Source organism: Xenopus laevis, chromosome 7S (assembly GCF_017654675.1).
Source record: "Xenopus laevis strain J_2021 chromosome 7S, Xenopus_laevis_v10.1, whole genome shotgun sequence".
NCBI lineage: Eukaryota > Metazoa > Chordata > Amphibia > Anura > Pipidae > Xenopus > Xenopus laevis.
Genome location: NC_054384.1, coordinates 105,052,384 through 105,124,472, shown reverse-complemented (window position 1 = coordinate 105,124,472; position 72,089 = coordinate 105,052,384). Strand labels below are relative to the sequence as shown.

At 40.9% G+C, this 72,089-nt stretch overlaps 2 protein-coding genes across 2 annotated transcripts in view; both read left to right on the top strand.

Moving 5' to 3' along the window:
- The window catches only part of LOC108705053 (maternal B9.10 protein-like), a 5,576-nt gene extending 1,741 nt beyond the window's left edge, over window positions 1–3,835 (top strand). The window contains 6 exon segments of the mRNA XM_041571679.1: window positions 1–60; window positions 1,466–1,541; window positions 1,543–1,653; window positions 1,655–1,672; window positions 1,674–1,733; window positions 3,228–3,835. The exon segment at window positions 1–60 is cut by the window's left edge and continues 75 nt beyond it. Of these exon segments, the coding sequence (XP_041427613.1) occupies window positions 1–60; window positions 1,466–1,541; window positions 1,543–1,653; window positions 1,655–1,672; window positions 1,674–1,733; window positions 3,228–3,335 (433 nt within the window). The 3' untranslated portion in view covers window positions 3,336–3,835.
- A 17,442-nt stretch (window positions 3,836–21,277) lies between these two features.
- LOC108705049 (intermediate conductance calcium-activated potassium channel protein 4) lies at window positions 21,278–64,091 on the top strand. The gene is made up of 8 exons (XM_041571678.1): window positions 21,278–21,932; window positions 43,059–43,154; window positions 52,187–52,605; window positions 52,895–53,030; window positions 54,716–54,826; window positions 58,277–58,395; window positions 59,135–59,204; window positions 63,105–64,091. Exons 1-8 carry the CDS (start codon window positions 21,645–21,647, stop codon window positions 63,249–63,251), a joined length of 1,386 nt encoding a protein of 461 aa, XP_041427612.1. The 5' UTR covers window positions 21,278–21,644; the 3' UTR covers window positions 63,252–64,091.
- Window positions 64,092–72,089: the final 7,998 nt, after the last annotated feature.

The following is a 72,089-nucleotide window of genomic DNA, read 5'->3' as shown; positions in this document are numbered from 1 at the left end:
AGATTTGGCACTGCCGAGGGAGATAACTCTATGGATTGACCCCTATGAAGTGTCTTGCCGGTGAGTAACCCCCACTGAGAACTGTTAGGGAATTGGTGGCCCATAGAAGGAACTGGGTCAGGGAAAGGACCAATTAGATATTGTTCAAAATGTCCATTTATGAGCAGCTTAACTATAATGGAGGCATATGTGCATTCTTTCATATAACTTAATATCAGAATGCTCTTCTGAGCACTTTTGCAGTTTACATTTTTTTATCTTTAGAGTTTATGCTGTGAACAATTTATACACTGGATGTGTAACTAGAGCTCCCTCTGCTGTTCTTTCTGGGCAGGGGCCATACACAATAGCAGAAGCTTCATTTACTAGAACAGGAAGCATCTCCGGATGACTTCCGGCTCATTACAATTGCTCTTTGTGCTGGGAGTGCTACAACTAAGACGAGAAGTGCCTGGACATAATAATACATTTTGGGTATAGCTCTCCTTTAAAGGGATACTCTCATGGGGAAACATGTTTTTTTTTTCAAAACGCACCAGTTAATAGTGCTGCTCCAGCAGAATTCTGTAATGAAAATCCATTCTCAAAAGTGCTTTTACAATGATTAAATAAATTGGATTTTTAACAAAGACATCCGACATGAGAGATACATCCTATTTACTGATCCGGTGATCTTTAAGTTCCTCTATTCTCTTCTCTGCATTTCTTTACGGTTGCCCACGTGACCAGAGTGGAATTGATCTATTGGACAGTGGGTAATGGTTTATCTCCCCCTCCCACATCATGCGTTCCGATGGGCGTCTTTCTTCTTAGTCTCGAAAAGATGCAAACAGATTTTGTTATATTTAATTTTTAAATCTGACATGGGGCTAGACATGTTGTCAGTTTCCCAGCTGCCCCAGTCATGTGACTTGTGCTCTGATAAACTCCAGTCACTCTTTACTGCTGTACTGCAAGTTTGAGTGATTATAACCCCTTCCTTTTCCCCCAACAGACCTAACGAGAACAATGGGAAGGTAACCAGATAGCAGCTCCCTAACACAAGATAACAGCTGCCTGGTAGATCTAAGAACAGCACTCAATAGTAAAATCCAGGTCCCACTGTGACACATTCAGTTACATTGAGTAGGAGAAAACAGCAGCCTGCCAGAAAGCAGTTCCATCCTAAAGTGCTGGCTCTTTCTTAATGACATGACCAGCAAAATGAGCTGAGATGCACCTACACACCAATATTACAACTAAATACACTTGTTTGGTTCAGGAATGACATTTTAATATTGTAGAGTGAATTATTTGCAGTGTAAACAGTGTTCATTTAGAAATAAAAAACGACACCATTAAAATAATGACAGAACCCTTTAAGGGAAAATGAAGTTGTATGCGCCAGTGCAAGGGAAAGGAATGTGGTTTTGTTGTTGTGTATCCTCCAATCCAATCCACTGATGCAGTCTCATTCCATTCTCAGACTGAGGGAATATAGTCATCCATACACTGTGGCGAGCTTTGATCCCATGGACAACCGCACTTTGCCATCAAGCTTGCGAGAGCGACATCCCCAACACCTCATTGGACAGTGGTATAGGGAGCACCAGCCCCAGCTCATCATTTGCATCTTCCATAGGCGACATGGGAGAAGATATGGACAGTGGGGTCCGACAGCAGTACCGAGGAAACTGGCCCACATTTACTCAGAGCAGGCTACTTGGACCCCCGGTGGGGTTTGCCAAACTCCGGTAAGGAAGTGCACTGGGTAGATGGGAGTGGAGTGAAGAGGAATAAAAAGAAAAAAGGTGGGGTGGATGAGAGACTAAAAAAGGATTGTGGGTGGAATGGATTTGCACAGGGTTGTTCATGTTTGAGTTCACTTTTAGTATGATGTAGAGAGGGATGTTCTGGAGACAATTGTGCAATTGGTTTTAATTTTTAGTATTTGTGGTTTTTTGAGTTATTGAGCTTTTTTATTTGTGGTTTTTCAGTTATTTAGCTTTATTCAGCAGCTCTCCAGTTTTTAGTTTCAGCCATTTTGGTTGCTAGGATCCCAAATACCCTAGCAACCATGCATTCATTTGATTAAGAGACTGGAATATGAATAGGAGAGGCCCGAATAGAACATAGTAGCAATAACAATCTATCCGTAGCCTTACAGAGCATTTGTTTTTTAGATGGGGTTAGTGACCCCCATTTGAAAGCTGGCAAAGCTGGCAGATAATTCAAAAACAAAAGAAAAAATAATAATTGAAGACCCGATTAAAAGTTGCTTAGATTGGCCATTTTTTATCATACTAAAAGTTAACTTAATTATAATTAAAACTTTAAAATAGTGAATGTAGAATTAATGAGGGTGCTATTCTATGTACTTTTGTAGTCAAGGAAGTTGTCAGGAGAAAGAAAGAGGCTGCCTGATGTTCTTCTGCTTGGAAAGATGTGAAAAAGGTTTCTAGTTTGTTTCTTAAGATAAAGAACATCAGAGCAGCCTCTTTCTTTCTCCTGACAACTTCCTTGAACTACTTGCTGGTCAGACTGGTGGGAAACTGACCAGCAGGTGGTGCTGTTGAAGCCAAAACGTCATTTGTATTAAACAGTACACGTATCCTTTAATATCTTGAATAAAAAGAAAATAAATATTAAATGTAAATTACAAAAGTACATAGAATAAAATATTTTCCAAACCATAAGAGGCATGAATCTGTTGGGTTATAGGATTCCAGGTGCCATGCCACAGACCTTAAGCAAAGGGCAGGCACCACTCCAAGAACACCCAAAGGCAAAACATAGTAGAATCAAGGAGCCCAACATTTAAATAATACAAAAAATCTTTATTTTTAAATACAAAAAAATCAAAATTTAAATAATACAAGAAATCTTTATTTTACATTATCTATAAAATTTAAAAAAAAAAGTTAGTCTTTGATTGTGTCTTGTGGGACATGTAAGGCTTTTAATTTTATACATAATGTAAAATAAAGATTTTTTGGAGTTCCGGAGTGGTACTGTCTGCAATCGAATTTCTGTGAAGTACATAGAATAGCAACCTCGTCAATTTTTACATTCACTTATTTTAAAGGTTTATTTATCATTTAAAGGGGAACCACTCCTTTACAAAGGGACTTTTCAGGTTAATGAATTACTGGCATGGTAATAAAGCTAGAATACACAGAGCCAATAACTAATGCACAATTGCTGGTCTCTTGTATTTATATTTACACTGATTTTATTCCCTATTTCAGCCCTCGAGAGGCTTATACAGAACATCTTCCCCACTATGGATCCCCAGTTGGAGAGCAGCAGACTATATGTACTCCATGAAGAGCCCAGAGCAGAACTTCTGGATGTAGGTGTAGGTCATGGAGGTACGTCACCCGCAGGACACACTGGGTGGAAGACACTCAATGGAGGCGCATTGAAGCACACAGCAAGAAGATACGGGGTGTATATTAGAAAGAAGAGGGTATAAAGACTGACATCATTTGGAACAATTGATAATTGTATGAAACAAACCTGTTCCTAGGGGCTGCTGTGGTTGCAGCTTACTGACATTGAGCTCTACTTATGTAGAAAGTGGCACCATCCTTGCCTTTTCATTTGGTCCCACAAACACTGACACTATAGAGATCGTTCTGACCCCCCCCAGTTAGATAAGAAAGTCTTTGCATCCACTTACAGTATATATTAAATGTATATACATTTGCCATGTGTATAGAATTGTGTGCAGACATGTACAGAGGAGTTCTTCTGCTGGACAGGAGCCGAAATGTATTTATTTCTTAATTTGATATATTTTTATAGAAAAAAAAATTGGTATTTCGATATCAATAAATTTTATGATTTTTAAAAACATGTTTTCTTATTGTGTATGTTATCTGCCTGCCATAGAGCAACACGCTGTGTATTTCCAATGCAATTGTCCTTTAGTGAAACCACATTGCAAAGCACATCTCTACCACTAGGGGGCGCTGATATAATGCAATGAATAACCGACATTAGAACGTTTTATAATGTACTTTATTTGCAATGCAAACTCGTTCATTTCGTTAGTGTTATATTAATCGCTTATTAACCCAGCTTCAGTGTTTCCGGGGTTTGATGGCTACATGCAGTTGTTCTCTTAGGGTAAGGGCACACGGGGAGATTTAGTTGCCCGGCGACTAATTGTCTCTTTTTCCGGGCGACAATCTCCCTGATCTGCCTTCCCGCCGGCTATAATGAAGATCGCCAGCGGTATGGCACTCGCAGTGCCTTCATTTTCTGAAGTTGCCTGAAGCACTGCGAGTGCCATTCCCTAAGTCACATGACTGGGGCCGCTGGGAAACTGAAATATGTCTAGCCCCATGTCAGATTTCAAATCGAATATAAAAAAATCTGTTTGCTCTTTTGAGAAATGGATTTCAGTGCAGAAATTCTGCTGGACAGCACTATTAACTGATGCCTTTTGGAAAAAATATTTATTCCCATGACAGTATCCCTTTAAGAATACAACCCTGATGTTGCTCGACTAGAGCTCTCAGCATGCCTCAACCTTTATTATATGCTACAATATTCTGGGATTTGTAGTCCAGCAACAACTGAGAGTAAAGTTTGGTTGAGCAGTCCAGTGCAGCAGGGTTTACTAACCCTATAAATATATGTATATGTTCCCCTAAAAGTGAGGTTAAGCCGACCTATATATGAAACACAACCTGCCTTGCTACCCCTGGCTCAGTTCAAGTGTTACATACTGGGGTAGAAAGAGTCTCTTTGCACACAGCATGAATATTTATTCATTATCAAAACCTGGGGCTTTTTCTGCCAGTTTGTACATAACAATGGCCACTATGCCTGGGCGCCCGGCCAACAGGAAGTTCCAGCGGAGCCATGTTTGCTTTACAGATGGACCTTGATTGACGGTTTTCTCTGGGTAACAGGATACTGTGCCCAACTGCAATGATAAAAAAGGGGCTCTAATAATAAAATCATTGTAATGTGTCAGTGTGTGTTTATTGTGTTAATGCGTTCGGAAACCATTAAAGGTCTGAGCATGAATGGAGGGGCCTGTGTGATGTTAGGGAGTTAGTGAGTATGATATTGAATTGGGTCTTTATATGAGATTGCTAAATACAAGGGCAGGTTAAAGGTAGGAGTTTGGTCAGGGCTAAAATAAATCAGCGTTGCAGCACATGTAATTAATAGTAGCACCTACCTGCTCAGTTCTACCAGCCTCATTGCCACTACAGGAACCCCCTGTTGTTCCACAACCCAACGTCAGGTACATTCAGATTGTTGTGCTAAATGAGGAATCAGAAGGTTCCTGTTCCCAGTGTGGTTTATAGATTTACAGGGTAACACAGTCATTTAGATTGAAAAAACCCAGACACACGTCCATCGATTCCAAAACTTTTAAGTCTATATTAACCTGCATATCTGCCAGTTGATCCAGAGGAAGGCAAAAAAACCCATTTGAAGTCTCCAATTTGCCTCGGAAGGGGAATAATTCCTTCCTGATTCCAAAATGGCAATGGGGACCAGTCCCTGGATCAACTGTGTACTATGAGCTATCTCCCATTATCCCTGTATTCCCTCACTTGCTAAACACCATCCAACCCCTTCTTAAAGGAGAAGGAAAGGCCTATTTACTTTGGGGTGCCACCAGCAAGTGATTGTATTTACTTACCTCACACCCAGGGCCGGAGCTCCTATCAGCAGAAAACTGCACTGGGGGTTATTCCAGTGAGCACCACATATCGATCGGCTTTATTCTTCTTCTGTCTTCTACAGACGCAAGAGCATTAGAAAGAAATAGCGACTTCTTTGTTAAAGTTCGGCTTTTCGCTCTACTGCGCAGAAAAAGGAATGAAGTGGTGCTCGCTGGAATAACCCCCGGACGGAAGAAATTGTATTGAAATTTTTGTTTTTATCCTCGCCTGGGGGTTTAACTAGATCTGCGGCTGACAATCCATCATTTCTTGTTACACTGGTTAAGGGGCGGATGGGATAGACCAACTGGTAATCCTTTCTGCATATAAAAATAATATTTGGTTTTCAAATAGTGTTAAGGAGCGGCATCTAGAATTGCTACAACAAATAACGATGACTATTTGGATCACACACTGTGTGTTTTATAAGTCTCATAATTAATTTCCATGTATTTTGTGCCTTTGCCCAGTGGCTCTGGGTGAGGTTATTAATGGTTAGGGAACGTGATCCAGTCGCTTGCCACTGTAATATTTAAATGAAGGATTGCTAAATGCAGATCATTGCAGATAGAGATATATGGAAATATCCAGGGCTGCAATGTTGCACTGCCCCATGGTCTCAGTTTCAGGATATTCAGTTATATGAGCAGACAGGAATTTATCAGCGGGTTAAATGTGGCTCATGCACCTGCGCTGAAACTGGAAACTGTCTGGGTGTATAATGCTACCAAGGCATCATACCCTGAGAGACCCCAGCAAAGTTCTCTTCTAACAAATGTCTTGCGAGTTTTAGATGAAGAAATCCCTACATATCAAGGCATCTATATAGGTGGCCAGACACTGGTTTATAAAACCTATTGGACCCTTCAAGACTAAGTTAAGTGCTTATTAGCCCCTGCGAGGATCATCCTTACAGGGGCTCACCTTCCCGACAGACATCTGGTCTAAAATTGGGAAGATTTCCAATCAGGCAGATAAGAAAATAAAGTTGGATAAGGACCGAATTGGTGGGTCTCCATACACCTCCATTAGGATTTCAAGCTTAAAGCAGAAACATTGAAGGGGTGAAGTGCAGAAGAAAAGGAGACAGGAGAGAAGAGAATGCTGAACTTAGAAGGGGAGAACATAATGGGAAAGGGAAGATATGGAGAGAAAGGAGAGACAAAGTAGCTAGAGAAGGAGAGAGCACAATCAAGAGAGAGCATAGGACAGCATAAAGGGAGTGAGAGGAAAAAAGAAAGTGTGATTGGGGAAAGAAGGAAGAAGAGGAATCCTATGATACCTGGAAGAGACGGGAGAAACAGAAGGGAAGATGTTAGAGAAGGAAAAAACACAAGGGAAAGGTGTGAGGAGAAGAAAGGGAAAAAAAGGAAGGGGAGGGAAGGGAAGGGAGGAAGGAGAAAACAGAAAAACATGTGAATAGAAAAATAAAATAAAAAAGGAAGGTGAAAGCAACAGAGAAATGGAACTGGGAGAATAAAGTGAAAGACAAAAAAGAAGAATATATAATATAAAAGGTGCAGGAAAAATGCAAGTCACAATGGGAAAAGAGAATTTATGGAGAGTTTGGGGCAAAGGTGGAGCAAAGAGAAAGATTGTGGGGGAAAGTGGAAAAAACAAGAAGCATGAGTATCAGGGCAAAGGAAATAATAAAGATGGAAAATAAGTGAAAAATGGAGGTGGTGGCAGAATACGGCAGAAAAGGGGTTAGTGGGGTGTGTGATCCTGAGCATAGATTTTTGGGTACTTATAAATGCCCTCTTACATAGTTAGTACATAGTTAGCAGCCTTTAGGGGGCTCATAACCCTGTTCAGAGAGGCAGAGAGGAATTAATTCCCCGTACTAATCCCACATTTTCGGATATATAGTTGTTACCCTTTCCAGGTCTGGACTGGGACTCAATATAGGCCCTGGCATTTCAAGTACACAGAGGCCCAACCAGTCTCCCACCGGCCCACTCCACAGTCTATGGCATCTTACAGCAGCCCCTCTGGCATTTGCCAGAACTCACAGATTGCCAGTCCGGGCCTGGCCCTTTCAATATACAATGGGCTTTAATGTTGTGCCGGGTCCCTGTTCTTCAGGAAAGGTCATTAAGTAAAGTGCCATCACCGGGGTAGGTATTTAGAGATAAAGAAAGTTCAATACTGTTGGTGAATGAATACCCGGTATTGACTGTTAGAGGTAACAAAGGAGAATGTCTTTACACATTACTACTCTGTGTAATTCAGACCCCTGCCAAGGTGCTATGGATTTCAGTAGAAAGATAGTTCTGGTAAGGACAATTACTTCATTGTAAATTGCTTTCCCTGGAATCGTGACTAAACAAACAGCTAAAAATGAACCGCGGCGGCAGGTAGTTACAAGCACGGAGATGGATGTGAGTCCATTTTTTGTTGCTGGCTCCATCTTCCTTGCTCTGAAGTTATGTTGTGGCCTGAGGGGAGAGAGGGGAACAGTGAGTGCAAGTTCTGCAACATACCCTCTTCTCAGGGTGCTGGTAATTGTGGATGAGACCAGATAATATAAGCCATGTAGAAGGAGAAGCACCTCCAAGCAGCGCAACAGTCCCTTAAAGGGAAAGTAAAGTCTAAAATAGAATAAGGCTAGAAATGCTGTATTTTGTATACTAAACATAAACATGAACTTACTGCACCACAAGCCTAATCAAACAAATGATTTATGCTTCAACGTTGGCTACAGGGGGTCACCATCTTGTAACTTTGTTATACATCTTTGCAAGACTAAGACTGTGCACATGCTCAGTGTGGTCTGGGCTGCTTATGGATCGTCATAAACAAAGCTGCTTGAGTTCTGCATGGCTGGGGAAGTAAGGCGGGGGCTCCCCCTGCTGTTCATAAGTATGATTGTTTCCTGCAGAGCAGTTAGGGACCATCCTTGTGCCTTTATATGGTCACAGAACCCCTCAGTGACTTCTAATATCCTTATCATTTACAGTAGGGGGTACATTATCCCTACTAATACATGAGTGAAACTCAGATTTCCCTGACCCCAGGCTGAGAAGTGGGAAGCACCGTGCCTTGTTGGATCTAAGAACACATCCATCGGCCAACATAGTCTTCAGCTGATGATGGAATTAATGGTTTCCTAATCAGAACTAGTCTGAGCAAGACATAAATTTGTAGACCCACACCTGTGCCAGTATGTTGCCAGTTGGATAAAGTTCCCTTTAAGAAGCTGAGCTATGGGCTAAGCTGCTGTGTAGCCATGGGGGCAGCAATTCAAGCACAGGATACACAGTAGATAACAGATAAGTACTACTATAGTTTATATAAACAAGCTGCTGTGTAGCCATGGGGGCAGCCATTCAAGCACAGGATACACAGTAGATAACAGATAAGTACTACTATAGTTTACATAAATAAGCTGCTGTGTAGCCATGGGGCAGCCATTCAAGCACAGGATACACAGTAGATAACAGATAAGTACTGACTATAGTTTATATAACAAGACTGCTGTGTAGCCATGGGGGCAGCCATTCAAGCACAGGATACACAGTAGATAACAGATAAGTACTACTATAGTTTATATAAACAAGCTGCTGTGTAGCCAATGGGGGCAGCCATTCAAGCTCAGGATACACAGTAGATAACAGATAAGTACTACTATAGTTTATATAAACCAGCTGCTGTGTAGCCATGGGGGCAGCCATTCAAGCACAGGATATATAGTAGATAACAGATAAGTACTACTATAGTTACATAGTTACATAGTTACATAGTTAAATTGGGTTGAAAAAAGACAAAGTCCATCAAGTTCAACCCCTCAAATGAAAACCCATCATCCATACACACACCCCTCCCTACTTTAATTAAAATTCTATATACCCATACCTATACTAACTATAGAGTTTAGTATCACAATAGCCTTGGATATTATGTCTGTCCAAAAAATCATCCAAGCCATTCTTAAAGGCATTAACTGAATCAGCCATCACAACATCACCCGGCAGTGCATTCCACAACCTCACTGTCCTGACTGTGAAGAACCCTCTACGTTGCTTCAAATGAAAGTTCTTTTCTTCTAGTCTAAAGGGGTGGCCTCTGGTACGGTGATCCACTTTATGGGTAAAAAGGTCCCCTGCCATTTGTCTATAATGTCCTCTAATGTACTTGTAAAGTGTAATCATGTCCCCTCGCAAGCGCCTTTTTTCCAGAGAAAACAACCCCAACCTTGACAGTCTACCCTCATAATTTAAAGTCTTCCGTCCCTCTAACCAATTTAGTTGCACGTCTCTGCACTCTCTCCAGCTCATTTATATCCCTCTTAAAGGACTGGAGTCCAAAACTGACAACTGCATACTCCAGATGAGGCCTCACCAAGGACCTATAAAGAGGCATAATTATGTTTCATCCCTTGAGTTAATGCCCTTTTTTATGCAAGACAGAACTTTATTTGCTTTAGTAGCCACAGAATGACACTGCCCAGAATTAGACAACGTGTTATCTACAAAGACCCCTAGATCCTTTTCATTTAAGGAAACTCCCAACACACTGCCATTTAGTGTATAACTTGCATTTATATTATTTTTGCCAAAGTGCATAACCTTGCATTTATCAACGTTGAACCTCATTTTCCAGTTTGCTGCCCAGTTTTCCAGTTTAGACAGATCACTTTGGCAAAGTGGCAGATCCTGCATGGAACCTATAGTTCTGCACAATTTAGTATCATCTGCAAAAATAGAAACAGTACTTTTCAATGCCCACCTCCAGGTCATTAATAAACAAGTTGAAAGGCAAGGGACCTAGTACAGAGCCCTGCGGTACTCCACTAACAACACTGGTCCAATTAGAAAATGTTCCATTACCAACACTCTTTGTAGTCCTATCTTTTAGCCAGTTCTCTATCCAGGTACAAATACTATGTTCCAGGCCAACATTCCTTAATTTAACCAGTAACCCTTTTGTGTGGCACTGTATCAAATGCTTTAGGCAAAGTCTAAGTAAATCACATCCACTGCCATCCCAGAATCGAGGTCTCTACTTACATTCTCGTAAAAAGAAATTAAGTTAGTCTGGCAAGATCTATTACGCATAAAACCATGCTGGCACAAACTCATAGTATTATGATTTTCTATGAAGTCCAGTATCTTATCCTTTAATAACCCTTCGAAAAGCTTTCCTAATACTGACGTCAGACTAACTGGCCTATAGTTTTGAGGCTGAGAACGGGATCCTTTTTTGAATAGAGGCACCACATTAGCAATTCGCCAGTCTCTTGGCACAATACCAGATCTCAATGAATCCTGAAAAAAAGTAAAGAGGTTTGGCAATCACAGAGCTAAGCTCGCTAATTACCCTGGGATGAATACCATCTGGCCCTGGACCTTTGTTAATCTTAACATGTTCAAGTCTCTTTTGAATTTCTTCATGTGTGAACCATGCATCATTAGTTGTATTACTAGAATTGGGAGTGTTAAGAAGGAAACCTTCACTTACTGGTTCTTCATTTGTGTAGACAGATGAAAAATACGAGTTCAGAATCTGCGCTTTTATTTTGTTTTCATCAACCAGCTGACCCCCCTCTGATAGTAAGGGTCCCACCCCTTCCTGCTTCATTTTTTTACTATTGACATATTTAAAAAATATTTTGGGATTTTTTTTACTGCTTGCTGCAATATCCTTTTCTATAGCAATTTTAGCTTGCCTTATAGCTTCTTTGCATGATTTATTGGCCTCCTTGTACCTTATAAATGTTTCGGCTGTACCAGCTAACTTGAAAGCCTTAAAAGCACGTCTTTTCTTACCCACCTCAACACCAACGCTTCTATTGAACCAAAAAGGTTTTGCTTTGCAACGACGTTCCTTGCTTACAAGCGGAATATACTGACAAGTATATTTATTAAGCAGCATTTTAAAGACTTCCCATTTTGTTCTGTGTTTAACCCTGTGAAAAGCATTTCCCACTTAATATGTTGCAGAGATGCCCTTATACTGTCAAAGTTTGCACGTCTGAAATTTAGTGTTTTAGTTACTCCCTTATAGAATTGCTTCTGCAACAGAATCTCAAAGGAGACCATGTTATGATCACTATTCCCTAAATGCCCCTCACCCACACAAATGTTAGAGATCGAGTTCAGTATTGTTAGTTATTACAAGGTCCAAAAGAGAGTTATTCCTAGTAGGTTCTTGAACGAGCTGGAATAAAAAGTTGTCATTCAGCATATTTACAAACCTACTAGCTTTTTCTGTCTTAGCAACCCCATTACCCCAGTCAATGTCTGGATAATTGAAGTCACCCATAGCAACAACTTGACCCAGCTGTGAAGCCGCTTGTATCTGCAAGAGTAGCTGGGCTTCATACTCGACACTTATACGAGGTGGTTTATAACATACACCAATGATAATTCTTTTTGATACCTTTTGCCCAGTCGAAATCTCTACCCAGAGTGATTCTACACCCTCACCAGTGCCAGCTATTTTTATTTCTTTAGCGCATGGCTTTAATTCAGGCTTTACATACAAACACACTCCTCCACCCTTTTTAATCCCTCTATCCCTCCTAAAAAGGGTGTAACCATTTAAATTCACAATCCAGTCACATGTTTCATCCCACCAGGTCTCAGTGATACCAATTATATCATAATGTTTAGAGCATGCAATTAATTCTAGGTCTCCCATTTTACCTGACAAACTCCGTGCATTTGCCAGCATACAGCGGAGGTTATTACTTTTACTTTTGAAATGTGCATTACTTGGTAAAGAATTATACGTTAAGTTAGTATTATTCTGTTTTCCTTGTAACAGAGGGACCTCCTTAGCTGGTAAACTGTATGCCCCCCTCACTCCTCCCCCATGACCCCTTACTAACCCCACTGCCCCGTCTACACTAGCTTCCCCATAATCCTTTCTCTCACCCACCCCCCCCTTGCCTAGTATAAACACTCCTCCAACCTCTTAGCCATTCTTTCCCCTAGCACCGCGGACCCCCTTCCATTGAGGTGCAAACCGTCACGGCTGTATAAGTTGTACCCCAACGAAAAGTCAGCCCAGTGCTCTAGGAACCCAAACCCTTCCTTCCTGCACCAAGACTTTAGCCACGCATTAAGCTCCCTAAGCTCCCGCTGTTTTCCTAAACTTGCACGTGGCACAGGCAAAATTTCAGAAAAGATGACATTGGAAGACCTTTCCTTGATCTTAGAGCCTAGATCCCTGAAATCATTCTTTAAGGTCTTCCATCTACCATTTATTTTGTCATTAGTACCGATATGCACTAAGACAGCTGGGTCGTGCCCAGCCCCACCCAATAATTTGTCTATCCGATCAACCACATGCCGAACCCTGGCACCAGGTAGACAGCAAACTGTTCGGTTGTAGCGATCCGGACGACAAATTACCCTATCCACTTTCCTAATAATTGAGTCCCCTACAACCACAATCTGCTTAGGCCTGACTCTACTCTCCCCCCCACCACTACTAGAGAAACTGGTCTCCCGGCTGTTAGAGAGATCAGCCCCATCTAGAATTGCCAATCCAGAGTTCATACTCCCATCATCTTCACACAATCTGGCAAATTTGTTGCGATGTATAATCTCCGGATCAGCCTCCATTTTCCTTTTGCCCACCTTAGATTTTCTAACTGTCACCCAGCTAGCTGCCTCAACATCCTGCTGCTGTTCTGTTCCCCCCAAACTATCTGACCCCGCTAGGTCCTGCTCAGTGAGCAAAAGACTCCTTTCAAGATTGTCAATCGACCGCAGTGTTGCAATTTGTTGCTCTAGTGCTCTAACTTGAGCCTCCAAAGTGGCAATTTGCTCACAACCACCACAGAGGTAAGCATTTTGGATCTCTTGTTCCAAATCTGCATACATATGGCAGACTGTGCACTGAGTCAGACCTTCAATCTTGCTAGCACTCATTATCCCAGTTACAGATCAAAACTATATATATAGTTTATATAAACAAGCTGCTGTGTAGCCATGGGGGCAGCCATTCAAGCTCAGGATACACAGTAGATAACAGATAAGTACTACTATAGTTTATATAAACAAGCTGCTGTGTAGCCATGGGGGCAGTCATTCAAGCACAGGATACACAGTAGATAACAGATAAGTACTACTATAGTTTATATAAACAAGCTGCTGTGTAGCCAAGCTAAAGGCTACTAGGTGCCCAGGTGGGTGCAACAGGAGGAAGAGGCCAACAGTGTTACATTGGAAAAGTGTTAACAGGTATTTAGATCTGGTGCTCAGCCCATTCCCTCCAGTCTCACCAATTTATTTAGCAATGGGGGCATCCCTCGTGTACCCCACCAAGTGACATAACCTTTCATTGTCCTTTAAGGTGAACTGCCCTTTAGGATTGTGTAATGCCTTTATTATGGTGAATGTAGATACTGTCATTTAAATGCCTTTAACAGAATCAGGTCACTATCTCTGTAGATGAAAATGCTTAGAGGTATTTTCCACAAGTGCAAGAAGGTGACTCACAATTATATTTATCTGGTTTCCTTCCTCTCACTGTAACCTACGGAGATTTACTCTGCTCAATACTCATTCTATGCGAGTATAGCATGGTATTACAGTTATGAGATCCCACTAAATACTATTGCTGTAGTGGAATTCCATTATAAGGAAACTGGACCTCTAATTAAAGAGTAACTAAAGCCTAAAACAGATTATTTTCCAGTGTCGGACTGGCCCACAGGGATACCAGGAAAACTCCCGGTGGGCCCAGGTGTCAGTGGGCCTTTTGCTTCTAACCATTCGGCCTATTTCATGGTCATTCCCTATTTCTTTATGGAAAATAAAAAGTGTAATAATGGAAAAATAGAGTAAATACTTTAGATATAAAAAACTAGGAGAATAAAGAAGTTGAGTGAGGAGAGCTGGAATAATAGTTTGGAAAGTGGGCCCATGGTCTATGGTTTTCTGGTGTGCCCATTGTCTAAGGTTTTCTGGTGGCCCATGGTCTATGGTTTGATGATGGCCAACGGTCTAAGTTTTTCTGGTGGGCCCATGGTCTAAGTTTTTCTGGTGTGTCCACTGTCTAAGGTTTTCTGGTGGCCCACAGTCTATGGTTTTCTGGCGGAGCACGGTCTATGGTTTTCTGGTGGTCCATGGTCTAAGGTTTTCTGGTGGGCTCACGGTCTAAGATTTTCTGGTGGCCCACGGTCTATGGTTTTCTGGTGGCCCACAGTCTATGGTTTTCTGGCGGAGCATGGTCTATGGTTTTCTGATGGCCCACGGTCTAAGATTTTCTGGTGGTCCACGGTCTAAGATTTAGGGTGGCCCACGGTCTATGGTTTTCTGGTGGCCCAAAGTCTATGGTTTTCTGGTGGCCCACTCTCTAAGGTTTTCTGGTGGCCCATGGTCTATGGTTTTTAGGTGGCCCACAGTCTATGGTTTTCTGGTTGCCCATGGTCTAAGGTTTTCTGGTGGGCCTCTGGCATCCCAGTCAGACACTGCTTTTTTTCCTTCCCATATTTGAAGCAAAATAGTTTATTGGATTCTTTCCCCATGCTTCAGAATAGTTAAAACAGAACGTTACAACTTTGATGCAGGACTGGTAGGGTCTATGTATATATAAATATCCCAAAGCAACAATACTTGCAGGAAAGTTGCAACAAAACAAAGAAGTAAATGCAAAAAGGTTTATTTTAATACTACGTTTCGGATCCTTATCGGAACCTTTGTCAGGAAAACATAGGATTAATATAACCCTTTTTGCATTTACTTCTTTGTTTTGTTGCAACTTTCCTGCAAGTGCTGTCGCTTTGGGAAATACTTGTTTATTATGCACTGGCACCCAGACGTTTTCTGAACTTGTAGTTGTGCGTTCCACCAACTGCTGCTATATATATATATATATATATTCCCTTTTAAAGTGAAACACACCCAGGCACCCATCCTAAAACTAGAATCTCCCATGTGTTTAAAGGGGAACATGGGGAGATATGAGATGGGTTCAGGGCTTGCAAATCCACCACCACAAATAAATACCGGCAGAGGGATTCTAGGGGAGTAAGGACAAGTTATTGTGCAGGAGGAATGAAATATAAAGGTGATGCTTCCAGCCTTATAATTCCTTTGTAAGATAAAAATGTATCAGTTTTACTTACCCTTACCTGTAGGCCCATATGTGCATGTTCCAGTCCGGCCCATTTTCAGACTTGTTCTGATATTGGATATATATATATACATTATATACATGGTAATAAGGATGTTTAAAGTGGCCATATGAGAACATTGCCTTCATGCCAACCATCTTGGTCACACTACACACTGGCATTTTGGTTTCAGGCATTTTGATGCCCAAATTCTAGCGTGGGAACCAATACCCCCCACCTTGCTACCTCTGCTAAGGGAAAAGCCTAAGAGCACACACACAATGATTTGTCGTTTCAGCCCTAGGGGAACATCTGACCTTCTACTTATTAACACCTTACTGATCCCTTTCCTGTCTCACAGTTCCTTGTGGAACTTTCTCAGGACCCAGTGCTGTATGAAACAATCCAGAGTATTGTACATGATGGAAAACATATCTACGGAATATATGGGCTTATCCATCAAACTCACTCTCCTGTAAAAGGGGATCATGTAAGCACTGGCCCCAAAGACAAAGTTTTGCACTTTAGTAACGTTGTCCTTGATCTATCTTCAGCTGTCACTGGGTGCTGGGAGTTGCAATTCAAGCGCGGGGGATCTATCCTGATGATTGTACAAAATTATTATGAAGTGCAACCTATGCTCTGGGGGATGTTTGTGTTCCCATAGGCCCAGGGCACTAATTGTACATTTTCCTTTAGGGAGCATATGGTTTTGTCCCTGTGGACTCCACTCTATGGAGGGGGTAGGTGGTGCTAGAGAGCCTGGGGTAGGAGGCCTCTGTAAGAAAGTTAGCTCTAAACTAATCCAAGCCTTAGTGAAATCTGGGGAATAGGGGACCCAATGAATGAGGCTAAGTGAGTGGCAGGTAGATTGTATTAGAGAACATTGTAGGAGTGTTAGACATGGTTAGCTAGTGAGAGTGGCTTTGTACAACACAGAAGATGAAGGGCAGTTCCCCAGGTGACACTCAACCAGTTGTAGATGCTCAAGTGGGTAGAGCTCAGGGAAATCTTAGTGTAATCCTATGGGGCACAGTTTGAAGAATTTCCTACACAGGTAGTAGACAGCTGCAATGTGAGTAATACTCATTGTGTAGTTGGTGTGTGACGTCATATTGTGCCACAAATATTGGGTGTACAGTGGAAGCACCTTCTCTTTTGTTTTGTTTTTTTTGCTTCAATAGATCAACTGTTGCTAAATAAAGGACATGTAAAGCAAAACAATAAAATCCAATTTTTACTTTTTTTAATGAAAAAGAAACCTATCTCCTATATACATTGATTAAGAAATGTGTACCTTTTTTTATAAGAAACCTGACTGTATGCAGTGAAATTCTCCCTTCATTTACTGCTGTGGATAGGAATTGTCAGACAGTCCCTAACTGCTTTGCAGGGAAACAATCATACTTATGAACAGCAGGGGGAGCCCCAACCTTACATCCCAGCAATGCAGAACTCAAGCAGCTTTGTTTATTAATGACCCTGACATTCAAAGCACTTCATAACTCTGCTCCACCCTACATCTCTGAACTCATCTCTATATACTCACCCAACCGCTTACTACACTCTTCTACTGACCTGCTACTCAACTCTTCTCTCATTACCTCCTCACATGCTCACATTCAAGACTTTGCAAGGGCTGCACCCCTCCTCTGGAACTCTCTCCCACGGTCTGTCCCACTTTCTCCCAACCTTTCTGCTTTCAAGAAATCTCTTAAAAAGGAATTCTTTCGAGAAGCCTACCCTCACTCTGCTTAACTACCAAATGCAACACCACATACAGTACCACATTTCTCACCCACAATTCAATTAATTAATTCGATCTTGCCCACTCCCACACCTTGGGGCAAATTCACTAAGATATGTTATTGCGCCAGCGTCCGCTTTGCCGCACTTCGCCAGGCGTATTTTCACTAGCAAAGCGAAGTTACGCTAGCGATGCTTAATTTGCATACGGCTCCAAATTGAAGTTACAATGGAGGTATATGTAGCATCACTACACAAGCCTGGGAAACCTTCAAAACACCAAATAAAATTTTTATTTTGCCCTACACATGTGCCCACTGTATAGTTAAGGTGCCATGAGTTAGGAAATGTAGGGGGGAAGGAGGGGAGCCCCAAATTTTTTTTCGATCTTTTACAGCCTATCCCCCATAAAAAAGAAAAAACGCCAGCGTTTTTTGGGACTTAGAAAATTTTTTAACTTTTTTAGAAGCAATCCCTATCTACTCTATTGCACTTCGCCTGGTCTGAGGTGGTGAAGGAAGTCTGGCGTAAAAAGGTAGCGTTTAAAAAAATTCGCACGTCAGTGAATATGCGTAGTTACGTCCGTTGCACAAATTCGCCAGATGAAGTAACACTAGCGAATTTACTAGTGAATCGGCGAATTAATGAAAATGCGCTACGCTATCGAATTAACGCTAGCGTTAGGCGCTTCGCAGCGCCGTAAATAGAGGGGGGCGGGTCCTGGCGCGGGACACGCTGCCGGGCCCCCCGGCCCCCTCCGTACATCCGGAACCGCCTGGGAATCGTGGAGTGTGAGCTGCCGGGAGGGCCCTGAGGGGGTGCGGGCCCTGGCCCAATCGCACCCCCTGCTCCCCCTGTAGTTACGCCACTGGCACTTCATCCTTTAGTGAATTTGCCCCCTTGTGTATTACTCCCTTCCCTAAAGAGTGTAAGCTCTTTTTGCATAGGGCCTTCCTCACCTTTTCTACCGGTATTGATTGTGATTTATGTAACTCCATATGTTCTATGTATAGAATTCATGTGATTTAGTTGTATAATCACATTTACTTTACAGCGCTACGCAATATGTTGGTGCTATATAAATACATGTTAATAATAATAAATAGAGCAGTCGGTGACTGTGTAGAGATTTGTATTGGATTTTATTTTTTACATCCCCTTTACTGTTTCCAACTCCAGCTGCAGGGACAAAGATCATGGAGCCAGATTTAAACAGATAAACTGGGATTCTATTTGGAGGATTATTTTGCTGCAGCCACTGGTTCTGCAGAGTTGGAGAAAGTTTGTATTAAACAATACAAAAACTATAAAATCCACATTAGATTACATGACAACACAGGACCCAGTGCAGTCTGTATATTCTGATTATTAATCAGTCTTGCTGTATTGGCTTCTGGCAGATATTATTTGACTTGTGCTGTTTTGATAATTTATGATGATCCCTAAGCAGCCCAGATCACACTGAGCATGTGCACAGTCTTGGTCTTACAAAGATGTATAACAAAGTTACAAGATGGTGACCCCCTGTGGCCAACTTTGAAAGCATAAATCATTTGTTTGATTAGGCTTGTGGTGCAGTAAGTTCATGTTTATGTTTCGTATACAAAATACAGCATTTCTAGCCTTATTCTATTATAGACTTTACTTCCCTTATAAGAACTACTGGCACATTTCTGGAGGTACCTAGAGATTCCCAAAGCCAGGCAGATTGTATAAATCAGCTTAAAGATAACAGCCTGCTTTCTGCATAGCAAGTGCAAGAGCTGTTGTCCCTTTATCTCTCTATCATTAATACCATTTACAGAGTTGAGCCGGTTGTTCTGCTGAAGTGAGAAAGTATCCTCGCTGAGCTGAAGGCTTTGGTATCCCAGTGTATCAAGTGTTGGCAGAATGCAGTACATGTACTCTCCAGCTGGGGGCACCAATGTTGAAGTGTAGACAATGTTGGCGTGTATGAAAGACACGTAACTATTGTTTTGGGTAACTATAGAGGAAGCAGACCATGGAGTCAGATTTATACAGATCAGCTGGGAGTCTCATTGGAGGATTTTTTGCATTTTAATGTAGTCGCTGGCTTTGGAGATTTAGGGAAAAGTTTTATTGTGCAATATTGCTTTAAGTATACAACCCTGAAGTTCCTGGACTACAGCTCCCAGCATGCCTCAACCTTCTTCATATGTTACATTATTCTGGGATTTGTAGTCCAGCAACAACTGAGTAAAGTTTGGTTGAGCAGTGCTGTGCAGCAGGGTTTACTGCCCCTTTAAAATAAGCAACTTTTTGTGTAAATTTTAGAAAAACAGTAAAACAACTGAACGAGAACTAGATATAGTTCTTGCCGGCACACCTTAGCGTGACCACACCCCTTTTATGGGAGTCTCCGGGTCCACAAATTATTACTGCCCCATAAAAAAATGCAAGGCTTGTCAGGTATATCATGTATGTGTAAATGTATATATATTTATTGATATATATAGAGTAATATAGAGTATATATATTTATTGATATAGAGCTAAAAAAACAACACATGAAACGCGACAATAGCAGAATAGAAATAAATGCAACATAAAATGACATCCAAGATCAGTGGCGGAACTACCGGGGGAGCAGGGGGTAAGAAGAGAAATAGGAGGTCCCTGCCCCATAGAGCTCACAATCTAAGTATAAATATGAGGATAAATGGGTTCTTGTGTGCAAAATGGTACTACCCAAGTTTATTATTTGGCTTTTATTTACCCCAGAAAGTTTATCTTTAAAACCATTTTAATATATTTTTGTTAAGTGTTTTGAAGCCTATTTTTAAAGGTGAACTAAAGCCTAACTAAAGAAGTAGCTAGAAATCCTGTACATGATGTTTTGTGCTTCTGTACCAGCCCAAGGAAACCACAGCCCTTTAGCAGTAAAGATATGTGTCTCCAAAGATGCCCCAGTAGCTCCCCATCTTCTTTTCTGCTGATTCACTGCACATGCTCTGTGCTGCTGTCACTTACTGAGCTTAGGGAGCCACTCACAATATACAGTACACATAGAATAGAAATGTCACACTATAAGGCTGATTAGTAATTAATACACATAATTACTACATGGCAGCACAGAAACCAGTGTAATTAGCATCAGAATTTAATAATCAGCAAACCTGTAGCATCAGCTTATATTACAGCCAGGGAAGCTCATTTTCTGCTGGATAATTAGTGACGAGCTCTAAGCTTAGCTTCTCAACAGCCAATCAGAGCCCACTGAGCATGTGAGTGTCACAGACACTTTCCAAGATGGTGACCCCCTGTGACAAGTTTGAAGTCCTGGATCATTGCTGCTATTGACAAGCGGGAACTTTAGCCTCGTGCAATAAGTTCACTATATAAAACCTGGTATTTTTAGCCATATTCGTTTTTAGGCTTTAGTTCTCCTTTAAAGAAATAATTCGATTGCAGGTTCAGTGAGACTAAACACCTTGTTGCTAAGGTCGATCATTGTAGCAACAAGAGCCGTTTACTTTTAATTAAGGAGCTCTGCAAACCTAAATAATCCAATACAATAAAAAATGTTGAAATTTGTCCTTAGTTGTTAGACTTCTCCTTGACTATGTTATTATATCTGTTCAGTTTATACATTTGCCCTGCTCCTGTGCAGCCCCTGTGCCCCCTGAACTCAGCTCCATTAGGTTAAATATTGAAACCCCCCTTCAGTCAGCATGAAAGATCTCCTGCAAAGTTGAATGCTCAGTCCCTTCTGCTCTAACTGCCGCTTTAACCCCTCCCACCCCCTGCAGACTCCTGCTATGCAAATTCAGCTTCTGCTCTTATACCGGGTGATGGCACCGCAAGAGCCAGGGAGAAGGGATAGGTGAGCGTGGCAGTTTGTACACAGAGAGGAGAGAGGCCAGTCACATGACTCTAGGGCACTGCAAGATAAGGAAAGGGACAGAGATGACAGTTAGTTAGAGCAGATCAAAGTTTCAGAGGAAAGTTTAAAGAAAAGAAAACCGATAAAAGAAAGGGAAAAAGTGACAGAAGTTGTAGGTAAGCAGTGACTAAGGCAGCAGATTTCTCTTGTATCCCCTCCCTGCTGCCAAGGCAAAAACACAGGAAGCCGCGGGTTTCCTTTATTGTCTCTAAAAGTCCGGCTGGGCTGGGGCACTGGAGCCTGACTCAGAAAAGCACATGGGACGGGGTCATTGGCCTCTGTTTACAACATGCCTTTCTGCATCCCGAAAGAAATCAGCCCACGGTGACATGCAACCCAAGGAGCCGTCCGAAATCGCCATCCTCAACTCTCACAAGGTCCACATTGTCCGGGATGACCCCAGCGAAAACCTGCGCAAGTTCAAGAGGAGGAAGTTGCTGGTGGAGACCAAAAAGAAGCTTTCCGCCTGGACCATACTGGTGGCGCTCTTGGGGATTGTTCTCATGGTGGTGCACACCGAGCTGATGTGGTACTCCAAATGTGAGGTGAGTGCTTGCACTTTGTGTCGTTCACATGGGGCTAACGACAACTGTCATTGTGACTTTGTGTTATCTGTCATCTGTTATTATGTATTAATGTGCTGGGATGTCATATGTTATGTGCCGTCATTCTGATCATGCACTGGCCCATTTATCTAATATCCGGCTGCAGGGTAGCTGGACAGGTATTAATGCAAGTTTCAGAATCTGATGTGCAAAACTGAGCATTTGTGGGGGGAGAGGGCTGGGGTCAGCCCACAAACACATACTGGTCAACTTGTAGTTAAACAGCAAGAACAGCTGGAAAGCTGAAGGTAGTAAATAAGTCGGAGCTGAGTCAGCACTCTCTGTGGTCTCGTACACTCACGCAGTGCTGCTACTCTATCATAGCTGTATTTCTCCGTATTTAGTCATCACTCGCCTCCGGCACAACACTCATTGTAAGCAATAAAAAATTCCACTGCAGTGATTACATCCGTGACAAATTATACTACAATTTTAGTGTGATCTTTATAACATCCAGTAGCTGCGCTAAAGCCCATACCGATGGCAAAAGACACCTCTTCTTTGTGATTAAATGCGGTTAGCGATGGAGCTCTGCTTTAGAGAAGAACCCCATATCTGGAAGCCTTGTAAATAACAGATCCCATGTCTGTACTTTTTATCTGTATCCGGCACATTGACCATATGTTACAGGGGAACTTTCTGCACTTTTGTACTTTACCCTTTGGTGTTCATATTTGCATATATGTATGGGGAAGCTGACATAATACAACATTCTACAAACTAAAGGCATGTATGTGTCTGGCGCTCTGGTAAAAGAGGATGTAAGATGACTGTATTTGTATTTTTTTACAGTCAGTTGCATTTGTATTTAGGACTGGATAGTTGTGAACCTAGGACTTTCAAAATTCTCATCAGCTAAGAATGCTGGGATCTGTAGTCTAAGAGTAAGCTGAACTCTGGATCTTGGGAGCAACATGTTCCTCACCAACCCCTTGGATGTTGCTTCAGTGGCCTCAAAGGAGATGCTTATTTTTGAATTCTTGGGTTGGAGGCAATTTTTGTTGCATAAAAACCAGATGTACTGCCAAACAGAGCCTCATGTAGCCTGCCGGTCCATATAGGGCTACCAAATCACTGCACTTATTTAGCACCCCCTGGAACTATTTTCATGCTTGTGTTGCTCCCCAACTCTTTTTACATTTGAAAGTGGCTCACAGGTAAAAAAAAAAAGTTGGGGAACTCAGACCTAGACGTAAGTCTTTCATTGCTTGGATGCTTGGAGGCAAAGAACATTTAGTGGAGAAAGTTCGGCACCAGTGGGGCAAGATGGTGGCACTGTGGTAAGATAGCAACAGTTGGACAAGATGGTGATAATTGGGCAAGAGGTTGACCATAGCTCAAGGTGAGGATAGTGTAGTAAGGGGGTAACTGTAGGGCAAGATGGGAACAGTAGGGCAAGAGGGTGACTGTGGACCTTGGATGCTGCTTCTACTGGCCTCAAAGCAAGTGCTTATTTATAATTATTAGTTTGGAGGCAAGTTTTAGTGGCATAAAACCAGGTGTACTGCCAAACAGAGCCTCCTATATTCTGCAAGTCCACATAGAGGCTAATAAATAGCCAAGCACAGCCCTTATTTGGCACCCCTGGAACTTTTTTCATACTTGTGTTGCTCCCCAATTCTTTTTACATTTGAAAGTGGCTCACAGGTAAAAAAAAGGTTCGGGAATTCTGACCTAGACAATAAGTCTCCCCTTGATTGTATGTTTGAAGGCAAATACTGTACCTTGGGTGAATATAGTAGGGTAAGATGATGACACTATGGCAAGATAGCAACAGCTGGGCAAGATGGTGACAATTGGGCAAGAGGGTGACCGTAGGTCAAGATGAGGATAGTGTAGCAAGGTGGTTACTGTAGGGTCTAGATTGTGGTAGTAGGACAAGATGGGAACAATAGGGCAAGAGGGTGACCGTTGGGCAAGATAATAACAGAAGGGAATGATGGTGACTGTGTGTGAAATTGCAGTAGTAGGGCAAGCAGTAGAGCAGAATTTAGAGCCTACAGTTAGCCACCCAGCCAACCAGCGGCTTGCAAGCAACATGTTGCTCACCAACCCCTTGGATGTTGCTTCTAGTGGCCTCAAAGCAAGAGCTTATTTGTAATTCTTGGTTTGGAGGCACGTTTTGGTGACATAAAACCAGATGTATTGCCAAACAGAGCCTCCTATATGCTGCAAGTCCACTTAGGGGCAACCAAATATCGAATCACAGCCCTTATTTGGAACCTCCAGGAATGTTTTTCATGCTTGTGTTGCTCCAAAACTCTTTTTATATTTGAATGTGGCTCAAATGTATAAAAGGTTAGGGACCCCTGCTCTAATATAAGCATCATTTTTACTCCTGTTTTTTTGTGTTAAATGGGCAGGGTATGGTCATTTTCTAACACACCGACAGTTTGTTCATGATGTAAGTGGTAAACAAAAAAGTATGGCATTGTAGTATGGGTTCCCTTTCAGCTAATTTCTGCCCATTGAGCTCTGAGTATCATGTAGACTTATTGGCTTTAGATGCTACAATAACAAGGCACAAGCTGTGACTGTGCAGCATTTATATAGGTTCAGATTTGCTCATATCCCACTGCAGCAAACCGATTTTAGTAAATAATTTGCCTTGGTTGCTATTTTGATAGCAACACACTGGACAGGAATTGACTGATATTGGTATTTATGGACCTGGTGCTCATAAAACTGACTCACCCAGGTGTTGGCATGAAATTTAGGGAGGATGCCAATGCCTTGAATGATTTAACCCTTTGGGGCAAGAAACACGTACAGGGTCAGTGCTTTGTGTAGCATTACTCATTTCCCGGTTATGAGTGTAGGAGTGGATTCATAGATAATGTACCTACTACTGAGATTAGAAAGGATCATAGACATCAATGACTCTTTGAGGGGCAAGGCTGCCTTTAGGATAGGGCACAGAGGGAATTTGTCCTGGATACCAGGATCAGAGGTGGAGTACAAGTTGTGTAGAATATGCATCTATGTCTCTAGGTGACACATAGATGTTAAGTGGGCCAAGCCTATAAATATGACTCAAATATGTTGACTTTGCCAACCGAGTAGATCTGTTACACTTTGTTATAACTGTACATTCAGAATTGTATAACCCATGGCTCTTCAAATGTTATGATTAATATTAACACAATCACTTGTATTACTACAACTCCCAGAAACCAAACAGCAGCAAAGTAAAAAGCATGGAAAGCACCCAAAGGGTTTTCATATCGTGATTGGCTTCTCAGTTGCAGGAATGTATTTGGTAGTAAAGCTGTGAGTATACATAAATAAGCAAAACATCATAAAAAGACATCCACCAGCTGTTACAGGTCCTATAAAGGATAGGTCTTGTGAGTTGTGGAGGGCACACCCAGTGCTATTTCAGCTATGGAGCAAGGACATTGCCAAAGGCAGTACTTCCAGGGGTGGCAGCAGACCCAGAGCAACCTTTTTACATTTTGATTGGATAATCTATAAAGTCCAGCCTCCAGCAAGAACTGTCAGTTAGACATCTCTACTCAGGCTCAGACTGGACCTCCTAGAGTCCACCTCCATGGTCTGTCAACAAGTAGATAGTGCTACATACTGAAAATGTAATATAAGCCTTAGAGCAGTGGTCCCTAACCAGTAGCTCGCAAGCAACATGTTGCTCACCAACCCCATGGATGTTGCTCCCAGTGGCCTCAAAGCAGGTGCTTATTTTTGAATTCCTGGCTTAGAGGCAAGTTTTGGTTTCATAAAAACCAGGTGTACTGCCAAACAAAGCCTCATGTAGGCAGTCCACATAGGGGCTACCAACAGCCAATCCCAGCCCTTATTTGACATTCCCATGGACTTTCTCATGCTTGTGTTTCGCTCTCAAACTCTTTTTACATTTATATGTGGCTCTCGAGTAAAGGTTGGGGACCCCTGCCTTAGAGAGTTATGGAAAACTGCCATTTTGAGAAATATCACAGCACCGTAAGCAAAAATAACATGGCGGAACACATGCAAATCAAATGAACCTGTCTATTTCGGTGTGCCCTCCACTCACCTTCAGCTCTCCTCCCTTTCCCTCTTTTTCTTACCGCCTAATTTGACTGCCCTCTCAGAAGTGCCAGTTTCCACGTTGGCAGAACCTCACATGCTTTTGAGAACAATGGTGGCATGACCAGTTTATTATAAAAGAACCTGGCAGGCGCGCTGGTCGAAAGAGTTTTAAAAACTGCTCTGCATCACCTCATCCTCTCCAGTTACATGAGCTTCTAATTGTGGTAAAACGTGTGGCCCATTGATCCTTGGCCAGCACTCTGTTATAATGCAGAATTAGAGAGGGAGATATAAGACTCCTAGACAATTCAGGTCTTGCACCCGGAGCCCAAGAGGTGTCAGGGTAGAAAAAGCTTTTTGTTGTATGTTGGCTCGAGATTATGAAGCTCATGGTTTCATTACCTGCATCCTGCTGAATCTATTTGCTATCCTGGAGTTAAAATGCTCAAATTACTTTTATATTGCTCATAGCTGTTATGGATCATTACAGTCTACACCCACCATTATAATCATTATTATCACTTTCACTTATATTGTATACTGGTGGGAAATAAAATGTACAGAGTAGGATCTCATGCTGTGCTCTAGAGTACCACTCTGAGTTACAAGTTGGTGGAAGACTATATTTTATGGTATCTATATACCATTTACACACCACATCCCACTATATTACTATTGGTTGTTCTGCAGGCTGCAGTCAGATCTACAACCTGTCAGAGAGACTTGCTCTGTATTGTAGAAGGTAACTCCCAGGTTGTAGGTTCAGAAGAGATGCAATTCTTTGTGCTCCAATCTAGAAGAACTCCCAACTTTTATTTGGGCCCAGTGTACAAAACACAGTGTTTGTGTCCTTTTTGCCCTATAGAGGGTTGAGTACAGAGCCCTGAGTTTTATCAGCGCTATGAGCAACTGTTGAAGATGTTCCTTAGCATAAAGGAGAGAGAAAGATTAATTAGAGAAACAGTGGCAATGTGACAAACAGTGGCAATCATAGTGCAATTAAGCCTACGCGTTTCGTGCCCAAAACAGACGGCACTTCTTCAGAGCTCTGAAGAAGTGCCGTCTGTTTTGGGCACGAAACGCGTAGGCTTAATTGCACTATGATTGCCACTGTTTGTCACATTGTTTGCGTGAATAAAAGCCACATTTGATCAAGATAATACGTGCCTTAATTCCTCCGGCTGAGCGCCTGCAGTTGCCGAGCTCATCTTGTATCGTAAATAGTTGGAATTGGTTGCGCCTGTGGAGCTCTTGCGGGATGCCGCTGGAGGGGGAGACGTGATTCTTGGACGCCGAGTTGGTGAGCTCCGCTAATTTTTCCCTACAAACTTACTTCGTTCAGTATACAGGGTGGAAACCAAATTTCATAGGTTCCATGCATTGTGGATTTAAAAAACATCATTAATGTGACAGAAGACAATATGTTCTAGGCGTATTTATGAGGCACAATGAAGACTGGATGATATGTTGAAAGACAGGATTGGGGATGAGTTAACTTCTTAGAAATAGGCTTGACATAAACCTGTTAGTCCCCAAATTCATTGATTTTAAGGCCTACTGCTTTATTGTTCTAATGTAATGTACTGTAAACAGTAAGTAATTGGCACTGATGTTCTCAAAGATCATACACAGATTTACCTGCACACAAGGAGGGATGAGGATAATGTAGAATATTAGGGGGTCTCAATTTGTAAAAAAAATAAAATAAATCAGAGTTCCCTAAAATGTAACACTCCAGCTAGGGCTGGGAGGAAACCTTCAGGCTAAAGACTCTTAACATGACATTTGTTGCATATACCCTTTTAGAAGTAGGTTAATAAGCAATATGGCATATCCTATGCAGATGGATAAATACAAGTAATTATACAGAAGGAATGGTATGTGCATCAGTTTGGCCTATTTTGTACTGTAGAGAACCTAAGCTTTTCAGGTTCTAAACAGGGCATAATAAGAAGCTGTTCTGGAGCATTTGTTCCCACTGAGATGTGTGAGAAAGAGTTTATGAGAGTGACGCCTCTCTCCGTCTTTGCAAAGATTTTGTTTTTAACCCTCTTCAGAAGCAGGAACTCCACATTGTTCCAAGTCTCTTGGGAAAGATGGGGCTTGTTACGACATTGGTAATGTTTATTTAGATACAGTGGAAAAAACCCTTTCCAGTTAATTCAAAGATCCATTGCACTTACAATAGCCCAAGTTAAGTTGGCCATAAACTATAATATATGCCCGTTTGGAAAGATTGCCAAGCGAGCAGATATATTTCACCCCAATATGCCCAACAAAAGGAGTGCGATATCCAGCTAATTCGATTGTTTAGTCCTAAGGCCAAGTGATCTTATTACAATGATGGGCATACCAGCCAACAGGACGGGGCTGCATCAACTAACCAATGCGGTCCTCGATTGGGTTGGAAAATCAAACCTGTCTGATCGAAATCTGGACCATTTTTGGTCAGATATCGGTCTGGGTGGCCAGTCTGAGGACTCCATACACTGGCAGATAAGCTGTTGAATTCGTTTAAAGCTGGCCATAGACGCAAAGATCTGATCATACGAATCGAGGATTCGTACGATTTTCAGACAGTGTGTGGAGAGTCCCGACATTTTTTGTCTGGCGAAGAACGGTCGTTTGGTCGATCGGACAGGTTAAAAGATTTCTGTCGGCTGCTGATAATATCTCTGCGTGTATTGCCGATCGTACGATTTTCAGTGGGAGACAGTCAACAGCTTTGTCGGACATGACTTTCGTACGATATCTGTCAGGGGCAGAACATCGGCTGATCTGTTCTTTTCTACTTTATTTGATTGGAATGGTTAGTGGCAGGTCGGGAGATGGGAAAGTCCGATCGTGCAATGATTCGCACAATCGAATCTTTGCGTCTATGGCCAGCTTTAAGTACCCAAATCAGCAGCTTAAATCTGCCCCTGTATGGCCACCTTTATAATAATATAACCACCTAATTTACTGCTCTTTCACAACTACAGGTCCCCATAGACGCGACGATTCTTCTTGCCGAACGACCGATTTTAGGGAAGTTCGACCAATCCTTCGAAATTATCGTGCGGTTAGTGGTATTCGAACAATCGTACATCTTACGATTTTTCGGCCGACATCTGTCGGGAAATTGATCGGCCAGGTCAAAAAATCTTTGTCGGCCCCAGTGCAATCTCTCTATGTTTGCAGGGCCAAGCAGGCAGCTCCCCTTTGTTTTCCTGCCAAATTGGTCTTTTTAGTTGATGGTAAATTCGTACGATCGTTCTGAGAAGATATTGGTCTCACGATCAGGATCTGATCTTTTAAAAATCTCAACATCTATGGCCAGCTTACTGCTATGGCTCAAAAAGGTTTCCTAATTCTCCAAAAAATAAAATCAGCTGTATTGGTTTGGTTCCCAAAGTTTAGGGAAGGCCACATTTGAAATAGTCACGAGGGATGTTCAGCCTGAAGGCCAGTCAGGGAAAGATTTGGCAAGAACAATGTGTATTCGATTTCCTAGACAGACTTAAAAGCTCAACTTAATGGTCAATTAGAATGAAATTTGGGGGGAAAACATTTCCTGCCCTTGATATTTTTGGAACTATAGTTGAATGGTCAATATGCTGATATTTTCCTATATCTGTAACCTTGTTAAGAGATAAGGGGTTCCCTCATCAAAGGTTGGACCTCCAAAGGGTGCTGAAACTGAAAAAGTGTGACAACCACAGTAGTAAGTAGTTACATGAAATAAGGTTGTAAGTGGATCGCTATCACCCTGATGACATGTAGTTTTAGTTGACGTCTCTGTTTTAGAAACTTATTACAAACAATGTGTTGCTGCCTCTTTCCGAGTACACGACAAACGGCATTTCATCTTCTGATCTCTTCTCTTAAACTTTACCAGGTTTCCTGCTGGGCTTCAAAGATATTTGTCTGTTTAATGCAAACATATACTTCCTTTTTTTGTTCTATGTATGAAATGGAGCATAGGCTGTTCTCATCAAACAGCTAAAGATGCTCAAGGAATATTAAAGGGGAGGCCTTGCCAAGTAAATCAATTCTATGCAGGCTGGGATTCCTTTAGAGAATTTACTGTCCATGGGCAGCCATTGGCTGACAATGTTGCCTCTGTTGGTGGAGTCAGCAGTCTATTGGCTGCAACCCTGAATTATTGGCTGGAATCCTAAAATGACCCCCTTGTGATATCTGATTGCAGCTTGTTCAGAAATCAGACAGAAAGGGGTGAAACCTATTGACTGTGAATTCGAACTACCCTAAATGCCCCTCCCCCAGTGGGTTCCAATTATTGGTTTAAGTTTTAAATAATTATATCAGTCAGATTTTGCCCAAAAACTTGGTTGGCTAAACTGGAAATACATCTGCTTATGTGGTTCTTTCTACCAACTTTGGCTGCAACAATTGCTGGACAGTTAGTCCATGTGTGTAATACACTGTCCATAAAGAATTGATCCTGTTGCTCCCTTCCACTTTTCCTGCCTTCTACTTTATAGTTTGTTCCTTGGCTCTAGCCAGTTAAAGAGCTTCCCATGTTCCCATGTTAATATGTATCATATTAGGACATATGTACTCTGTGTATAAGCCTGTCCTTGCTTGCTGATTGTTGCCATTTGTCCAGTGTCGGACAGTCACACCGGGATACCAGGAAAACTCCCAGTGGGCCAAAGTGTCAGTGGGCCTCTTGCTTCTAAACATTTGGACAATTTCATGGTCATTCCTTATTTCTTTATGGGAACAAAGAGGCTTAATATTGGAAGAAAAGATTATAGTATGTAGAGCAAAGACACTAGGAGAATAAAGAGGTTGAGTGAGAAGAGGAGGACATTTGGAAAGTGGGCCCTCAGCCTAAGGTTTTCTGGTGGGCCCCTGGCATCCCAGTCCAACACTGCATTTGTCTGCTATATAGTGTATGCCATACAAGCTTATATATACGGTTTGACCAACTGGTTAACCAAAGTTGCACTTCTGCACAAATAATTATAGCAAGGGTTTCCCTGCAAGCAAAAGCCTTGAGTGCCGGTATCTTTGTTCTATTTGATATGGAGGCTGCAATCCTTAGGGGTTGTTGAGGTTGTGCATCTGCTCTAACCTGTTCCATTGACCAACTGGGAGCACCCATTTTCCGCTTAGGTCATTTATGGTTAAAGCTTAGGATACATATTGTAGTCCTTGTCATTAATAACACTCATAATACATCTTGACTTGCAGATGAGCCCAGCTTGATATTCTTAGATTTAAGTCTGAGTGATTTATATAAATCTTTATTAAAAGGTATAAGGGACCATAGGCTATGACTGAACCTCCAACGGGGTCTTGACCTGTACCTTTGTGATGCAAACATCTTTAAAAAAGCTAAAACCATATCAGTACCCCAACATTGACACCACATCCTTGTACATCCTACAAAATGATGTGATGGCTCCCCATAAAAAAGAAATGACATCACGTAAAAAAAAAAAAAAAATCTATAGTATACTTGCACTGACAAGTGAGATATCAGCATTATCATACATAAATACTCACAATCCCTCTAACCCAATTATAAATTGGTGTATGTAGATATGTTGGCTATTATTTCCAAAAGGATTTTGACAGAAAACAAAAAGTTGGGTAGGTTGAGATGAATCTAAAGACTACAAATCAAGATGTCAAATTCTATACACATCCGCCTGGATTCCCAGTTCATGAGAATATAAAAAATAGAGTTCCTCTATATAACATGTTTCTAACAAGACTTGTTTATCAACAATCAACTCAAAGTAAAACATCCCAGGTATCCCACACATTTATGTATATATTCAGAAAGTGCTAATCATATGAGAAGGTAGACATTCCACCAATAGGTGGAGGTATCAATTCATCAGCTGACAAGCAAGTTGCCCAAGGCCACCTGTTAAAATCTACTTTCCTGTCTTCATTCATCACCAGCAGCAGATCAAGGAAATCTTGGTTTGACTTTAAATTCTGTTCCATTATTTCACTCGTCATGCAATACAGAAAGGTACAATGGGTAGCCATGCAATGCTCATGAGGATGGATTAAGAGTATTGTAGGGAGGGCATTTACCCTTGAGTCTGTTGTTCAGAAGGGCCGATTAGTTGATAAAAGCATTGATAGAATGGTCTGCTAGCTGGGATGTGCAGATGGGTTGTATCCATGCTTCAATCATTTCCCCCTCAGATTAGGGCTCAAGAATTCCTGCAATACCCTTAACCAACAACAAGCTGAATGTAAAAACTGGAAACCTACTGTTTGGCTGAAATTTTTCTTACACAGGATACACAGTAGATAACAGATAAGTACTACTATAGTTTATATAAACAAGCTGTTGTGTAGCCATGGGGGCAGCCATTCAAAGCTGGAAAAGGAGAAAAGGCACAGGATCCACAGCACATAACAAGTTCTGTAGTATACAATGGGATTCTCAAGAAATTATCTGTTATTTACTGTGTGTTCTGTGCTTGAATGGCTGCCCCCATGGCTACACAGCAGCTTGTTTAAATAAACTGTAAGTTGTTATTCTGAATCAAACACAACAATTTTACAAGTGCAGGGTAACAGTACATTATATTGTCTTTGGTTTAAAACACATTAATTTTTGATGTTACTGTTCCTTTAATATGCCACTTAAATTGATGTATGAAAGAGGAAACCATGTATTGTCCTTGTGTATGTAACAGGTGTTTGCAGAATAGGTAATACCATGGAGGCAATACCTAAATCTGCATCTAATGTTTAGTTACACTTGATCTGTTCAGTTTGGACATAGGAAAAATAATCTAAAATCTCAGGCTTTGAAGCATGGGCTGTATCATTATAAGCCCTAACTTTATTATGCCGTGTTTATAGCAACACACTTGAGAGATCCAGCCCTGCCGGCGATGAATAAAATCATGCAATATCTTTTAAGTGACACCGATCTTTATTTACCCAGCGCCGAACCACAGGCACACACAAATCCTCCATGATATGTGAACTCTTAAAGACACACCTTGTGAGAAATAACACACAGGCTTAATCAGAAAGCTGATACGGATTAAACATGTTTGCCCTGCTCGTATTCTGTTTGTCTGTAGGAACCATAATAATATCACTTAAGCAGAAACCAGCTGCAGTCTTTCGACTGTATCCTGTAAAGGGAAGAAATGGTTGCGTATATAGTTGTTGAGTCTCATCACATAAGGAAGCAATGACACATGATGCCCAAGTGCTCCTCTAGCCTGTGATCTCATTAGGTACAAAGCCAAAGCTGATCTAGGAGCACCATGAATACTGTCTGCCAATGTTCCTTTGTATAACACAATATTCCATGCACCCAACTTCCAGTACCTCTATAGTGAATCACACCATTTGCAGTTGTCCTGTAGATCAGTGATCCCCCAATCAATGGCTCACCGGCAACATGTTACTCACCAACCCCTTGGATGTAGCTCTCAGTGGCCTCAAAGCAGGTGATTATTTTTGAGTCCATGGCTTGGAAGCAAAATTTAATTGCATAAAAACCATATGCACTGCCAAGTAGAGCCTCTTGTAGGCTGCGAGTCCACATAGGGACTTCCAAATAGCCAATTACAGACCTCATTGGGCATCCTCCTCATATTCATGCATGTGTTGCTCCCCAACTCTTTTTACATTTGAATGTGGATCATGGGTAAAAAGGCCCAAACATGCAGTGACTACACAGCCGTGCATGTTATCTGCATGTTTTATAGCTGTGTCGGACTGGCCCACTGGGATACCAGGAAAAGTCCCGGTGGGCCCAAGTGTCGGTGGGCCCTCCTGCTGTTAAACATTTGGCCTATTTCCTATTTTTATAAGAACAAAGATGCTAAATAGTTGAAAAAATAGAGTATAGTATATAAAGAAAAGAGACTAGGAGAATAGAGGTTGAGCGAGGAGAGGAAGAAAATTTGTACTAAAAGTGGGCCCTTGGTCAAAGGTTTTTGGGTGGGCCCCTGGTGTCCCAGTCCAACACTGTTTCATAGTATATCCCAGCAACCCTGGAAAAGGTAGTTTAAAGCATGCTTCATGGTATCACATCATTTTGTTTTTATATTTGCTTATAAAAACTATTTCATGGATGCTTTCTGGTCATCAGCTATGGCAGGAAATCTATTGCTTATGTGCTAATTGTAGATTTCTCGTACGACACTAATATTTATATTTGACAGAGGATAATAACATTATACCGTTTATGCAAATATATAAAACACGCGTGTCACAGTTTCTTGGTGCTCCTAAACTCCTTCCTTGATGATAGTAATGTGACTCCTCTGACCATAAATCAGCACTTTCAGTCCAAGTCTACGTTTGAGCTATGCTTTACTGCTTCTAGTTCTAAGATGTTAACAAATGGAAGCCCCCCTGACATGACACGAACAGGTTCTGATGGGGTACAGGTCACAGTATTCTCCAACACCATCTGATCCCTAAAAATAGCAATTTGGATATCAAAAGGAAAGACAACAAACAGAATACAGTAGTTATATTCAAACCTTACATGAGCACGCATAAAATCATTCACATGTTTCAAAAGCCAACTTCAGCTTTTCATGGAAATCCCTCTAGTACAAAAAGGAGTTCTTTGCCCATGACAGTCACCATTGTTTTGTTCTAGTTTTGTGATGAGTAACAAGTATTAATAAAGGATAAAGGTTTCTTTCACATTCAAGAAACCATTTTACATCTAAAGGCAATCATCCCACCTGTAGGTTCCTTCAAGCAATTCCAACGCTTATGTCATCCAACCACCATATCTGCTCGAACTTGTCCTCTACTCTTGTTTGAAGAATGTCCATTGGGAAGCAAAAGACTGTGACAAAGGCTTAGTAATGAAATGAGAATAAATAACAAACATATTGACATTGTAGATAATAGCCCAGCCCATCATTGCCAATTCCTTTGACTGGGAACAACCAACTATACCAACCAAAGAAAGTCTCCTCTTTCATTAAAAGCAACATCCCCTACTTTGTTTCAACTGGTGGACAAACTATAAGATCACATCCCACAGGCAGCAGCTCAGTTCATCTTAGCTTTCAGCTATTTACTTTTGCGATATGCATTGTGCCACCTTGGTCTGAAACCGATTAGTTGAATAAATACCCAGACCACTGAGGAACAATTCACGTCCAACCTGATGATGATGATGATGGAAGCTCATGGCTAAAATGCAGTGGGCTGCCAGTTGCCAAACCCTGGTCTAGACTCTCCCTTTCAGTCCTCTGTCAGTGGAGTCAACTTGTACTCTTTCATGGAGCACCAGGCAGCTTTGGGTCATAAAATCTTCATTGAATCAGATTGAGCCCTAATCTGAGGGGAAAATGATTGAAGTATGGGGACAACCCAACTAAACGTCCCAGATAGAAGATTTTTCTATCGATACTTTTATCAACTAAGGGGCCCTTCTGAACTACAGCCTCAAGGGCAAATGCTCTCTCTACCCTACTCTAAAATCTGTCCTTAATGAATCCATAAAAAAACAGCAAATAACCTCAGTAGTGTAACAAACCCCACGCTTGACGCGTTTCGTGGCTTCACAACACTTATTGAGATGCATCTGTCAACGGAGAGTGGGTAGCTGCACAACTGTCTGAATACTTATATATCTTATATAAATGGAGCAGGTGTGGTTCACAAGAGGGGCCCCTAGAGGTATTAGCCAGACTTTTATACTTTTCTAATTATTGTCCAGTATCTTTTTCTCATTGTCACTCCTCTTTAACCTTCACATTTCTCCTTTCTTACCTTTTCTCTTTCCACCACAATTACAGTCTGCAAACAAATTCCCATCAGCACAACTTTGTAAAGTCTTCTTCCTCTTCAGCTGCTGTTTCCCTAGGTATGGGGACATGTATTAGTCAGAAGTTGGAATCTGGTGGAAAGCTATTGGTCAGAAACAGTGATGGATGAATTTCTCCCGTTTTGATTCGCCGGAATATTCGCAAATTTCCTGCAAAATTCGCGGAACAGTGAAAAATCAGCGAAAAAAGACGCTCACACCAATTTTGACGCTGGCATTAAAGTCAATGGGTGTTTTTTGACACAAGCGACTTTTCGGACGTGCATCCAAAATTTTTTGACGGGAGATTCGCAAATTTATTTGCCGGAGGCGAAATGTGGAAATTCCCCGCAAATTCGTAACAGGCGAATTAATTCGCCCATCACTAGTCAGAAAGTAATATGGTATATGGAACGCTTTCGTTTTTGGAAATAGTGAGTTACTGTAGATGGGAAATGGTGTGGATTAATAAATATAAATACATTATACAACAGTTTGTGTTAATTGTATATATTGACTAGTTTTCAGCTCATTCTCTGCTCTGCATTTGTATTATTCAGGTAAGACACCTGCTCAGATGTACATTTGCCTTGAAAATTATACTAGCCCTAATATCTCTTTAAATTGCTAAACTTTTTAAAATAATCACCGCCCCTGCATTTGCATTTTGTAAATGAGCCTTTACATTGGCAGTCATACTACAATCCTCTCCGCCCCTGAGGTGCCGATATAATTTAGGGATGCATCGAATCCAGGATTCGGTCGGGATTTGGCAGATTTGCATAAGTAAATTAGGGGTGGGGAGGGAAATCGCGTGATTTTTTGTCACAAAACAAGGAAGTAAAAAATGTTTCCCCCTTTCCACCCCTAATTTGTATATGCAAATTAGGATTCCGATTCGGTTCGGTGTTCAGCCAAATCTTTCACAAAGGATTCGGGGGTTCGGCCAAATCTAAAATAGTGGATTCGGTGCATCCCTAATATAAATACATAATTCGTTGAAACTGGGTACTGCCTAAGCAAATCTACCTCTGCGGAGTAGCAGGTAGGCTTTGGGAGGAAGTAAAGAAAATGATGTGGTATTTGTAAAACTGGTTATTTATAGACAAGAAGCCCAAAGCATCTAGAGATGTAAAAACAAGTTTGTGTTGTTGTCTAGGAACCCCTCGATTTAGGCTGTCTTTTAGCCCTTCAGGGTCAAAGGTAATACAGACAAACTCTCTCTTTTCCCTACAGGCATTACTTTTTACACATTGGCACTTGCTATATTATAATAAGCAGAATTAATGTCATTCTTCTCCACTGTGTAATATTTCATCATTATATTTGGGTGGAGCAGAATTTATGTGCTTGTCACTAACTGGTAGCAGAGAAAGACAAAGCCTTGAGTACATACTGCTTGGGGTGAAGGACGGAGCCTGCAAGTTACTTATTTAAGCAAATAAAATTATGTTTGCTCTGACAGTAAGAGTCAGGAAAATTCACTGTAAAGAATCTGACAACTAAACAGTCAGCCTAAAAATCAATAGAACTCTGGAACAAATACTATATGCTTAGGGACGAGGGGCTCCACATCACACTAATGAAAAGCAGGGCAATACTGTCGCCGACAGAAGAATATCCTATACAAGTCTTGTATTGAAAGGAATTTTAAATATAATTTCCATAAACCTGCAAATAATTCCTTACTATAGATGTCAAACTTGCAGGCCTGTAACTGCCAGACTGAGACTAACATTTTTTTTGTATTGTATGCGGCTGCTGAAAATCAGTACAAACTTGATACGACCTGTCAGGGCCAAGCCCTCTGTACTACTACAGTGGGAGTTTTACAACACTGGCCCCTTTATTATATTTATAATGAGGACAAAAAAAATCATCAGTCCTCTATAACCAGAACACTGTTACTCTTGCTCTTAACCTACATCATTTTACTGGTGATCTGCTTAAAGATAGTTTGGAGTTGGTATTTGCAAGTGAAGCAAATTAATTCCTTGTCTATTTGTGCCTTCTTTATTGGTGCTTTCCAAGATTTGTTTTGATATTTGGTTCTAAACGGTGTGTGTCTTCTTCCTTTCTATTAACTGCCTTATATTTCCTTCATTCATATAGGTTGTGCCTAAAAAAATTCTCTCCTTAGTGAATAATTGAGAACAGTAATGGTTAGTTCTGTGCTGTATTATCCCACTCTGTGTGCTTACAGGAGAACTAAAGTGCAACTGAAGAAATAGCTAGAAATGTTGTATATTATGTTTTTTTTCCTTCTGTACCAGCCCAAGGCAACCACAGCCCTTTAGCAGTAAAGATCTGTGTCTCCAAAGATGCCCCAGTAGCTCCCCATCTTCTTTTCTGCTGATTCACTGCACATGCTCTGTGCTGCTGTCACTTACTGAGCTTAGGGACCCACTCACAATATACAGTACACATAGAATAGAAATATCACAATATAAGGCTGATTAGTAATTAATACACATAATTACTACATGGCAGCACAGAAACCAGTGCAATTAGCATCAGAATTGAATAATCAGCAAACCTGTAGCATCAGCTTATATTACAGCCAGGGAAGCTCATTTTCTGCTGGATAATTAGTGACGAGCCCTAAGCTTAGCTTCTCAACAGCCAATCAGAGCCCACTGAGCATGTGAGTGTCACAGACACTTTCCAAGATGGTGACCCCCTGTGACAAGTTTGAAGTCCTGGATCATTGCTGCTATTGACAAGCTCAAACTTTAGCCTCGTGCAATAAGTTCACTAAATAAAATATGTCATTTTTAGCCATATTTATTTTTAGGATTTAGCTCTCCTTTAAGTATATAATAGTATTAAAGTAGTAACATTATCTTTCACAAACTCTAGACTGTTTGTTGACCTGGTGTATTCTTGTTTTCAATGACATATAATAAATTAGGCAGTATTATAGTATCTATTACAGTTAAAGAACACTAGATTAATGCTTACTCCAAACTGGCAATGTTTCTATTTTCAACAAGTGCTGTCTCTCCTTCTCATTTATGAGGGACATTGAGAGTATGGCCCTACCAATAACTTACCTGCTGATTTACAATAAAGTTACACCCATGTGGTTTCAGACTTATCACTAGTTCCCATCACAGCCTCTTCCTTTATATTGAGTTTTAAATCACATTTAAACATAGACACAGCCCCCTTATTTTCTATTTACCTGCCTCTCATGAATGCAAAAAGCCACTGTATTCATGGATGGTGGCCTCAGGTCTCTGTTCTCAAAAGTGGAGGCACTTTTCAAGGTACCTTCCACATTATGAATGACTCCTCATATTTCTCAAACAATGTCACCTATATTCAGGGACGATCCTGGCCCCTCCGCTGCCGGAGGGGGTCGGGGGGGTCCATGAGGGCTGCAGAGAGAGCCAGGATTCTAGAGCAGAGAGCATACTCTCCACTCTAGACGAGCCGAATTTCCAGTTTGAAAACCAGAAACTCAGCTCTTAAAGTACCACCCCTGGTACCTAGTGGGGTGCTGCTGCCTGAGGTGAATTTCTCAACTCGCCTCATTGGCACAACACCCCTGTCTATATTTTAAGTCAGTGATCCCCAACCAGTGGCTCATGAGCAACAAGAGGTTGCTCACCAAACTCTCACATCACTCCTGATGTGGCTCCCAGTGGCCAGGCCCGGATTTGCAGAGAGGCCACCAAGGCCCTGGCCTAGGAAAAAACACTGGGGATGCGCAGGAGATACAATCGTTTTTTAAATTTCCCGTGTGCCAATCCCCATTGCTCCGGTCCCGATGATGAAAATTTGAGAAAATAAAAGGGAGGGTACAGGGCGATGAATGACATCGGGCCTAGGGGAGCCCACTATATAAATCCGGCCCTGCCAGTGGCCTTAAAGCAGAGGGTAAATTTTAGGGATGCACCGAATCCAGGATTCGGTTCGGGATTCGGCCAGGATTCGGCCTTTTTCAGGAGAATTCGGATTCGGCCGAATCCTTCTGCCCGGCCGAACTGAATCCGAATCCTAATTTGCATATGCAAATTAGGGGCAGGGAGGGAAATTGCGTGACTTTTTGTCAGAAAACAAGGAAGTAAAAAATGTTTTCCCCTTCCCACCCCTAATTTGCATATGCAAATTAGGGTTCGGATTCGGTTCGGTATTCGGCCAAATCCTTCGTCAAGGATTCGGGGGTTCGGCTGAATCCAAAAAAGTGGATTCGGTGCATCCCTAGTAAATTTAATACATTTCCCAAAGAGAACAAATTTGCACACATATCAGAATAAAAATTTGAATGTCGCAATGTAATATTCTTTATTAGGCTTTTATTGCATTGTTCATTGCAAAATTTTTAGACATGCTTGAAGGTGCCGTAAACTTTTGGCATGAGACTTTTTCATGAACAAGTTTTTATGCACTATGGAAAACTATAAAATTCACAATTGCTATCCTACTGTCATGTGAGGGGCAAAGGGTTTACAAAATGTTTGCACAGGCAAAGTTGTCCACCTATGACCTTTATTATATTCCCTCACAGGCGCTTATTTTTCAGTTCTTTGCTTAGAGGCAAGATTTGGTTGCCTAAAACCAGATGTACTGCCAAAGAGTCTCCTATAGTGTTCAGGTCAACATAAGGACTATGAACTAGCCAATCACAGCTCTTATTTGGCACATTTCTAGACTGTGTACATGCTTTTAATATGACCCTATCTACCCTACTGTATATTCAAATGTAATTTCCCATGATACTACCCGCAAAGCCCACACCCAACCTTTAGCCATCCTCCCCAATACAGCTGCACCATCTGCTCTGAGGGGCAGCCCATTCCTGACACAAAAGCTTGCAGTTAACTGAAAAATCAGCCTGGTCCCCTTAAACCCAAAACCCTCCTGCCTATTCTTTATTTATATTCCTTTTTTAGAGTCATGAAAAGGACATAGAAAAGCATTAGAAGTCTTGCAGTTTTGGGAAACATCCAGAATTAGTTTTCTTCCACCCCGGTTACACAAAAGCTTCCTGAGGTTTAACAGTATACAAAGCAAACTTTTTTTTTAAAGAACAATGTGAACTGGAGAGCAGTCACTTGTACATCATAAGGTGAGAGGGTTAATCAGACATTTGCCAAATAATAGCTCCCTTTGGCACCAGCAAACAGTGAGAAGTGATGTAATGTGCCCTATCCAAAGCTACTTGTTTCCTTCAATTGAACTGACATCATTAACTGTAAGCACAACACAAAATTATATTAATGATTCTATTTGTGAATTGACATGTGAAAACCTGGTGGCCGCTCAGTGGAGATTTAACCCCTTGCTTGGAAAAGCGTACATAAAGCGCACATAACATTTAACTTCCATTGTTCTCTTGCTTATTGGACCATCAATTGAACACTTGTGACTTGTGTGGACATTCTGGAACGTTCCACTCCCATTGGGAAAGAAATATTTTCACCATGGTATTATCACTTGAATATCTTTGTATTTATTGGTTTTTATTTCACCCACTCAGTAGATAAGTAGTCCTTACCCACACCAAGTAAATACACCTCACTCACAATAATAGGGCCACTAGAACTCAGCGTGGGAATCGAGCACTCAAGCCTATAGAGTTCTTGTTTACTAAGAACAGGGTGAATGATGATTCATTTGATCATACATTTATTTACCCTACTCAAATCTTTGAACAACTGTTCTCATCCCGGGACCTTGTTAAGAGTAACAAGAAGTTTATGTCTTGCATTGGGATCTCAGAAGCCATGCCTGTGTGGTGCTCTATTGTACTTGACTACTCCCTCCCTGTTTTGTCCATAATTACCCCAAACTGACATTTTTTTTATATTAAACAGTAAACAATCAGAATTTCTTTGCATCAGTCTTCGATGCCAACATCATATTAAAACACTGCTTCTCAGCAAGGCATCAGGGAATCCAGCTCAATTGTTAATATAGATCCTGCAGTCAGTCCACTATAACCTCATGCCATAGGCCTGGTCAAGTCCTCTATGAGTTCTCATGCCATAAGCCTAGTAAAGTCCTCTATGAAGTCTCATGCCATAGACCTGGTCAAGTCCTCTGTAAGGTTTCATGCCATATTCCTGGTCAAGTCCTCTATGAGTTCTCATGCCATAACCCTGGTCAAGTCCTCTATGAGGTTTCATGCCATATACCTGGTCAAGTCCTCTATGAGTTCTCATGCCATTGGCCTGGTCAAGTCCTTTATGAAGTCTCGTGCCATAGACCTGGTCAAGTCCTCTAAGAAGTCTCATGTCATAGACCTGGTCAAGTCCTCTATGAGGTTTCATTGCACATACCTGGTCAAGTCCTATATGAAGTCTCATGCCCTAGACCTGGTCAAGTCCTCTATGAGGTCTTGTGCCATAGGCCTGTTAAAGTCCTATATGAGGTCTCATGCCATAGAGCTGTCCTATATGAGCTGTCATGCTGTACACCTGGTCATGTCCTCTAATTTCTAATGCTTTAGACATGGCCAAGTATTCTATGAGGTCTCATGCAATTAACCCAGTCAAGTCCTATATGAGTTCTCATGCCATACACATGGTCAGGTCAAGAGTCAATTCAAGAGTCAAGAGTGAGTTTATTGTGATTTCATCCATATACGTTTGTACAGTACACAGTGAAACGAAACAACGTTCCTCTAGGACCATGGTGCTACACAACACAACATAGATGTACCGGACAACAGACAAAAAGTGCAAGTGCAAAAATATGCAACTCCTGCAAGACAGGTCAGCACAGTGCAGGGACAGGACAAGACAGTGCACACTCAGCAGATGTAATATGTTAAGTAAATAATGCTAAACGTCAGAAATGATGGGTGTATCATTGTGATATGACAGTAGCAAGAACATGATAAAGAACATGATAAAGTGCAGATGTGCTCATAGGGAACAACTGTATCCAATGGCTATTTATTTATACAGTGGCTGTGTAACGTTGTGGTATATAGTAAGGTCAGATGGAGTGTGTGTGAGAGAGATCTGTCCGGTCCCTGAGTATTAGGAGCCTTATGGGTTGGTCCTCTGGGAGGTCTCATGCTGTAGACATGGCCAAGTCATTTATGATGTCTCATGCCATATAAATGGTCAAGTCCTATATATAAGCTATCATGCCTTACGCCTGGTCAAGTCCTCTATGAGGTGTCGTGCCGTAGTCATGGTCAAGTCTTCTATGAGTTTTCAGAGTGTATGGTAATGATGGGAGGACAGGACCCTAAACATGATTTTAATATCATTTATATATATTTAATGTTTTGTTTATGCTTTATTTTACAGTGGTTTCCATACCTTTTCTTGGTGAAGTGCAGCATAAGCATCTCTACAGTAATCCTGATTATTCTGATCATTGCCTTCCACTTCAAGGAGATTCAGGTACATTTCTTCACACTTCTTTTTTCTTACATAGTTACATAGTTAAATTGGGTTGAAAAAAGACAAAGTCCATTAAGTTCAACCCCTCCAAATGAAAACCCAGCCCCATACATACATCCCTCCCTACTTTCACATAAATTATATATACCCATATCTATACTAATTATAGTTCTTTTCCTCTAGTCTGAAGGGGAGGCCTCTGGTACGGTGATTCTCTTTATGGGTAAAAAGGTCCCCTGCTATTTGTCTATAATGTCCTCTAATGAACTTGTAAAGTCTAATCATGTCCCCTCACAAGCTCCTTTTTTCCAGAGAAAACATCCCCAACCTTGTCAGTCTCCCCTCATAATTTAACTCTTCCCTCCCTCTAACCAATTTAGTTGCACTTAGTCTCTGCACTCTCTCCAGCTCATTTATATCCCTCTTAAGGACTGAAGTCCAAAACTGCCCCCATACTCCAGATGAGGCCTCACCAGGGACCTATAAAGAGGCATAATTATGTTTCATCCCTTGAGTTAATGACCTTTTTTATGCAAAGAACTTTATTTGCTTTAGTAGCCACAGAATGACACTGCCCAGAATTAGACAACTTGTTATCTACAAAGACCCCCAGATCCTTCTCATTTAAGGAAACTCCCAACACATATTATTTTTGCCACAGTGCATAACCTGCATTTATCAACATTGAACCTCATTTTCCAGTTTGCTGCCCAGTTCTAGGTCCCCCATAGACACAAAGATTTCTCTTGCTGAACGACCGATTTTAGTGAAGTCCAACCAAAATTATCAAAATTATGGTGCGGTTAGTGGGATTCGAACGATCGAACATTTTACGATTTTTGGCCGACATCTGTCAGGAAATTGATCGGCCAGATTAAAAAATCTTTGTCGGTCCCAGTGCAATGTATCTATGTTTGCAGGGCCAAGCAGGCAGCTACCCTTTGTTTTCCTGGCAAATTGGTCTTTTTAGTTGGACAATTCGTACGATCGTTCCGAGATAATCGTGGTCTCACGATGACAATCGGATCTTTTAAAAATCTCAACATCTATGCCCAGCTTTAGTGGCAGCATCCTGCATGGAACCTATAGTTCTGCACAAGGACTGATGCAAATATTTCTACAGCTCTTAGACTTTGTCACAACCAAATAACCAGGTGTCAGTTTCACTTTGTTCCACTTTAATACTGAAGTTTATACCGTATATATTATTAAGTTGAAGAGCACCAAAGCTCAGTGGCTATTTCAGGGGCACTTGATGTGCTCCACAGCTTTTGCCAGATTAAAAAGGTCATTATTCTCCCATGTTTAGTTGTAGTAATGGTGTACTTGGGTTGGTTTGTTATTTGGGTGTATTGGGATTGCTATGCCTTGTAAATGTAGTCCTTACTTTCTACAAGTTGTGGGCAAAGAGCAAGTTATATAAATAAATCAGAATCTCATATGTCTGGCACTATGGCTGTATTGTCTAAGCATACTTGATGAAGAGGCATATTGTGTCACGGAAATCCATTAATATGACTCATTACTCTTTTTGGATGGGTGTTATTTGTTATTTTTCAGTGGCTGGAATTATTTCTCATAGGCACAGCTCAATGTTATTCCAAGCTACCAATTAATTTTTTGTGGGTTATATGCTGGCTGTAACCCAAGATACTCTGCTGATTTCATTTGCTTGTTTTGTGTAATAAATACACTATTGCTATGTTCGTGAAATGTTTACATTGTTATCTACCTGGGTACCGGTTACACACCATACAGCCACATTAGTCACCGGTGATGCCCAATAAAAACTGACCGAAATCTATTGCATATGATGACACCACCTTTCTATTTCAGCCACCCATCAAGAACTTAGTAAATTAACCTCCCTCTGTTGCTTATGAAAAGACTACAATTCTGTGCCAGCTGCCCACCAATTACTCATCAAGCTATCCCTCTGTTGCCTATGAAAAGGCTAGCATTCTGTCAGCTGCCCACCAGGAACCCATTGAGCTAACCCTCTTTTGCCTATGATGAGACTATCATTCTGTGCCATCTGTTCACCAAGATCTCCTTGAGCTAACCCTCTATTGTGAGACTAGCAATCTATCAGCTGCCCACCGTGAATTTATTGAGTTAATCCTCTATTGTGAGACTAACAATCTATCAGATGCCCACCATGAATTTATTGAGTTAACCCTCTATTGTGAGACTACCAATCTATCAGCTGCCCACCATGAACTCATTGAGCCAACCTCTTTATTCTCTTAGTCTTTTAAATTTACTTACTAAGCTCTGTTCTTCAAATATTAAGTCTCTTTTTCTCATAAAGGGGGATGACCATGAAATTGGCCAAATGGTTAGAAGCAAGAGAACCCACTGGCAACTGGGCCCACCGGGAGTTTTCCTGGTACCCCAGTGGGCGAGTCTGACACTGTATTGAGTAAACCCTCTATTGCCTGTGATGAGACTAACATTCTGTCCCTGCTACCCATTATAAACTCATTGAGTTAACCCTCTATTGCCGGTGATGAGACTAACACTCTGTGCCAGCTGCACTCCAAGAGCATATTGAGCTAACCCTCTGTAGCATATGATGAGACTACCATTTTGCGCCAGATGACCACCAATTACGCATTGAGCTAACCCTCTGTTGCCTATAACGAGACTAGCATTTTGTGCCAACTGCCCTCCAAGAACCCACTGAGCTAACCCTCTATTGCATATAGTAAGACTACCATTCTATACCAGCTGCCCACCAAGAACTAATTGGGCTAACCCACTATTGTGAGACTACCATTCCATCAGCTGCCCAAAATGAATTAATTTAGCTAACCCTGTATTGCCTATTATGAGACTAAAATTCTGTGCCAACTGTCCACCACACCAAGAACATATGGAGATAACCCTTTATTATCTATAATGAGATTACCATTCCATGCCAACTGCCCACTTAGAACCCATTGAGACCCCACCACTGAAGACATGTAGTAAAGCCAACCATTGTTCAAAAGCCCAACCTTTGAACTGGTTTTGTTCCAAGCCTAAGAGCCATAGCACTCAACAACACTGCATTATACTGGCTAATACAGATGACTCTCTCATCTCTCAGACAGACACGGCCATGCCAGACACGTGTGACTAATCTTCAAGCTCTCACCTGTCCTCACTGCCAGCTCAGAGCAGGACGGGAATTAGCAATACACTGGCAGTTATTTGTGTTCTTGGGCACAGGCTACAGCCTCTGTGCAGTAAATGACTTGTGTCTGCTGAAGACTGAAGGAACCTGTTATTGTTATCCCCATCGACTCCCTGCACTGCTGGTCCTGACTGCATGTTCCAGCTAAGCAATGTAGCGCTAGTCTAGTCCATGACATCTAAGGCTCCCACAAAGCCTTGTTCTGTATTTAACAGGCCTGTGAAGAAGTGTTTTTCTATAGATACTATTCCCCTAATTCAAAAGCCACAAACAATAAAAAAAAATGAAGACCGATTGCAAACTGACTTTAAATCAGTAGCTATCTTCTGAATCTTTCACTAGTATAAGGAAACATTATTATTCTCCAGATATGACTTTCTCTCGTGTAAGGCTGTGCTTCCTCCATATTTCCTGATCTTGTGCAAACAGAGATTATTTGGCAAGGAAATATATATTTACGTGTATTTATGTACAGGAACACTATGCCCCGGTGTTTGGATTTTACGTGTGGTTAGAACTTCTCTGTGTTTGTCTATAATCTAATCTATAGAGTGTGTGTGACGAGTGTGGGCAGATCGAGTATCCATGTGTTCAGCCCCACCTCTACTAACTGGGAACCCCTGATAGGACTTATCTTTCTCCTGGATCCAACACTCAACCTGTATCTCCCTGAGACAGAGATACTGTAAAGGGCAACTTGTAAATGTTATTGAACTTTTGTTTTCCTCTTCTTCATGCCAATAAGGTGCTATCGGGTTGCTAGGAAATACATTGCCCTTTAAAGAAAAACACCTAATATGTGACTGCATGTCTTGAATGTTAGTACAGGTATGGGACCTATTATTCAGAATGCTCAGGACCTGGGGTTTTCCAGATAAACAGTCTTTCCATTATTTGTATCTCCATACTTTTAGTCTATTAAAAAAACATTTAAACATTAAAAACCCCAATGTGGTTGTATTGCCTCCAATAAGATTTAATAATATCTTACTTGTGATCAAGCACAAGGTACGGGTATGGGATCCGTTATCTGGAAACCCGTTATCCAGAAAGTTCCGAATTAGAGAAAGGCTGTCTCAATTTTGTCCAAATAATCCAAATTTTTCAAAATTTCCTTTTTCTGTGTAATAATAAAGCAGTAGCTTGTACTTGATCCAAACTAAAATATAATTAATCCTTATTGGAGGCAAAAGCAGCCTATTGGCTTTATTTAATGTTTGCATGATTTTCTAGTAGACCTAATGTATGAAGATACAAATTACAGAAATATCCATTCTACTTGGTTGGCGGAACCAGCCCTAATGGACCCAGCACTATGTAGCTTTAGCTCCTCAGTTACCTCCACTTACCTTCTGCCTACCTTTCACTTTTCCCAATGAAAGACACATGATGGGCATGTACTTTATACTGGGGCCTATGGCCTTCCGCTGCCCTTGAAAAATTGCTGGTCTTGAGGCAGGAGTCATATAGAGTGTTAGGCATCTGGGGCATTGTCCATGGCTAGAATGCTCTACTAGTCCAACCACATGCTTGGCTTGCAGCCAAAGGCTCATGCTACACCAATCTATTTGACCACTGTGGTCCCTCTAGGGAGAACTCCTAGGGGCAAATTCACTAAGGCGCGAAGCGCCGAACGCTAGCGTTTTTTCGCTAGCGTTTGACATTTTCGCTACTGCGCAAATTCACTGGCGTAGTTTCGCTAGTGTTACTTCGCAACCTTACGCCAGGCGAATTTTCGCTAGCGACGAAACTACGCAAATTCACTAACTTGCGCAGTGTACTGAACGCTACCTTTTACGCTAGACTTCCTTCGCCACCTCAGACCTGGCGAAGCGCAATAGAGTAGATAGGGATTGTTTAAAAAAAAAGTCAAAATTTTTTCTAAGTCCCAAAAAACACTGGTGTGTTTTCTACATGATGGCTGATAGGCTGAAAATGATCAAAACTTTTTTGGGGCTCCCCTTCCTCCCCCCTACATTTCCTGACTCATGGCAACTTACCTATACAGTGGGCACATGTGTAGGGCAAAATAAAATTTTTATTTGCTGATTTGAAGGTTTTCTAGGCATTTGTAGTGCAGATACGTATTCCTCCATTGAAATTTGAATTTTGCGCCGTATGCAAATTAGCCTTCGCTAGCGCAACTTCGCTTTATATAGCGAATCAACGCTAGCGCAACTTCGCAAACTTACGCTACCCCTGTGCGCAACTTCGCATTTTAGTGAATTTGCGGAGCGCTGGCGAAAATTCGCCTGGCGAAGTGCGGCGAAGAGCGGCGAAGTTGCGCCTGGCGCAACTTCGATTCTTAGTGAATTTGCCCCCTAGAGTTTATCTTGTAGTTTTTATTTCTAAATTACACTGTTTACACTGCAAATAATTCACACTACAATATAAAATATCATTCCTGAACCAGCAAGTGTATTTAGTTGTAATATTGGTGTGTAGGTGCATCTCAGGTCATTTTGCCTGGTCATGTGATTTCAGAAAGAGCCAACACTTTAGGATGGAACTGCTTTCTGGCAGGCTGTTGTTTCTCCTACTCAATGTAACTGAATGTGGCTCAGTGGGACCTGGATTTTACTATTGAGTGCTGTTCTTAGATCTACCAAGGAGCTGGTATATTGTGTTAGGGAGCTGTTATCTGGTTACCTTCCCATTGTTCTGTTGTTAGGCTGCTAGGGGGGAAGGGAAGGTGGTGATCAATCCAACTTGCAGTACAGCAGTAAAGAGTGACTGAAGTTTACCAGAGCACATGACTGTCACATGACTGGGGGCAGCTGGGAAACTGACAATATGTCTAGCTCCATTTCAGATTTCAAAATGCAATATAAAAAAATATGTTTGCTCTTTTGAAAAAACAAATTTCAGTGCAGAATTCTCCTGAAAAAGCACTATTAACTGATGTGTTTTGAAAAAAACATTTTTCCCATGACAGTATCCCTTTAAATGGAGATAAAGAGCACAAGTTGAGCAAACAAAAGATTGCTCTAAAGTCTTGTCTAGATCTGCAAACACTCTTGGAGTTTCACATATAACATCTGGTGGGGGAGGAGGGAGAAGAGCAAGGGGCATGGTCAGAGTCATTGTTATTACCTCTTGGGAAAATAAAAGAACACTGGGATATTTCCCAAATGTATTTTTCTGCAGAACTCAAAGTCTTACACAAACTGCTGGTCAGCAGCAGCATAATTAGAAGTCATTGTGGCCTACAGCAACAAGATTTTAGGAATCCCCTAACCCAAAAAGATCTCTTTCATTTTTATAATGGAATATTGCAACAATTAGGACTGTGCCTGTATATTCCTGCCCCCCTCCAGCATTTGCTGGGCCTGCCCGCTCTCTAATGACGGTCATGCTGGTTGGCCATTGACAAGCTTGGTTCTAACAATGACTAGTTGTATAGTCTGGTGACCGTGTAGCTGTAAGTAAATGCAACTAACAAAGAATGCCACGAGCAGGGAGCTGTAATGTGTTTATTTCAATACCAGCTCTCAGCAGGGGGTAAAAAACATAATTCTAGTTACTAATCAATGGGAAATTAGCCGGAGTGAATATGTCTGTGATGAAAAAACAAACATAAAAACAGAACCATGTGGCTGGATTTCGTTTTGTGGTTATGTAACGTGAAAATACTGCAGTTTCTCTCGGCCACCATGTTACAGATCCAGTGGTAAAAGAACATTTCCAGTCTGGAGAACGGAAACCCTTTTTTGGTCCCACTGTCCCATTTTGTCAGTGCACTTACCTTACCTTACAGCAGGGGTCCCCAACCTTTTTTACTCGTGAGCCACATTTAAATGTAAAAAGAGTTGGAGAGCAACACTAGCATGAGAAAGTCCAGGGGGATGTCAAATAAGGCCTTTGATTGGCTGTTTGGTAGCCCCTATATGGACTGACAGCCTACAGGAGAGTCTGTTTGGCAGTACACGTGGTTTTTATACAACCAAAACTTGCCTCTAAGCCAGGAATTCAAAAATAAGCTCCTGCTTTGAGGCCACTGGGAGCAACATCCAAGGGGTTGGAGAGCAACATGTTGCTCGCGAGCTACTGGTTGGGGACCACTGCCTTACAGAATGGGAAATCTGATATAAAATTAGGCAGTGCTTCCACCTAACAGCAACAAGGGATATTGTGATTACTGGTATACTCTGATTGGCTACAGGTTGACTCTAAAGGTGGCCATACACAGGGAGATCCACTCATTTGGCAATGTCGCCAAACGAGCGGATCTCTTGCCCACATTGAGATGGGCGATATCGGGCTGGGCTAGGATCAGAATGGAGGCGATACGGGTGGTCGGATCGCGGGACTGAATCAACGAACAGATGCGGTCGCAAACCAACGGGACTTTTTTACCATGCCCGATCAACATCTGCCCGACTTTCGCCCAGATATCTATCGGGGACACCTGCCGGGATGGCCCAACACACGGCCCAATAAGCTGCCGTCTCGGTCTGTCAGCAGCTTTTATCGGCTGCGTATTGGGGCCTTAAGCAGTACCCTTTTGGTGCCCACTGGTGGCACATAGACAAGTAAAAGGAAAAACACAGAAAGAAAATGCCAGCACTCAGTCTAACCCACATTCTGGAGTTGAACAGCTGCTATAAATTATGAAAAGCCAATATTTGTACACAAAGAGAAAAATAGCCAGCGCAAGGTTTGCCTTTAAAAATAATTATTACAAAAAATGAGGTGTTGAACCACACTTTGGCCAAAATATGTAAGCTCACGTGCCACGTCAAGGCCCTAATTGTAGTTGAGCCCTACACTATCCATTAGTGTTCTAAGTATGTAGTGCATTAACCTTGATGAAGATGTTAAGGATATATACTCCCAAAAATAACATTTATAAAAAAAGCTATTCGTAAATGTAATCTCAAACGCAAAACGGCTTTGTCTGTTAGGTCCTATCTCATCCAGCCATTTCTCACAATGCCTTCCCACCTGAGCAGAGACACTGCTTTTATTACTTCTCTCTGCATTCATCAACACAGTAAGGCTCATGTACTAAACGGTGTTATAACTCACCGTGAATTTTACCAGCCGTTGTTGAGGTTCTACTTGAGTGCATCTACTGCATGCCCTGTGTACTCTGCATTTAGTGGCATAAAACGATGGCATCATTAGTGATGGGCGAATTTGCATCATTTTGCTTCGCCAAAAAATTTTACGAATTTCCTACGAAATGTCGAAAAATTTGCAAACCGGCACGGGCTTCTCATTTTTGACGCCGGGGTCCATTTTTTTTGACGCCGGCAAATTTTTGTCAGCGTATTTTCGCTGCTGTTGCGTGAATTTATTCACCGCAGGCGAATCGCGCAAATTCGCCCATCACTAGCCATCATATATAATCCTTGTAGTAAACACAATTCAGCAGGAACAGCCTCTCTGGTTGCTAATAGCCTGTACTGAAAAATTCCATAGAATGTTGTCATCGTAAATATTCCTCTGTACTAAACACTAGTGATGGGCGAATTTGCGCCGTTTCGCTAAAAAAAAATTCGCGAAATTGAGCCACCTTCTCGTTTTTGACGCCAGTGCCCCTTTTTTGACGCCGGTGCCCGGTTTTTGATGCGGGCGTTTTTGATGGTGGCGTCCATTTTTTCAGACGCCGGCGAAATTTTTTTTTTTTGACACCAGCGAATTTTTGACGCGATCGGGCGTTTTGCGAATTTATTCGCCGGCGGCGAAGTGCGCAAATTCGCCCATCACTACTAAACACCCGATTGTGGGAAAACATGTAAGCTCAGTGTAGACCTTGCCCACACATATAGGGGTTGTATTAATATATTTAGGAGGCATTGTAATGTGGTGGAACATTTATATCATTCTTTTCTTTTTTTTCTACCCATAGATCTTTATGAATGACAATTCCTTGCAAGACTGGCGGATTGCTGTAAATGCAAAGAACTTTGGCTGGATCCTACTGGAGGTTGTGGTGTGTGCCATACACCCCTTCCCATATGAACTGCAGTGTGTGGAGGGACAGGGAAACAACTCTGAAGAACAGACATTAGAGTTCCTCTCGGAAGCAGACATATTTCTGTCCATTCTCATGTTCCTGCGGGTCTACTTGTTACCCAGAACTGTTCTTCTCTATAGTCGTGTGCTGGGGGATACCTCATACAGAACCATTGGCTCCCTCAACAAAATCAAATTCCAGTACAAGTTTGTTATGAAGGTCTTGATGAACACATGCCCTGGCAAGGTCCTCCTCATATTGTCCATAAGCCTCTGGATTGTCTCCTCCTGGGTCCTGTCTGTGTGTGAGAGGTCAGTGGCCACTGGTAGTTGAATTTCAAACCTATGTGATTGAAGCCTGTGAAGAAAATGTAATAAATGTGAGCCTTTACTGGTCTACTCTTGTAAAGCAAACATATGTTTGGTTGTTCTGGTTTTCTACACCAGGTGTATAATTTGCATCTATTAATACATTGACTTCTACTTCTTGCATTATGAAGAACGTGACTCTTCTTCTGTCATAGTGTTTTGTCATTGTGTGAAGTGTCTCCAACACTTGAGATGTACTTGCTTGTGACTGTATCTATTAATGCATTTTCAGGAAGAACAACGTTCCCACCGGAAATATGACCAGTGCCTTGTGGCTTATCCCCATCACCTTCCTAACCATTGGCTATGGGGACATGGTGCCAAATACCGTTTGTGGCAAATTGGTGTGCCTGTCCACTGGAGTTATGGTGAGAGTCAAGGGATTAGTACAACATGTATAGAAATAGTGCAATTCTCTAATATACAGGCAGAAGAAAACCTTCTACAGAACCTGATTTTTCTCCAACACAATGCAATTGTGATCATCGCCATAGGGCAGTTAATAAGTACAAGGTTCTATTGTGACCTGCATCAGCTGGTGCCTTCTAATTTGCATGTATGAATGACGCACTGTATGGATGACACACAATCATAAAGGTGAGTCAAGGGAGAACTAAAGCCTAACTAAAGAAGTAGCTAGAAATCAGCAACCACAGCCCTTTAGCAGTAAAGATCTGTGTCTCCAAAGATGCCCCAGTAGCTCCCCATCTTCTTTTCTACTGATTCACTGCACATGCTCTGTGCTGCTGTCACTTACTGAGCTTAGGGACCCACTCACAATATACAGTACACATAGAATAGAAATGTCACAATATAAGGCTGATTAGTAATTAATACACATAATTACTACATGGCAGCACAGAAACCAGTGCAATTAGCATCAGAATTTAATAATCAGCAAACCTGTAGCATCAGCTTATATTACAGCCAGGGAAGCTCATTTTCTGCTGGATAATTAGTGACGAGCCCTAAGCTTAGCTTCTCAACAGCCAATCAGAGCCCACTGAGCATGTGAGTGTCACAGACACTTTCCAAGATGGTGACCCCCTGTGACAAGTTTGAAGTCCTGGATCATTGCTGCTATCGAGAACTTGAACATTTAGGGGTAAATTCACTAAGATTCGTAGTTGCGCCAGGCGTAACTTCGACCGCATTTCGCCACACTTCGCCAGGTGTAGTTTCGTCAGCGCTCCGCAAATTCACTAAAATCCGAAGTTGCGCACAGGGGTATTGTAAGGTTGCGAAGTTGCGCTAGCGTTGATAGAAAAAAATTTAACTTTTTTTGAAGCAATCCCTATCTACTCTATTGTGCTTCGCCTGGTCTGAGGTGGCGAAGGAAGTCTAGCGTAAAAGGTAGCGTTCAGTACAATGCGTGCGTTAGTGAATTTGCGTAGTTACGTCCTTTGCGAAAAGGGTGCGAAGTAACACTAGCAACTTTATGCCACCGTTCGTTAGTAAATTTGCGAAATAACGAAAATGACCAACGCTAGCGAATTGACGCTAGCGTTTCGGCGCTTAGTGAATTTGCCCCTTAGGCTGGTGCAATACTGTAAGTTCGTTATAAATAAATATGGCATTTTTACCATATTTATGTTTAGGGTTTAGTTCTCCATTAAGGGTGGCAGGGGGGTAGACATACATCCTTTCTCCAGCACTTCATGATGCTGAACACAGTTAGTTCTTCCACTTTCAGGCCAAGAAGCAATGTGCAAAAACATGGGAGATTGCACCCATAATAAATGATCTTTGTTATCTGGAATACTATTCATTATTGAAAGAATAACCATTTTTTGGGTATCAACTCATAGTTTAAGAATCCTTAGGGATTCTTTGATGCCATAATTTGTGGGTTTGGATGAATACTGAATCCTTCAAAAGATTTAGCCAAATGCCGACCCAGATCTGAACCCTAATTTGCATAATCAAACCCAAGAAAGATCCAAAAATCTTGTGCATATCCTGAAATAACTCAGGGAAAGGTTTGGATCCAGTTTGGCTGAGCTCGATGGATTGTTGCCACTGAAACCCACCATATTGTCCCTGTCTCTTTCAGGGGGTTGGATGCACCGCTCTCATTGTTGCTGTAGCTGCTCAAAAACTGGAGTTCACAAGGGCCGAAAAGCACGTTCACACCTTTATGATGGATATACGTTACATGAAGCAGGTAACATGCAGGAACCAGGTGTAAATGTTGACTAATGATTTACTGTAATGACAATTTTGAAATAATTGAAGGACATTTGTTAATTTTAGAATAATCAGATTTAAGTAAAAGTATCTTCCAGGTGTTTATTGAGCTTTGCAACCAGGGAGAAATTACATTAAAAAGAAAATGTGGGAGGATGACAAATAACCTTAGACTACAGCTGCCTGTACCAGCCTACAAGCAAATATTAAGAGATGAAGAAGTGTGAATATAATTTGGTATACAATATGGGAATGGTGTAAAGCACAGCAGGTATCCAAATTGAGATCTTTTGGAACAGCTCGAGTCTGGGCGACTCGGACAATACAGCTCTGGGTGTGACCTCGGGTTTCTTTATATAGCCGCATACAAGACTCCAACTTCCTCACAGGAAGCAATTAAGTTTTGCATGCAGGAAAACCCACATTTTATGACTCATGGCGGCCAATTAGCAATAGCATCACCTGCTTGAGGGGCATTGAAATAAAATGGGGACGAGAATTACACAGCGCAAGCTAATTGTGACCTCATGGAAACATAATGCTTATAGCAGGTTGCCGGGAGGGGGAGTTTCCTCTTGCAAGTGACTAGAATGGAAATGTGAACCAAGAGCCCTCCAGCTGTTACAAATCCCAGCATCCAATTGACTGCCCAAACTGTGTTTTATAAAGGGTTACCTTTGGAATGCTCCCTCTTAAAATAAGTCATTGTTATATAAAATAATTTTCATATTATATAGATAAAAATGAATATAATATGTATAGAGTGTACAGGTATTGGATCTGTTATGTGGAAATCAGTAAACTTCCAGTAATGGGAAGGCCATCTGCCCCAGACTTTATTTTAATAAAACAATTCAATTCATTTTCCGCTGTAATAATATAAAAGTAGCTTGTACTTGATCCCAACTCAGATATAATTAATCCTTACTGGAGACAAAACCTATATAAACTTTTTTTCATGTTTATATTATTATAACCTTAATTTGGGGACTGTCTCTTTAAATAGCAATTAACCCTTGGCAATCCAGGGCCCTGAGTCCCTTTTGAGTATGAAAAGTACTGGGAACTGGGATTTAAAGCTCAGTGCCTCCACCTAGGGAACACACCTCTGGGGATTTCCACTAGGAAAAATAAAACACACACAGTTTGCAATAAAACAAATGTAAACTGTATTTAGTAACTGTAAATCACACAATATCAATTTACTCTGGAGAACCTGTGCAGACTATAAACCCCTGGCACAGTCTCTCAATGCCACAGTCCCACACCGGGCAGATAAATGTAGACTAAATCCGGTCAGTTCAACGTCCCTTCCCCAAGAGCTCTTATGTACCCAGGTAGCGCTACCTGTCCCAAGGTACCTTTCCCTTTGACAGAAGTAGCTGCTCCCACGTGGCAGGTACACGAGCAAGACCTGTCCTCACCCTGGGGAAATACACAGTAGCCAAAGTATCCACAGGCAGGAGATAGAAACTGTCTCTCGCTGATGCTCAAATACTTTCTCCAGCAGAGCAAAATACAGCCTTGCCTTCTCCTTCTTCCTGGAAACTCCTTTCAAGCAGCAGTGTCACTGTGCATAGAGCTGATTTTCTCTAGCTGCTGCAACAGGGATCCCTTTATAAGCTCTGTCTGAAACCCTGTACATTTGGCTCCAAAGTCAGGCACTCCCTCTCTCCCAAGGATGCACTGGGGCGCCCAGCCAATCAGATGGCTCCCCAGCCTGTAACTGGGCTGGATGATGTCACAGACAGAAAAACAGGGGGGATTTTTCTGATCCCCTACATTATTTTTTAGTAGACTTATTGATGTAGACTGGGTATCCCCAACCCTTTTTACCTGTGAGTTACATTCAAATGTAAAATGAGTTATTGAGCAACACGAGAAAAGTACCTTGGGGTGCCAAACATGGGCTGTGATCGGCTATATTGTTAGCCCTATTTTGACAGGCAGTCTACAGGAGGCTCTGTTTGGCAGTACATCTGGTTTTTATGCATCTTAAACTTGCTTCCAAGCCAGGAATTCAAAATTAAGCACCAGCATTGAGGCGACTGGAAGCAAAATTCAAGGGATAGACGAGCCACTGGTTGGGTATCTCTCATCTAGACTATTAAGTATAAAGATCCATATTATGGAAAAATTATCCAAAAAGCCCCAAGTCCCAAGCATTCTGTATTACAGATCCAATATAAAGTAATTGGCTACAAAAATCTGTACAATTTCTTCTCTCATCCCACCCCCCCAAAACGAATGCAAATACAATAATAATTGGATTATACTAGCAATGAGCTCGCAATCAAATTTGAGCAACTTTAAATGCAGACCCAGAATAGGGTGGGGTTCCTTTGAAAGTAGGGTGGGTTTTGGGGTAGAGCAGGGACATATCTGGGTGAACATGACCATGAAATTTTGATGCTCTGACTTAAATTGTCCCAATGTTCCATTTAGGAAGAGTGGGGGAAGAGATGATTGATACCCACTGATAAAAACCGTGATTCAACTTGCACTTGGGACTAGACAGTAGAAAAGAAAACCCCTTCAGATGTTCTTATACTCTCAAGTAGTTGTGAATTGATCTTCCCCTGCTGCCAATTTTTAGCTTCTTCCGCCAAATCCTTCTGCCAGACCGAACCAAATCAGAGCTTAGGGGCAGGGAGGGAAATTGTGTAACTTTTTGTCATAAAACGAAATTGTGTAACTTTTTGTCATAAAACAAGGAAGTAAAAAGTGTTTTCCCCTTCCCACCCCTAATTTGCATATGCAAATTAGAATTTGGGGGTTCAGCCGAATCCAAAATAGTGGATTTGGTACGTCCCTAATTCAGACAAACGATTAGGTGGGGGAAAAAAACCTTGGCCAAAGACCTAATTTCCACTTGTGTGCAGACTGGCCAATGGGTGAACTGATTATTGGCACCACTGCTAAAAATGAAAATGAACGCAAGTAGAAAGAAACTCGAGTAGAAATGTTAGTTCAATAAAGCACTGAATGTTGGTTATAAGCCATAAATGTATTAAAGAAAATTTGCTTAACCAATTTCTAAATTCATAAATGATTAAAAACTTAATTTTTAATGGAAATTAAACTGTAATAAGTAAGTTAGCAATTAACAATGGCATTGTTGAAAACTTGCCCCACCAACCTTCATATTTTATAGGCATTCTGAATAGTTGAAAGACTTCCAATACTTAACTCTATACAAGATAGAATCGCATGGTGGTTAATAAAGTGCAAGCATGCCTGAAGATTATTTCTCTCTATATTAAGGCTTTGTCATGTATAAGTAACGTCACATACCATGCTATACGAGTAGTGCTGTACCTACATAACCAATATAGTCACAGTGTATGAGGAGTCAGAACATTGGTACAGAAGAGATGATGGAGAAGAGGTGGGCAGTGTTAAGTCAGGTTTATCTATGTTTCTACAGATCAAATGTGCTGCTGCTAATGTGCTTGGGGAGGCATGGCTCCTGCACCGACACACTAAGAAAGGAGACAAGGCAAAGACTCGGCAGCACCAAAGGAACCTTTTTAGAGCTATCCATGAGTAAGTCTTCTTGCATTTGCCTAAATCAAAAGGATACAGTCATGGGAAAAATGTATTGTTAAAACACATCAGTTAATAGTTCTGCTCCAGGAGAATTCTGCACTGAAATCCGTTTCTTAAAAGATCAAACAGAGTTTTATATTTAATTTTGAAATCTGACATGGGGCTAGATATATTGTCAGTTTCCCAGCTGCCCCCAGTCATGTGACTTCTGCTCTGATAAACTTCAGTCACTCTTCACTACTGTAATGCAAGTCGGAGTGATATCACCCCCCCCCAGCAGCCTAACAACAGAACAATGGGAAGGTAACCAGATAACAGCTCCCTAGTAGATCTAAGAACAGCACTCAATAGTAAAATCCAGGTCCCACTGAGACACATTCAGTTACATTGAGCAGGAGAAACAACAGCCTGCCAGAAAGCAGTTCCATCCTAAAGTAAACCTGGTAGTCCCCACCAGCCCATACCTGCTCCCTGCATAAAACTATTGCCCCTGACCTCCCTCCCTGGCCATTGCCTTGAGAAGTAAAAAGGTTTTCATGGGAGGCTGGAGGGAGTTGGAGGAGGCTTTGTGGCTGGGGCGGGGGGCCGGGGGAGGGGTGGGGGCCCCTGCTGCAGCAGCCCTGGTGGGTCATGGACCCCTCAGTTCAACACTGGAAAGGACTTTCCTCCAAGGAATGAGAGTGGTGGGATGCCATCAATGTGTAAACAGTTTAACAAACATTGATTTGTTCCCTAGATTTCGTCATAGACGAATAAGCCACAAAAATCTGAAGGATCAGATGAATACCATGGTGGATATTTCCAAGGTAAGACTGACAGCTGCATAAAAAAAACCAAAGAAAGCAACGAATATCACCATCAAGTTTGAATGTGTAGTTGAAGGTAGAAAAATTAAAACAAACATTTGAATAGTTGTTCATAGGCTGTACAGAGAGATACAGTATCGCACATCTATTCTACCATAATTATTCTCCTGTACTAAGTACAATTCTGCAAGAACAGCCTCTAAATTGCAAATTAAAGATATCATAAATCCAGCATTGGAAATCCATGTACTGAGCACAGTTCAGCAAGAATGGTTGTCTAAGGGGGTTATTTACTAAACTCTGAATGGAAAAATCACGAAAAATTTGTGATTTTTTATTTTTATAAAATTGGACTTTTAAAAAATCACAAATTTTTTGGAATTTATTAAACCCAGAGGATGGAAAAGTCTGAATCTGAAAATCCGACCTGACGAGGTTGCATATAAGTCAATGGGAGAAGTCCCAATGATTTTTTGATGCGTGCTTGGTTTCGTGCAATACCCCGAAGTTTTTTTGGGCAAATAGCATAAGAAATCTGAGTTTTTGTGTGAAAAATCTGAAAAAATCGTTAAAATCAGATTTTTTCCCGCAAAGCAGAAAAAATATAATAATAAATAAAAAAATATACCGGTAATAATAAATAAGCGTAAAAAAAAACGGAGCGGATTTGATCGGAGTTTGTAGCAGAAAATATTGAGATAAATTCAGACTTTGATAAATAACCCCCTAAGTGTACTCATAGCCTATAGGGAGAGATACCATGATCTTTCAAAATTAGGCCTACCCCTGTACTAATCACCATTCGCTAGGAAATATTTAGGTTATACTTGGCCCTGAATATCCATAATAAAAGAATTTCACAATTAAGTCTTGGGGTCAGTTTATTAAAAACAACAAAGTCTGGAATCGGTACCTCAAGACTTCGATCATTTTGCAGACTTTTATCACATATGCGGAGATCCTTTAGACTAATACCATTACTAGTCCCATTATAAATGATCCTTTTCTTTCCACGAAAATCCAATGAGTCTCATCACACCGATATATTCCAATGAAAGTTGCCGTGTACTAACCGAAATCTAACGAAAGCGTGCGGTGTGAACAAGGCCCTAGGGGACCTGAAACCTACACAAACATGGCTGAACCAGTGGGGATAATTCGCTCGTATCCATTTTTTCAGCTGATATAGATGTTAGAGTTTCATTTACTTTCATAAGGAATATGTTTATGCTAAATGTTAAACATCTGGAAAAGTTCAGCCCCGAGTTTCCACAACTCAGTAAACGGACCCTGCATTTATTTATTTAAAGTCTGCATGGTCATTAGATTGGCTCCTTCTTTTGATGTGTGAACATCCAAAAAACAAACCTTCTGGGCCAACCCTCCTTGACAATGTGATTACCAGTTTATGGGGCAGAGTTAATTATATCCAAATTTTTGTACTGGAAATCTTCACCATACTTCGCGCAACTACGTCAGACGTTATTTCGTGATGACTATGCGTATTCATTGGTTGAATTTGGTTCATTCAACCAAAACTCGGCAAATGAACGCCGGCGTACTTTCACCATCGAACATTCGTTAGTGCAAAGGTTTCTCAGCGAATTTTCTCTAGTGTTATTTTATTCCTAGCGAAACTTCATTAATACACTTTTTTCAATTTAAATATGGCGGCTACATAAAGGTCATATGTGTGTGTCTTTATTAGTGATTTTAGAAGTGGCCACTTATTATTAAATACTGACACAATAATGTTGAAGATGTAGCTTCATCTTATCAATTCGCCAACCAAAGCCTGGCGAAATCGACTTTGGTGGAAAGGGCAGTGTTTAGAAACGTTCAAGCTTTGTTAAATTTGCGGATTAATGATCGTTCACCTGGACAAAACTTCTCTTGCGCTGAGATTTTTCGTTAGTGAATTGTCTTTGTCGCCTTTTAGTAAATAGGTGATGTTGTTGTGAATTGTTGAATTTTCACGACAAATAAAAAACACAATTCGCCCATTAGTTAATGTTCCCCTATATTCAAAGGCTTATGTCTGCCCTAAATAGAATTATTATTATTATTATTAATAAAGAAAACAGTAGTTTTCCTCAAATTGTAAGGCCAGTCTCCCTTGCAATTTGGGTAAGGTCAAGGTTGACTCCTTGTAGGGCCAGGAACTAGGGTAACCTGGAGAGGCAGCTGCCTAGGGCTCAAGAGGTGAGAGATGCAATTTCGACAGCGAACACCAGTGGTATAAATAAACAGGTCTGTCTCCTCTATAGCAAACCTGGAGAAGCAGTGCAGTCAACACGGGGCAGAGATTGGGTGGAGTCAGGTGGGGAGTGAGCGGAGTCCAGGCGGAGTGTGAGCGAAGGCTGGAAAGATGCAAATCCGAGTGTGCTGGGCCCCTCTAAAAAATTTTTGCAGGGGGCCCGGTGCACTCTAATTACGTCACCGGTGACCACTCTGGTGCGAATGAGCATCCAGTTGGGGGTTTTGAGTGGAGAAGTGGGAATAGGAGGCTGGTGGGGGAGAGCAGAAAGATAAGGAGTTGAGTGAAGGGCTCCAGGTTATTAGTATTGCCTCAGGTGTACTGTATATACTACTTGGCCCAGCTCTGCTCCCTGTTCCCTCTATAAGGCTCTTGACTTAAGAAATTTGAACCAATCAAAATGTTCTTGGGCTACAACATGACATGTGCTTGTTCCAGCAATGACACTTTTTCGTGAAGCCATTGAAAAAATGTATACGGCAGTAGTACTTTCAGACACTTGTAAAACTAAATAATGGAATTAATTGAGATATTTCAAACTGGTGAGTCTTAATCATTGACTCTAATAATTTTCTGAGGCCTTGGAAACAGCAATCAAGGACCCTAGCTCTGGAGGGCTACAAAGAGAGACAGGGTCCCTCGGCCCCATTTTGCAAATTTGTGTGCAGTAGTAGATTACTCATGGGGGCAAATTCACTAAAGTGCAAAGCGCCTAACGCTAGCGTAAATTCGCCAGCGTGACGTCATTTCGTTACTTCGCTGATTTACTAACGGGTGCTGGCGTAAATTCGCTAGCGAAGTGGACCTACTCTAGCGATATTTCGCACCTTTACGCCAGGCGAAGTTGCGCTATGGCGAAGGGATGTAATTCACTAACTTGCACATTTTACTGAACGTTACCTCTTGCGCCAGACTTGCTTTCGCCACCTCAGACCAGGCGAAGTGCAATAGAGTAGATAGGGATTGCTTCAAAAAAAGTTGAAATTTTTTCTAAGTCCCAAAAGACGCTGGCGTCTTTTCCTTTTTTAAGGGTGATAGGCTGAAAAAGATCATACATTTTTTTGGGGGTACCCTCCTTCCCCCCTACATTTCCTAACATATGGCACATAAACTATACACTGGGCACATGTGTAGGGCAATATAACAACTCTATTTTATTTTATGAAGCTTTCCCAGGCTTGTGTAGAGTAATGTATTTGTTGCTACATATACGTCCATTGTACTTTAACTTGGCGCCTTATGCAAATTAGGCATTGCTAGCGTAACTTTGATTTCCTTGACAAATTAACGCTAGCGCAACTTCGCTACCGTTCGCTTCCCTGAGCGCAACTTCGGATTTTAGTGAATTAGCGGTACCCTGGCAAAGCCTGCGCTAGCGCAACTCCGCAGGTTAGTGAATTTGCCCCAGTGTCTTCACAACATATTAGAATCCATGTTCATTTCCAAAGGAAACCATTTTTGCTCTGACATTTTTGATCTCACTGTTCTACAACCTTATTTTTTTTAGCACCAGGTGATTTTGAAAGCTGAGGTTTCTTCTTTTGTTGGCCCAGAATATTCCCGGCTAATTCCTATTCATTCCACCCCTACAAAAATCACAACTGAAAGTTCCTTTTGACCATTGCCACTATCTCCCCATCCAGATGCAGATGATCATGTACGACATGGACTTAAACGTCAGCTCATCACACAGAGAACTGGAAAAAAGGATCGACCAGCTAGACAAGAAACTGGACGATATCAGTCGGCTCATCATAACGACCATAGAATCTTCACAGCTTTCCCACTGACCTTGGACAGTAGGACTCCTGGAATTCCTGGATCATTCTCCAGTTTCTTTCTTGAAGTTTGTTTACTGTTTTAGAATTATCTGCCATTTACATTCCCCTTCGTTGTTTGAAGGGTTTAATGAAATAGTGCTTTACCACTGAAAACTTGCTGCTGATGGATCTCATCTCCTAGGATTCATTTACTTATATCACTTTAGATCCTGATGAAGCATCCCGTTTCATTTAGCTGAGTCTTACTGGACTTTTCACAAGTTTATCTTGTCCTGGGTATACTGGTATAAATAAGGAGAAATGGATTCCTAGGCACTTATAAAACATTCCAGATCAGTGTATTCTACCACTGGTGTTCACGCTGGCAAGAAGACCTTGAGCTTGCCATGCCTACGTTAATCTCTTTGCTGGCAAAGAGCCCAGCTCTGTTTATCACTGACAGTGCAGGAGAACATGAGCCCTGTCTTCCAAAAGCACTTATATGCTAGAATATATGTTACATTTAATAGGGAGCTATCCTAAAACTAAGGGGCAGATTTATCAAGGGTCAAAAGGAACTCCCATGAACTTAAAATTCGACCAATTTATTATTGAATTCAAATTTTTCAAACTCGGGTGAATAGGATCGACCCGAAAACTCGAATCGTATTCTAAACAAATTTGATTCGAGGACGGCTGCATACAACTCCAAATTGATCCCAGGACGTCTTCCATAGGCTAAAACAGCAATTCGGCATGTTTTAGGTGTATGAAGATGTAGGATAAATTTTAGAAAATCGAATTAGAATTTTTTAAAAAAACTCTAATCGAATTTTAACAATTCTCTAGTCAAATGTGACAGTTTTGGGAATAAAAAAAACCTCGAAAATTCTAATTCAGAAAAATGTATTTGAAATTCGAATTTTCAGGTTGACCCTTGATAAATCTGCCCATAACTGTCCTCTCAGTATTGCAAAGATTATAAAGTCATAAATAAACGTAATAATGTTTATACATAGGGGTAAATTTATCAAAGAGTGAAGTTCCGCCACTAGAGTGAAATTCCGCAGCTCTCCATTCATTTCTATGGGATTTTGAAAGGCGTATTTATCAATGGGTGAAAGTGAAACCTCACCCTTAGATAAATACGCCTATAAAAATCCAATAGAAATGAATGGAGAGTGGCGGAATTTCACTCTAGTGGCGGAACTTCACTATTAACTTCACTCTTTGATAAATATACCCCATACTATCTACTATGTGAGCACTATGCAAGAGTCCAAATGCACACAGCATATTCTGACATTATTTGCTGTGGTGATTTTGCACGAATAAACGCTTTAAGTGAGTCACTTTGTATGTTTCATTTATTAACTGCAAGATTATAAAGTCCCTTTCAAACACCTTATTCTAGGGGTTCACAATATGCGGGTTTAAAATACAAAAACAAATAGGGATGCACCAAATCCAGGATTTGGCCAAGATTAGACCCTTTTTTGGCAGGATTTGGACGAATCCAAGTGCCTATCTGAACTGAATCCAAAAATCATGTGACTTTTTGGAACAAGGAAATTACATTTTTTTTTGTGTGTGTGGTTCTCATTACCCCCTTTTTCCCCTAATTTCCATATGGAAATTAGTGTTCGGATTCAGTTGGGTATTAGGGTAGCCACCTTTCCGTGGTCCACAATCTGAGAAGGGGACGGAGCCATGACATCAGTAGGGTGGATCAGTGACATTGCGGGCGAATCGAACAATGTCACAGGGGCAGGACTGTGATGCGATTGGCTGATCGACCAATCAAGGGCGATCCTGCCTGGTTTTCTTATTTTCTGGTTTTCTGTTTTTTTAATTTGGAAAACTAGGCAGACTGTCTTGACCCGGGCAGCCCTTCTGAAAACCGGGATGTCCAGGTGAAATCCGGACATGTAGTAACCCTATTCGATATTTAGTCGAATATTTCACAAAGTATTCAGTATTAAACCAAATCCTAAAATAGTGGATTCAGTGCATCCCTAAAAACAAAAAAAATGCTGCATGTTGTCCAACCCATGTTTTAACAGGATAGAGAAAGCAATCGTAGTTCTTATTGGGTGGGATTACTGGTGAGATTACTGGTGCTAAACCTTTGGAGGCTGAGCCTCCAACATGAGCATCACATTCTGGTAACTCCTCCAGCCTCCACAGTGAGGACAGATTTAAGTGAAGACTAACAGAAACAGCCAAAAAAGAAGAGAGAGATGAACAGATTTTATATGCAAATATGGATAATTATATATCTACGATTGGGGCACTAAACAATTCCCAATACCAACAGGTATCCACCTCCACCACCTTTAATCACTAAAAAAATGGCAATTCAACTCAACATATTTATTAGTATTAAGAATTCATACTGTCATACACCTCATTAAAAATTGGCCAACCTGTATATACCTTACTAATTAAAACAATAAATAGCTGTAATTACTATGTTAAAAAAGCATTAAAAAAATATGAATCAAGGAGGAATTCATAACACCGGTCAATAGACAATTCACCAGTCCTCTATACAGTCCTTAGAATCTTACGTTTCATAACCGGAGTCTGTTAAAATAATACCCATTATCCAGAAAGCTCAGAATTACAGAAAGGTCGTCTCCCATAGACTCCATTATAATCAAATAATCCAAATTTTTAAAAATGATTTCCCTTTTCTGTGTAATAATAAAACAGTGGCTTGTACTTGATCCCAACTAAGATATAATTAATCCTTATTGGAAGCAAAACCAGCCTATTGGGTTTATTTAATATTTATATGATTTTCTAGTAGACTTCAGGTATTATGGAAAGATCCATTATCCGGAAAACCTCAGGTCCTGAGCATTCTGGTTAACAGGTCCCATATCTGTATAAAGAAACTGAATCAATCTCACCCACACTTGAAGTCAAGAGTCTGCTCCTTCTTTTAGGCAGTTCTTATCCACCACCACTGTATAGAGGACTTTTTAATCCTGATGAATTTGTCTATTGACTGGTGTTATGAATTCCTCCTTGATTAATATTTTTAATATGTTTTAATATATATATGACTTACAGATATTAAGGAGGTTATTTATCAAAGTCTGAATTTATCTCAATATTTTCTGCTACAAACTCCAATCAAATCCGCTTGGGTTTTTTATACCTATTTATTATTACATTTTCCTGGAAATTTGTTTTGCGGGAAAAAAAATTTGATTTTCGCCATTTTTTTCTGATTTTTTCATCCGGTTTTCAAAAATTTCACAATTTTTTCTTAATTTTCACCCGAAATCTCTGAAAACATCATTGACTTATATGCAACATCGACAGGTCTGAGATGCCGGATTTTCTGATTGGAACTTTTCCATCCTCAGTGTTAAATAAATTTGTGATTTTTTTTAAAAATCTGATTTTATAAAAAAAAAATCACGAATTTTTTGAGATTTTTGCATTCGGAGTTTATTAAATAACCTTCTTATTGTTTTATTTATATGCAAATATGGAACATATGGGGCCTATTATTCAGAATGCTCAGGACCTGAGGTTTTCTGGATAACGGATCTTTCTGTAATTTGGATCTTCATACCTTAAGGGGCATATTTATCAAGGGTCGAATATCGAAATTCAAAAAGACCAACCGAAATTAAGTCAGAGTTTTTTTTGGTTGAATAGGTCAGTTTTCGAATTCGAATCACACGAATCGAAGGAATATCGAATTCGATCAAATTTGATTCGACGTCCATCAATTGACTCCAAATAGGTACTAGGAGGTCCCCCATAGGCTAAAACAGCAATTTGCCAGGTTTTAGATGGCGAATGGTTGAAGTCGGTCGAGACAGTACATGATAAATTTCGATATTCTAATTTTCCAATTTTTTTTTTCAAATTAGAATCGAATTTGGACTATTCCCCAGTCGAAGTACACAAAAAATAGCTCGATATTCGTTTTTTTTCATTCGCCTTGACCTTTTATAAATCTGCCCCTAAGTCTACTAGAAAATCATATAAACATTAAATAAACTCAATAGGCTGGTTTTGCCTCCAATAAGGATTAATTATATCTTAGTTGGGATCAAGTACAAGCTACTGTTTTATTATTACACAGAAAAAGGAAATATTTTTTTTCAAAATTGGATTACTTGGATAAAATGGAGTCTATGGGAGATAATCTTTCTGTAATTCGGAGCTTTTTAGATAATGGGTTTCTGGATAAAGAATCTTAAACCTGTATAGTATAAATGTACAGTGCCTTAGAGGAGACAAATATACATATATGAATACATATAAAATGTATGTATATATTATTTTATTATATATGCATATATATGTTGCTGTATGTCTTTAGGACCACGACGTATGACTGAGTTTTAGGGGCAGTCTTTCCGTTCAAATCAGAATACCAAGTACAATGAGATTGTTAGCTGGCTGGGATTTTGTTTTTATCGCCGTTACTTACTGTTTTTTAATATCCTAAAATAGCTTATGGCCATTTGCCCTTAAGTAGTTTCTAAGACATACGTTTAATTTAATATGCCTTATTACTATTGCAAAGAGAGGCTCTGCAGCATCTGTACAGTCATTCCTTGTATATAATATTCATTTGTACATTTTGCAAGAATAAACAAAACTGAAAGGAATATGGACACATTGTTGTGGACTTTTTTTTTAAATGTTGCACATTGTAGCCCCAAAATTGACTCAAACACTGCATATTGAACCAGAACAGGGAAAAAAATCACTATCTCTCAGCGCTAAAATGGATAGGGTGAGCGCTGACCATCCCCGTATCCTGTGCTTGAATGGCTGCCCCCATGGCTACACAGCAGCTTGTTTATATAAACTATAGTAGTACTTATCTGTTATCTACTGTGTATCCTGTGCTTGAATCGCTGCCCCCATGGCGACACAGCAGCTTGTTTATATAAACTATAGTAGTACTTATCTGTTATCTACTGTGTATCCTGTGCTTGAATGGCTGCCCCCATGGCTACACAGCAGCTTGTTTATATAAACTATAGTAGTACTTATCTGTTATCTATTGTGTATCCTGTGCTTGAATGGCTGCCCCCATGGCTACACAGCAGCTTGTTTATATAAACTATAGTAGTACTTATCTGTTATCTACTGTGTATCCTGTGCTTGAATGGCTGCCCCTATGGCTACACAGCAGCTTGTTTATATAAACTATAGTAGTACTTATGTTATCTACTGTGTATCCTGTGCTTGAATGGCTGCCCCTATGGCACACATTTTTTTTTACCAATGCAGATCAACAATACATTATATTTTAATTACTTGGAAACTGTTTACTTTTTTGTTTTTATCCTGCACAAGCCAAGCTGGACACTTATTGAAGTTACTTTCTGCACAAGTAAATCTTTAAATTCTTATTATGTTCAGTGGTGTAACCACAGATGAAGAAGACCCTGCAGTTGCAGGAGGTATTGGGGGCCTCATCCTAATTAATGAGCAATTTCAACATCGATATTGGTAAAACAGGTCAAACTCTGGATATGTTGGGGGTCCTAAAATGAATTTGCTGTGGAGCCCAGTTACATCCAGTTACTCCACTGATTATGTTTATTATTCTCTTTTTCCTCTTTATAGTCTCATTCCTCTCTAGAGCAGTCCCTGCCATAAATTAACAGTGGTAGAGAAGTTTCATCTTCTGCTTCTCCACTTTACATTTCCACCTAATATTTTCAGATCAACAGCCCCAGCCACTTCTTCCTCTCCACAGAAACTAAACACTTATGAATCCCAGTCTAACTTACCTTTCTCTCCTTCTTATCAGTGGCTCCCATGCCATGTTTCAGGAGGTAACCCCTCAGTTCTCATTCTAACTGTCATTCTAAGAGTAGGCAGGCTAAAGTTGGCAGTTGGTGTTGCTTCTGCGCTTTACTATAATGAATAATAAATATAGAAAATTCGCCGGCGTCAAAAAATTTTGGCAAAATTATTCGGACTCCCATTGACTTTAACGCCAGCGTCATAATTTACGAGAGCGTCATAATTGACGCGGGTGTCAAAATTAGCATTTCGCAATTTTTTTTTCTACGAAGCGATGTGGGACAAATTAGCCCATGACAAGTCATTAGTCCCATTTTGTGACTGATCACCTGAATGTGTAGATGTCCATCTAAATCCTTTTGTCTGGTACAGGCATGGGACCTGTTATCCAGAATGCTTAACATGGGGTTTTCCGGATCTTTCCGTGATTTGCATCTTTATATCTTATGGCTACTATAAAATCATGTAAACATTAAATAAACCCAATAGGCTGGTTTTGCTTCCAATAAGGATTAATTATATCTTAGTTGTGATCAAGTACAAGCTACTGTTTTATTTTTACAGAAAAAAGGGAAATAATTATTACAAATTTCGATTATTTGATTATAATGGAGTCTATGGGAGACGGCTTTTCCGTAGCTTTCTGCATAACGGATCCCGTACCTGTATTGGGATTTGGGAGAGGGGTAATCACAAACTAAGAAGTGCTCTGATTGAATGTATAGATGTTAAATAACACGTTTCCAGTCTTCTCCGTTACTGCCATTGACAGGTGTTGATACATTTGAACTTTTCATAAAATGATTTACTCCATCCCCCAATGTAGAAGTGAAAGAAACAACTTTACTTTTTTCTCTTTCAGCGGCAGGACAGAAAACTTCCTTTTTTCCCAAAGTGAAATTAAAACAAGAGCTAAGAATTGAAATTCTTTAATAATTACAAACTAAACAAAACCTTTATCCTTAGTACAGTAATGTAAATAGAGAGCAAACAAACCAGTAACAATTCAAAAGTTAAAAGAAATATCTGTAGCTGAACAATTTTACTTGTACTAGAATGGATTTTAGAAACCTAATGAGACTATCATACTGAATCATTGACCCGAAAACCTGTTTCAGAGAATATCAATAGTGATGGGCGAATAAATATGGCAGGCATGAATTTGCGTGAATTTCTGCGTTTCGGCGCCGGTACATAAAAACTACGGAATTTGCAAAAATTCGTCAGCATTAAAAAAAAACTTGGTTGTACGTCAGTCCAACTTTTTCCTTTCCCACCCCTCATTTGCATATGCAAATTAGGATTTGATTATCGCCCAAATCTGTCATGAAGGATTCGGCGGAATCCCAAATAGTGGATTCGGTGCTTCTCTAGTTAATACATGGTGAAACAGAACCTTCCCATTGTTCTGTTATTAGGCTGATGGGGGGAGGGGAATGGAGGGGGTGATAACACTCCAACTTGCAGTACAGCAGTAAAGAGTGACTGAAGTTTTTTTCAGAGCACAAGTCACATGACTGGGGGCAGCTGGGAAACTGACAATATGTTTAGCCCCATGTCAGATTTCAAAATTAAATATAAAAAAAATCTGTTTGCTCTTTTGAAAAATGGATTTCAGTTGCAGGAGCAGCACTATTAACTGATGTGTTTTGAAAAAAATCATGTTTTTCCATGACAGTATCCCTTTAATACAGACAAGAGAGTTAATATAATGCCCTGCACATGAGCCCACTGTAAAATGAATGTTCCATAAGTTATGAAATGTCTGGAGAAAACAGGTTCCCCAAAAAAAGTTTGTTAGTACTCTTGCAGGCAATTCCGCTTCAAAAAATGAAAAGTCGCCAGCGTTTTTGAACTTTAATGCATTTTCAGCTCACAGGATATGATGTAAGTGACAGAAGATTGAGGAAGATTTAGCTGCTTTTTAGCACTTCCTCTGGTCTGAGGTGGAGAAGTCAATTCTGGCGAATAAGGTAACGTTCAATAAGATCCGCACTTTACTGAATTTGCAGAGTACTGACCTGACCCAAGAGCGAAAAGTCGTCTAGCGACAGTCTCTTTCGCTAGTGAATTGGCGCCTGTTAGTGAATTGGCGATGTCCCTGCGGGTGGCAATGCTGGTGAATTGTCGCTAGTGTGAGACACTTTGGGGCAAATTCACTATGCGCCGAAGCGCCTAATGCTAGCGTCAATTCGCTAGCGTTGGGCATTTTTCGTTACTTCGCAAATTCACTAACGAACGCTGGCGTAAATTCACTAGTGTTACTTCGCACCCTTACGCCTGCGAATTTGCGCAACGGACGTAACTACGCAAATTCACTAACGCGCGCATTGTACTGAACGCTACCTTTTACGCTAGACTTCCTTCGCCACCTCAGACCAGGCGAAGTGCAATAGAGTAGATAGGGATTGCATCAAAAAAAGTTCACATTTTTTCTAAGTCCCATAAAACGCTGGCGTTTTTTCTACATTATGGGTGATAGGCTGAAAAAGATCGAAAAAATTTTTGGGGCTCCCCTCCTTCCCCCCTACATTTCCTAACTCATGGCACCTTAACTATACAGTGGGCACATGTGTAGGGCAAAATAAACATTTTATTTGATGTTTTGAAGGTTTCCCAGGCTTGTGTAATGCTGCTACGTATTCCTCCATTGAAATTTGAATTTGGCGCCGTATGCAAATTAACCATCGCTAGCGTAACTTCACTTCGCTTAGCGAGTCAACGATAGCGCAACTTCGCAACCTTACGCTACCCCTGAGCGCAACTTCGGATTTTAGTGAATTTGCGGAGCGCTGGCGAAACTACGAATCTTAGTGAATGTCCCACTTTGTCCTTTAGGGAATTTGCCCCTAAGAGGGGAACTAATGGGGTGCACAGATTACATTATTCTTGTCTAATTTTTTATCTTTAGAAGTTTAGAAGTTTTCCCCTTTGTTTTGGCGACTAGTTCAGATATAATACAAAGATTTATATTTTAGAACTTAGTACGTGTTTTGAGAAGCGATGTAACATAAAGAACAAAAAGGTCGTAAGTGCAAAGTGGCATTAGACAAGGCAAGGAGTAAAGTTTTTAAT

Bases quoted from the DNA above. Each gene is read 5' to 3' on its own strand.
- LOC108705049 (XM_041571678.1), top strand. From the start codon at position 21,645: ATGGGACGGGGTCATTGGCCTCTGTTTACAACATGCCTTTCTGCATCC. The intron at 21,933-43,058 runs GTGAGTGCTTGC...TTTATTTTACAG, and splicing joins TGTGGTACTCCAAATGTGAG to TGGTTTCCATACCTTTTCTT. The intron at 59,205-63,104 runs GTAAGACTGACA...CTCCCCATCCAG, and splicing joins CCATGGTGGATATTTCCAAG to ATGCAGATGATCATGTACGA.